The sequence below is a fragment of the Cannabis sativa genome, chromosome 9 (assembly GCF_029168945.1).
Source record: "Cannabis sativa cultivar Pink pepper isolate KNU-18-1 chromosome 9, ASM2916894v1, whole genome shotgun sequence".
In the NCBI taxonomy this organism is placed as follows: domain Eukaryota; kingdom Viridiplantae; phylum Streptophyta; class Magnoliopsida; order Rosales; family Cannabaceae; genus Cannabis; species Cannabis sativa.
This window is the reverse complement of record NC_083609.1, coordinates 19,504,080-19,565,027: the sequence shown is the minus strand read 5'-3', so window position 1 is coordinate 19,565,027 and position 60,948 is coordinate 19,504,080. Positions and strand designations below refer to the sequence as shown.

Here is a 60,948-nt window from a genome sequence, read left to right as displayed (position 1 = left end):
CGTGGAATCCATGGATCTTTAAACACCCTTGTATTAGCACCATTCCCAATTCTCCTTCTCAATCCTTTAATAAGTAATTCCTTACCCCAAACTATACCACGCCATATTTGAGATGGATGAGAGCTTTCTGTAGCTTCTAAAAAACTTTGTTGTGGGAAATATTTGGCCTTTAGAACTTGTGCCAGAATAGACGTAGGATTTATCAATACCTTCCATGCCTGTTTTGCTAATAACGCTTGGTTATATTGAACAAATCTTCGAAAACCTAACCCTCCTTTTCGCTTAGAAAAACAAAGCTTTTGCCAAGCTCGCCAATGAATTTTTCTCTTTGATTGGAATGAACCCCACCAATATCTAGCCATTAGTTTCTCTATTTCCTCACAAGTTCCTTCTGGTATAATGAAACACGGCATATAATACACAGGCATAGATTGTACCACTGCTTTTAAAAGAATTTCTTTTCCTGCTTGTGAGAATAATTTTGTATGCCATGAATTTAGTTTTGACCAAATTTTATCTTTAATTGGTTGAAATATAGCTTATTTTATTAAATGTTTTTAATAAACTTTTTTATTAAACTTTAAATCACTTATTTAAATAACTTATTTTATTAAACTTTTTAGTTTTTTTTTTTTTTTTTGAAACGACTTTTTAGTTTATTATTATAAACTAATTTATAAAAAAATTTGAGCAATTAAATGTTAAAAATAAACGACAGCTTAAATTTACTAATAACCTCCAAAAACCCTAAAAGAAAATCAAAGTACATTTTAGTTTTACATAAAACTTCTCCCATCAATTTTTGTGGTGTGTTTGATCTATGAGATCGTAGATAGATAAAGATAAATATTATTATATGTTTTACCATCCTGAATTCCCATTTATCACTCATTCACTCACTCGCACTTTATTCTCTTCCTTTCTCTTTAGTTGGGCAGCAGCATCAGGCGGGAAACCCACTATTCTGCCCCTGAGCCCGCCCTCCCCTCCAAAACCAATCCCCAATTCAACAGATCCATTTTTCTCTTTCTAAAACCCTAACCCCCTTTCTTCTCACTCCAACAGCAAACCACAGCTACGGGATCAAAATTTCCATGGCATTTCCCCGCAAGGACCAACACGACGACGCCAACAACATCGACGTCTACACCTCCGCCGGCGCTCCCCTTAGGTACCTTCCTCTCGACCATCTCTACTCTCACACTTCTCCTTGCCTTACTGCTACCACCACTGCCTCATCCAACGTCATGTCCAAAAAGGTTAAGGCTCGCAAGCTTAACGTTGCTGACGATGAACGTCATATTGTTGATGATAGCTGTGAAGGAAAACCGCCATTGATCAAGGCTACGCCTTTTTCTTCTTCTAAGCCTCCAATTGTGCGCGTCTATACTCGTCGCTCTAAGAGGCCACACCCTTCATCGTCATTTTATGATTCGTTAATAGCTCGTGTGGAGCCAACGATGACGAAGATATCTGGTGATGCTGTGGACGAGGGCAATGGTTCTGAGGCTGGGAGGTTGTTGAAGAAGAAGAAAAGGAGGGCAATGGGGGTTGGTGAATTAATGAAATTGGGTGTGGACTCAAATGTCTTGTCCAGTTTTGATAAGCCGCGGTTGAGGGATTGCCGGAACTATAATTTTTGTAGTCAGACTAATTGCAAGGGTTTGAAGATGAAGAAGCGGAGTTCTACTGAGAATGGCGTGAAAATTCTGTCCGAATCCGCTACTACGAAGAGATGGGTCAGGTAAGTATCTTTCCTTAGGGTTCCAATTGTGTAATTGAACTGCTGATTGGAGATTAAAATTTTAAAATGTTTGACATTATGCTATTCACATTTTCGGGCACTTTGTTGATCGAGAAAAGTAACGAATTTTGATATTAATAGGTTGAGTACTGATGGTGCTGATCCAAAATCATTTGTTGGGTTAAAATGCAAGGTAGTAACAAATTTTGTTTTGGCTATATGCTTAGCTCTATTTGATGCTTACAATTGCAGTTCTATCTGTAAATGCATGAGCTTTTTGTTGAGTGCAGGTTTATTGGCCGTTGGACGCTGACTGGTATTCAGGTCGCATTGTGGGATATCAACCTGACACTAATCATCATCACGTATGACTATGGTTTTATTATGCTTTTTTCTGTAACATTGGTTCTTACTTTTGTAGCTTTTGATGATGTGAAAAGGTTTTTGAGAATTCAACTTGGTAAAACATAATGCAGGTTAAATATGAAGATAGTGATGAGGAAAAATTGGTTCTATCAAATGAGAGAACGAAATTTTACATTTCTCGTGAAGAAATGGAAAGTTTGAAATTGAGTTGCAGTCTTCACAGTGTGGATAGTGATCTATATGACTACAATGAGATGGTCGTCTTGGCTGCAAGTTTGGATGACTGCCAAGAAGTTGAACCTGGGGATATTATATGGGCTAAGCTTACTGGTATGTGCTTCTTTTAACATTTTTTCTTTAAATATATATGTAAGTCCGTATGGTGCTTGGGTTTATACTGTATATGCTAAGATGTAGTACTGTGCTGTTTCTGTTGTGTAATATTACGGAGGTGTCTGCCCTGGGGAGCTGATCTCAGAACCAAGTAGAATTCTTTTTGTAATATTACAAGCTGTTTTTCTTAAAGCTCAAAGCACGAACAGCTTTCCAATTTGCTTTTATGGTTTTTAGTTCCTAATAGCTAGGGTTTGTAGTTTCTAACCTCAAACAGTGCACGAGTGTTCCAATTTTTTATTTTATAATTACAATAGTTTCTGAGTGGTTGCTTTTCCATAACTACTCATTTCATTTGAATCTATGTGAACTAACTTTTTGTTATATTACAGGTCATGCTATGTGGCCAGCGATTGTTGTTGATGAATCTCTCATTGTAGATCGAAAAGGCTTAAGCAGAACTGCAGGTGGAATATCAGTTCCAGTCCAATTTTTTGGCACCCATGATTTTGCAAGGTTTATTTATTCTATTTGATTTAAAGGATATCATTTGTTATTTGATGTCGCAAGGTTTATTTATTCTTTATAATTTAAAGGATATCACTTGTTTTTTGATGTTGCAGTTTAATTCTTTGTTACCTATTATCTCCTCTTAAGCTAAAATCACAATTCCACTTTGGTTATTCAGGATTAGAGTGAAACAGGTTATCTCATTTCTCAGGGGACTTCTTTCTTCCTTTCACCTTAAGTGCAAGAAGCAGCGTTTCATTAGAGGCTTGGAAGAAGCAAAAATGTAATTTATCTCCAGGCTATTATTTAGTTTATGTTTCATGAATTTATCTTTTGTAGATATTAGACTTTTCAGTTGATAAGCATAACTGTTCCTAAAATACATTGTATGTTTTCTACAGTGCTTGTTGAATTATCATAAACTATGTCCTCTGTGGTTATTTGATGCGAGGAACCTTGAAATTTGCAATACTAGGCTTGTTGAATAATCATATACTATGTTCCTTGTGGTTATTTGACGTAAGGAAGTTTGAAATTTGCAAGATTAGGCCTGTTGAATTATCATAAACTATGTTTTTTGTGGTTATTTGATGTGGGGAACTCTGAAATTTGCAAGACTAGGCCATGGAGGGTTGTTTATAATTAATTTGGGTATGAATATGCATTGGGTGGATTTAATGGTTTACTTTTTATCAATGTAGTGTGTTTAAGGACAGTGGGAGTACGATGTTTAGATTAAAGTTTTAAAATTTGAGCACATCTATAACAAATATCAGTGCAAAATTAGGAGTATGGGGGATCATCTTTTGATTTAAATGCTGGCAAGAGTATGGGGAATTGAAGTAGTTGACTTATTGTTTAAGAGGATGTGCAAGTTAGAAGTTATTAACAAAACAATTTTAGTTGCAGCTATCATTATAATTACAAAATATGAATTTGAGAAGCATCTAAGTGTATGTTTTTCTGAATTTATATTTGTGATTAGGTTTGATTACAATTGGTGGTCATTAGTGTGAGCTTATGGGACTCATAAGCAATAACTTGGCCAAACGCTTATAGTGCCACAATTACTATACCACTTATAAGATGAAAAAGATTCTTTGGTTATAATACTGCATAGTTGCTGCAATTTTGCTTTCTATTACTTTTATTAGGCATGTTCTTAGTTGCTTAAAAATTACAGAAAATTATACAGACTTAGGAAAAAGTTAAACGGTGACTTCTAGTTCTGTTATGTGTTTGCAGTTTATTGAGGTTCCTCTTAAATAATAAGGACCTTTTAGAAATTGAGTCTGTAAAAATTTGGTACTATTGGATGTAACTACTCGTAATTACCCGTAACCTTTTTTTTTGTATTTTTGGGGATGTTGATGTTTTTCCAAATGCTTTTTATCATCCTAGACAGGTTGAAAATTTTGGAGGATAAGTTTCGTACTTTGTTGAGCAGTATATTAATTTTTTTATGGTTTCTTGTGTAACGGAACTTTACATTGAATCATGTGTTTTATTTAGGTATCTGAGTGAACAGAAGCTTCCAAACAGAATGCTACGCCTGCAAAATGGAATTAATGTTGATGAGTCTGATCCAAGTGGAGTGGATGATGGTGATACAGATTTAGATGAAGACTGTGTGAAGGATCTTGGAGTCCAGAGAACGTTGGAGAGCCTTCGAACATCACCTTATGTCTTAGGGGATCTGCAAGTGATAAGTGTTGGTAATTGTTATTTAAGCTCTCCCACGTTTTATGTGGCTTTGATAGTCTTTCTATATGTTGAATATCTTCTGCTGATGCACACTGTCATGTTCTTGTTGAGGAGATATTTTGAGTTTCAACCATGCTAGGAAATTATTCAGCAAAAAAAAAAAAAGAAACCATGCTAGGAAATTATACCTGCATTGAGTTTTTTTTTCTTCTTTATTTGATGTTCTTAGAAAAGAAAAAATCTTGTAGTTACCATTACCTCTTATAAGGAAGGAAATACTACTAAATACTAATGTTAAAGTAATAGCTTATAAGATCTCAATTCAACTTAAAGTGCACTAAATTTTTTGCAGGGAAGATTGTTGAAGATTCAGAATATTTTCAAGATGATAGATCCATTTGGCCTGAAGGATATACTGCTCTGAGGAAGTTTACCTCTATAACAGGTGACATAAAAAAATATTTATTTATGCTTATTTCTATAAGTTTTCCTGATGATGTGGCTTAAATATTTCATCTTGTGCCATGTAGTTACATTATTTTCTCCATATAATTTTGGGTTTCAGATCCAAGTACGTGTACTGTATATAAGATGGAAGTGTTAAGAGATGCTGAGATACAGAGTCGACCTCTGTTTAGAGTGACTTTAGAAAGTGGAGAGCAGGTTTGTGCAATAATAATACATTCCTTCACACATCTAACATGTATATGTTTCTTGTAGAAAGTATTGCTCACATATAAGTATTACTGAAGGCTGTAGTAATTTCAAATGGTTTTTATTTCTGTGTTGATTTTCTTTCTGCTAATTTACATTGGAATGAATATTAATTGATTTATCTTTAGGTGCATATCATTCCACCATGTATTAATGGTTCACAAACACATATGATGAAGAGAGAAGAGATAAGTTAGCAAGAACATACACAGATACAGGAATTAAGAGAGATAGAATCAAGAGAGAACAATAATAATCTGAAAAATAATCAGCCCAACAATATGGCTATTTGTAGATGTGGGCAAGAGCATGTCGTAATCCAACTGAGAAGCTGATAAATAACGAAGCTTAAATTCCCTTGGAAGCTAATTAAATGAATAAAAATAAATACCACTCTAATTAAGTTAAACCTTAAGGAAATAAACAAGTGAATTTTTGAAACTGCAGCAGAGAGTAACCTTGAATGCATCTGAGATATATTAAAAATTGGTTAGCCTTGTGGTTTATATAATGTTAAAGAGTTGAAAGGAGTCTCTTTTTGTCTGATTTCATCAGATTGGCATAATTTCTTGTAATAATCTTTGGCTTGTGTTTTTAATGTTAGTTTCTATCTAATCGGTGTCTCACTATTTCTGTTTACTGTTTGCTTCTTAACCCTACTTTGTAACTTAGTTGAAGTATTCTATGTTCTTTCGACTATGTGCCCAAGAGGCGTAGCTTAAATGGGTCAGGCTTGTGGTTTGCTTCCACAAAGTTTGAAGTTTCAATTTTTCTCTCGCCAGCATAGCAGTTGCTTTAGTTTGCTGGTCATATTTGGGTTAGGCAAGGGACCTAGTGTTTCTTTCTTCTTCTAATTATGTCTGGTTTCACCAACTTTTCTGTCCTTGGGTGTATGGTTTTTGGAAAAACAGTATGTCTTACTTGATAGTTGTCCATTGGAGGAGGGTCCTTATCATTTCAAATTCATGATATATATATTATATAAATAAATATATATTTTCTGAAGCAGGGGTTTCATTTTTATTTCTGGTTTTTTATTGCTTAAGTTTTACAAGTTTTGTATGTTACTTTGGTGTGTGAAGTATAGAAATTAAAATGCAAGGTCACTAATTTTCAGTTCTTTTTTCGTCATTTTTAGTTCAAAGGATCCACTCCATCTTCATGCTGGAGTAAAATATACAAAAGGATACGGAAGCTACAAAACCCTTCTGATGGTCCTTTTAACGATCAAAGATTAGAAAGTACCTACAGATCCGGCTCCTATATGTTTGGCTTCTCCATTCCTGAAGTTGCAAAACTTATAAAGGTAATTTGAGTATGAAACTATGAAGTAAAGATGGCTGGTTTCTGGTTTGGTGTTAAAAACGCAACATTGAATAGATCTTCATCATGTCTCATCATATTACTTCGTTGGTTGACTTTTGGACGAATTTATGGAATGGTAGAACATATGTCAGTAAAAAGGTCACGGATGGAAATTCACTACTCCTCTTTGTTCCAAAAAAAAAAAGAAAGGAAAATGGAAAAAAGAAATTCACTACTCATCCATACTGCTTATAAATTACTTTTGGATTTCAGATACTTCGCAAGTTAAATGTCTATGCTCTGAAATACTGGTTACTTGAGGTGGTAATAGCTTAAGTATCCATATATGTATCATGCACATTTCACATACATAATTTATATAAATTTTATGTACTTGTGGCAGAAGATTTATTTATTTTCTCTCTAGTATCTTGTTGGAACTATAATATTTTTTATTATATAGGCACTATAATTCTCCTTTCATAGATTGGAATCTAGAGAAGATTAAGGGACTATAATTGGATAGAAGGTTTCTCTTCTAGAGATCTTGATTGTGCAATTAATATTTGTTGGTGACCTTTGGTACCTTTTAGCAACAAGCACTGCTTTTCTTAAGTGGGAATCGACAGTCATGCACAATTTATGTTCATTATTTGTTTGTCTAAATGTGGTTTTATTTTGTAATGTGTTTGTTTGTGTTTTTGTTTATTGTTTCTCTCTCTGGTTTTGTTAACAATCAGCAATATAATGCCTGATTAGATTTCTGCTGTAAGTGCTCATTTCTAGCATAGTGTAATTTTATTGGCTTTTGCAGGGTTTATCGAAGTCCACACTTTCTTCAAAACTTTCCATGTGCAAATTAGCCTCTAGAAGATATCGAGACCTGCCTGTTGGCTATAGGCCTGTCCGTGTAGACTGGAAAGACCTTGATAAATGCAGTGTTTGCCATATGGATGAGGTGCACAATTTCTCTATGTTGTTTTTGACCTATCTAGAAGCTACCTAGTGGGGTTTTATTTATTTATCTTATATATGTTCCTCACCCCTTTGTTTGTGTTGTTGTTATAGTTCTTTATGCTCTCTACATGCTTAGTTGCTTTGTTTGGCTGATCGAGATTCTTATTTTGCCTATAGGAGTATGAAAACAACCTTTTTCTGCAGTGTGACAAATGCAGAATGATGGTAAGTCCTTTCTGAATAAGCTAATCTATATTCTGTTGTCAAAATCATGTAATTTCATCAAATTTTCCGAATGTTAGATATTTGTTCTGTTAAACTTAGTGTTTTTCTATTGAAGACCGAATTCTCTGTTTGGTGAATTATTCATTCAATTAGTGTATTGGTAGTTTGAGATATTTGGTGATTACATTGTTTTGCTAAAAGCCTTCACATTTTACAGGTGCATGCAAGATGTTACGGAGAAGTGGAACCTTTTGATGGAGTTCTATGGCTATGCAACTTATGTCGCCCAGGGGCTCCTGAGTTTCCCCCTCCTTGCTGCCTCTGCCCTGTTATAGGTGCTTAGAAATTATAAAGTTTTTTATTTGAGTAGAGGCTTAGGACATAATTAAAATACTTTATTTGATTTTTCTATAGGGGGTGCAATGAAGCCTACTACTGATGGGCGCTGGGCTCATCTGGCTTGTGCCATATGGATTCCAGGTTTGTAACTTCACTATGTTTTTGGCTGTTTTAAGAGTAAACATTCTTTTTCTTTTTAATACTCTTGAAAATCCTTCAGAAACTTGTTTATCGGATGTCAAGCGGATGCAACCAATTGATGGATTAAAAAGGATCAGCAAGGTATTTACAGTTCCTTTGTGTTTGTAAACTATTACTGCTTAAAGTGTTTATATATATGTATGTAGAAATATTATGGGGTCTGATTTTTCTAATCATTTCCTATAGGTACTATTATGGATTTTTTTTTTATTTTGAAAATAAATCTTTATGGAAGAAGATATTTTATATTAAAAAGAGGGAATATACTTCTCTGTACTCTGTATTCTTGAAAAATAGGTTTGTTACCCGGTATTTTTAATAATGTTCATCTAGTACCTTGCATTTTGAAATTGTACATATTGGATACCCTAAAGTCATATTTGATCAATAAACTTTTATCAGTTTAACCAAACTGCCCTCAGCTATAAGTAATTAAATATTTAAATTTGAATTTAGAACTTAGATAATTGATTGTAATGGTAAAATTTTATTGATCACATATGAGTTCAGGGTACCAAGCATGTATGATTTCCAAATACAGGTACCACCCGATGAGTATTATTGAAAATAATAGGCATCAAACTTGTATTTAAATAAAACACAGAGTACCAAATGAGTACAAACCCTAAAAAGATAATAATATAGTATTTAATATAATATTATGTTTAACAAAATATGAAATTTATAGTGTATTTTTTGGGAAAGAATACGCTACAAATTAGTGTATTTTTGGAAAATAATATAGTGTTTAATGTAATATTATGTTTAACATATATAATAAATGATTTTTTTTTTTTTAAGTAAATGAAAATTTAAAAAGAAAAGATAAAATTAGTGTATTTTTAATTTGCCATTTTTTTTTAAAACTAAATGGTAATTGTTAGTATTAAGTATATCCAACTAATACATCAGTAATTGAATATTGTAGGTTCCATAAAAAAAAAAAGGAAATTGAGTACTGTAGAATTTTAAACGATTTAGAAGAAGATTTGGACCTTACCTGGGTTAAGGTTAAACACTGGGTGTTTTTTTTTTGCAAGAGTAAGGATGTCGAGGAGTTTTCTTTTCTATGCTGCTGTGTGATTAGAAGCTTTGAATTATTGAGGATCAGCTGAAATATAATACGAATTTCACATCCTAACCTATGTATAATAGATTCGACTATGGACATAATAACTACTCAAACACTTTCACAAAGAAAGAGGACATAATTAAATTAGATTTATTAAATAAAAAACAAACGATAAAGATACTTATAGAACTATGGACAGGAGGGCAATAAGCCAAACCATTTTTTGTTTTTTTCTCCATGATTCTGTTGGTCCAAATGTCTAGCACTAGCACATACCGCATTATTATATATCTTCTCTTTATAGATTACTTACTCTCTAACCTCTTCTCTTTGAGCTGGTTTGAGTTTATCGCAACTACAATGGTTTTTCATTTGTTTGCTTGGTATGTTGTGTTAAATTAGTGTCTTTCTTGTTTAATTAATTTTTCTACTGTTATTTAAATAGGATCGTTGGAAGCTGTTATGCAGCATTTGTGGTGTTTCTTATGGGGCCTGTATTCAAGTACGCTCCTTCGTTACTTAATTGCATTTTTTAATTTTATTATTATTGCCTATTCCAATATGGTTTCCCTTGAATTACTTCGATCATACCCTGAAGGAACTCTTATTATTATATTATTATATTTCATTCAATTTATGTTGTTTTCAGTGTTCAAACAATAGTTGTCGTGTGGCATATCATCCCCTTTGTGCACGAGCTGCTGGTCTTTGCGTTGAGGTATCTTTCCACATAAGTTTTGTGCCTATAGAGTTGATTTGTATGCATTTCTGTTATTCCGGCATTTGTTGGATTTGCCTTTAATTATACATTCTATCTCCTCATAGCTTGAGGATGAAGACAGACTTCACCTACTCTCTTTTGAGGATGATGAAGAAGATCAGTGTATTCGTCTTCTTTCTTTTTGTAAGAGGCATAAGCAGCCATCTAATGATCGATCAGCTGTGGATGAACGCATTGCACGGACTGCTCAAAAATGTTCAGACTTCACCCCACCGTCTAATCCATCTGGCTGTGCTCGAAGTGGTACGTGTAATTAAATAGCCACTTGCTGTGTATTGGAATTTGAAATAATCTTTTCCCTTGATCACTTTAGTTAGTTTTTCTTGGCTCTTGAAAACTCTATTGTTCCTGTCTGTTCTCTCTTTTGCTTTCTTTGGTGTCTATAGCAAGCCTCCAAATCAATATAACCCACCTGCCTATACCCCACTGTTTTTTTCTGAGTACCCTGAGACTGGGCTCATCCTTCCATATTCTTGTCGTAAATCAAATAACTAGAATTAATATCAAAGAGCATAATACAAAAAGCATTTCCAAGTATTTGAGACCTTGGATATCCTTACACGAGTTTCACTCTTTACAATACATTAATAAGATGATCTAACTCAGCCACTCATTTAAAAAAAAAAAAAAACTCAGCCACTTATACTAGCTCTCTCTCTTACCAAGATTTAACCAAATAAGTACCCCAACTAATAAAAAATACAAGCCAGCCAATTAGAAAATTAAAACTCAGCAACAGCTTCTAATTACTTTGTGGCCTATTCTTGTGCCTCATTGTAGTCATATCACGCATATTTGAGGTTGAAACTGGGCTTTCATGTTTATCTATGCTATATTCAGAGTCTAGTTTTAGTTTTTCCTTTGTGAGTTCATTTTGTATCTGCTGCTAACTGAGATCCAGGCTACTTATGAGTTGCATTTTTATTCCTTGTGCAGAACCTTACAATTACTTCGGTAGGAGGGGGCGAAAAGAACCAGAGGCTCTAGCTGCTGCCTCCTCAAAGCGCCTGTTTGTAGATAACCAGCCTTATTTAGTCAGTGGTCACACTCAACATGGATTTGGTACAAATTCACTGCCTTCCAATGGTGTTGTAGGCTCTAAGTTCTCTAGCCTTTTAAGGTTAAAAATTAGTCAGCTTGAGACTCCCAACAACATACTTTCCATGGCTGAGAAATACAAGTACATGCGGGAGACCTTCCGGAAGAGATTAGCTTTTGGTAAAGATAATGATTGGACTTATTTAAAGCTTGATATACATGTGTGCTTTGGATTAGTATTCCAATGCTTCTAACAAATTCTTAAAGAAAATAATTGGATATTTACATCATTAAATATGATAAGCTTTTTCTACAGAAAATGATTTGAAAGTTTGAACCTCATTTCATCAACAACTTTCTTTCATAGATTCGTTGTCCCTCTTAACATTGTACACTAATTTATTTTCTTGCTCCATCTGTGATTCTTGCTTAGTCTCATCTTAGGGTGACATTTTATCCATCTAGGGAACATTCTGATAAATTGACATATTATATGTAACATATACTGCTGATGGAACATGAATTACATAAGAAAAACCTATTAGATGTACATTTAATGCAACACAGATTTATTTTTACTTGAGTGGTTTGACCTGGGGTTATTTATTCCATTAGCTGTGTTTATCAATTAGTTTTAACCAGATGTATTGCTCAAGTATTTTGTGTACCGTTCTTACTATAAACAGTACGAGTTTATTAGCCTTGTGATGTCATAAGACTATTTGTATGAATGAATCGTGTATTCATGGTAATTGACTTCTTCTGCAGGGAAATCAGGAATTCATGGATTTGGCATCTTTGCGAAGCTTCCTCATAGAGCAGGCGACATGGTATTATAACTGCAAATTATAATTTAAAGTTTTATTGCTAGACATGATACCCAACAAGAAATGATAAGTTTCTTCTTTTACAGGTGATTGAATACACTGGAGAACTTGTTAGACCTCCTATTGCGGACAGAAGGGAAAAGTTTATATACAACTCATTGGTGGTAAGTTATCAGCTTGTACTTGATATGCTCGTTCAGATGCATGCATTATTGGTGATGCAGTTTTTTACTTTATTATAAAAAAATTAATATCTCTGTAATTATTTGATTTATAAGTACTGTGAAAAAGTATGTTTCTGCAACCATAGGAAATTTGGTAATCATTTTGTTTGCTTTCATAATGCACAGGGGGCTGGGACTTATATGTTTCGGATTGATGACGAAAGAGTCATTGATGCTACAAGGGCTGGAAGCATTGCTCATCTGATTAACCATTCTTGTGAGGTGCGTAGTATTTTTATTGGCATGCTTAAGTTTTGTGGTTTACTTTTTTGAGAGGCCTTGTACTATTTCCCAATAATTTTAATAATCTTATATCAATGATAAGTTTTTATTTCTACACAAGTACATGAAACTTTCACATCATGAAACAAGCTTAACTATGTTTGCATGCTCCCGGTAAACTAAGCGTGACTTTTGAAAAATGACTATTTTGCTAAGCACCCAATATTTTAAATAGAAAAGATGACACGGACCATTATTAACTTCTTTTTATTTTCATGGATATGTTATCTATCTCTTTTATGTGCAGCCCAATTGCTACTCAAGAGTAATTAGTGTCAATGGTGATGAACACATAATCATTTTCGCAAAGCGAGACATCAAAAGATGGGAAGAGCTCACATACGATTACAGGTTCTCCTAACATCTAACTGCTAGCAATTTTTCGACTATTTTCACTGGGTGCTTAGTTTCTTCTCGTGTTACAGGTTTTTCTCAATTGATGAACAACTGGCCTGTTATTGTGGTTTCCCAAGATGTCGTGGTGTAGTTAATGATGTTGATGCAGAGGAGCGAGCGGCAAAATTATACGCACCTCGTAGTGAATTAATAGATTGGAGCGGAGAATGAGTGGTAGGTTGTGTTTACGGTCTTTATTGTTTTTTGATGTCATTATTTTCCGAAGTAGTCTTTTCGACTTTGACTCAGTAAAAAACTTTTTATTTCTCCTGGCAGTACTTATAACTGATCGGATCGGATTAGAGATTATACACTATATCAATGAAAGGAATATGAATCTAAGGATTTATTGGTACATTGTGTCATTGCATTGGTGAGCTGGTTCAACATTAAGAATTGGAATTCATCTTTGATGCTTCTTTCATTTACTTTTTGAGGTACTTGTGGTTGGGGTTTCATTTTGTTGCTTTAGGTTAATAAAAAGATTATTTTGATATTTTCTTGAAAATATCTCAGAAAAAGGAAAAATAAAAATTAAAAGCACCATAATCTTACTTGTTGAAGACAAATGTTTCACCTTTAAACATCTATACATGGAAATCTGGGGATCATATTTGCTACCAGTAGGCATAACTGAGTTATCGAATTCATGATTGAATATCCAGATTGCTTAACCAGTTCAATGCTTCTTTTAAGTGTGTTTAATCACCTGTGCTGTATTCATAGAAAGATTGCTTATTCAGCCAAACAGTTGATATATGGGGAACGTATATTGGAGATCAAAAGGAGTGAAATTTTCTTATCCTCTTAGGTCCCATCCGATGAGAGGTCCTTTGTTTATCTCTTTATAGAAAGCAAGATACGGCTTGGTTGCAGACTACTGTTTTTAATGTGCAAATTCTGAAAAGTAACAGTTGTTTCTTTGGATGGGCAGTGGACTGGAAATTTTCTAGTTTCCTTCAGTTACTAACCATTGGTAGGAATGTTACTAAGCATGAGTGAACCTAAGGTTTGTGTGTCGACAACAAACAGGAACTTCCCAGGCCAAATGGGACACAAGGAAGGTGAGAGATTACTTGCTTCACCATACACAGCAGCAGCGTCTGCATTGACCGGCTATGTCACAGACCCTAGAGACTTCTTAGAATAGGATGTTCATAGTCTTCGAGTTGATATGAACTCGAGTGAAAGTTTGCGAGTACTTCTGGACAGCATATCGTTTTTCAGTGGGGACTGGGGAGGCTAAAGCTTGACTTAGCTTCTACATAGCATCAACGGGGGCACAACGTCTCCTGAGGTCTTAGTGTCATATATCCAATTATTATATGTTTTGTTTAGGACATAATTGCCTTGAGTCTTGAGTGTGGTCATTGTTTTGCCGAGTATAAGTTTACCCCCGTTTTGAGTTCTTTCTTGTACTAGAAGAATTGCTGTTTATTACTATTAGCTAGTACTATAATAGTTCTTATCTTTGGGGCTCAATTTGTCCCTTCATGGGAACTTTGATCAGGAGCCATTGGTAGGAATGTGCCTTGCACTTGCACATCTCTGAAATCAAAAGGATTACTGTCACCTAGATGTTGTAAGGTTCCCCGTAATTCATCACATAGCTGCAATTTGTGAGAAAAAAGTTAGCATTGCTGTTGCTTTCTAATATTTGATTTCTGTTTCGCATAGGGGACTTATTCTATTTTTTGATTTTGAGCATTGCTATTAGGTGCTTATAGTGCTCAACAACATTTAGCAAATGCTTAATTATACCAATAGCATTATGACATCTCACGGTGGTAGTGGGTACCATTGATGCCCTTTAGCGTTTCTTTTGGCTATAACTATCGCCTTTCAATACGACTCTTCATTTATTTTCTTTATTCTTGCAATATGTAATGATGTTTTGGTTTATTTTCTGCCATCATAAGATATAATTATTTCTGTATACTGACGATTTCTTTTCATTTCCCTACATGCAGAGTTACCATGTAAAAATATTCTACTGTGAGCTTTTGGAAGGATTCTTTTGTGCCAAAGAAATGAGCCTAACAAACCCCATCAGAAGGTTGTAAAGTTTTTCTTTTTTTGTTTTGTTCAAACTATGTAATGGCAAGCAATTGTGCGCGGCTTTTCTTGTTCATATCGTTCTTATATTGAGCGTATAGATTGAGGAGATGTTATTAGGAACCTTAGGAAAATTTAAATGTCACGTGCTGGAATAGTAATGTTGAATTCTTACCCACTTTTAAGTTGGAGTGCACAATTGTTTATATGAATAACATTTTTACCCTTTGTATAAGAAGTATTGTTATGAATAAAAGTACATATTGATTCATATCGTGTTTCAATTTGGAGTCTTGCTTGGTGTGAGTGTGACACCCTAATTCAAATACCAAATGTGATGCTGTTGCAAATATTTTCCAAATATCTTTGAGATAAATTACTCTCATTTCTCTCTTACTTTCCCAATCTTTATCTCTCACTTGATTCGTCGTATGCTTGAAGTCTATTGACTTTGACCCTTTCTCACTTCACCCGAGCTCTCTCGACATTGAACCCATGCCTCGAAGCACCCCAAACCCTCGGCATTGCACTTAAAATCGTTGAATCATTGAGATCTTGACCCATGCAGCTCTCTACTAAGACCCCAACCCACTTAGTCCCGATCAACCTGGTGTTGCACCTAGACTAACAATGATGATTCGCAAAAGGTTAGGGTTTTCGTCTTTTAACTTATCTTCCATTGTTTGCTTTTTTTTTTTTTTTTGTAATTTTATTCTTTGATTTGATTTTTGTTCATTGTGTTGTATGCGATTTTACTTTTTGAATGTGTTTTTTGGAACTTTTTGTCTAGGTTGCTCTGTATGAAAATTTTGATTTTGTTTGGGTAAAAGCTCGATAAGCAGCTTAATAGGCTTGACATCACTTCATATGGTTCAATATTGTTGTAATATAGTTGGTTTCCAATTTGCCTCGATAAGGCTCAAATTAGGTTTAGTACTAGAAAAATGGGTTTTAGCGTCACAACACTAGCTGTATGTTAGAACCGACACTATTGAGTTGGACCGAGCTATAACAACGATATATAATTGACAATAACTCTGAAGAAAGTTGTTGGTGCTATAACCATTGCTGATAGAGAAATCGACCCTGAATAACTTAAATTTGTGCAATTACATACACATTGCTCTTTTGCCTTGATTAAGCACTGTCACTAAGGAGAAATTAGCGTGGATTTTGAGCTTTATCACGACGGTGATCCAATAACGCTTTTAGATCACTATAAATAATGAGTTCGTTCATGACATTTCATTTTCATCAATGTAAACCCTAAATCGTCGTGAACTTTCTCTCCCGACAGTGATCCATATACCCGCTCGTTTCTCCCCATTTCCACATCGGTATTGTTACTCTCTTCGCCTTAATTATATTTTATTCCTATAGTTTGGTTCTAACTGATTTCTATATGTTGTATATTGTAATGTCAGCTTATGTTTGTTATATTATAAATTTATAAGATATATACTGTAGTGAGGCTTCACATGCAGTGAGGTGGTCTAAAGGGCTGTGAGACCGGTCGAGATGGATATGGTGGTTGACAATGGATTGCGATAAGATGAGGTAGTATTGCTTTTCCATTTTATTTTTGTTGATTTTGTTCTTTAAAAAACAACTCAATTTATATATATTGTTGTATATCTTATATGAAAGCATATTCATGTATATCTAGTATATTACTGCTATTATTGTATATTATTGCTTTTATTGTTGTGTATATATAAAGATTATAATAGAGATAATAATTTTGTTCTTAGTTATTCATGTTTTTATTATTTTAAGAAAATATAATTTATTTTTTATATGACAGTTTATATTATATTTATAATAGGTATTTTATTTGTTTTTGAATTTTTTTTAAATAATTTACCATGTCAAAAACATAATTCATATATTCAGTTACATGCGTGCAAGCGGAATGTTTAAACATTATATACGAACACTATAAATTATTCTAAGTTTTTTAGAAGCAGGTAGAATGTTTACTATAACTACATAATACACAATCATATAAGAAAATATTAGTTATAATTTCTTTAAGAACTAAAAATAGAGACGTAATCTTTCAATTGTGTCTTGGTTTCATATATGTATACTGGGTTCAAATATGTTGTTGTCCAAGCAAGTTTTGAAGAAAGTAAATGCAATTTGTTGTGTTTTTTTTGGCAAAGTGAGGCTGAACATGGAGGCCCGAGCTATGTCTCTTGGATTAATCTTTGCAAACCCAAGAGTGAGGGAGGCTTAGGCTTCAGGAAACTGGTTCAATAGAATCAAACGAATTTAGAAAAGTATGTGCAGATTGTGGCTTAGAAATAAAATAATCTTTGAGTGAAATGAGTACACAATGTCTATATAAAAATTAACAATTGGTGGATGTATGAATTCACAAGTCAAGGAAGTTTGTATTGGCGACAAATTGTTAGAGTAAAAGAGATGATGAAGAGATTTATGATAGAACATCAGCTGCTAGCCTGCTACAATGTCGATACACTATCCGATTTGGTTATGGTGGATTAAATTCAATGGGAGAGAAATTAAGTTAGCTGGTATGCATAGGTCTGAGGTCATTACAATGTTAATATTATATAGATTAAATATTTGTAACATACTAATAAGTGAGTGTATGAAAAATTGTCATTATTTTGTAATATATGAGGAGTTACTTGATACTATGAATAACACATTCACAATCATCACTAATATTTTTTTGAGAAATCAGCAAGTGTTCTTCATTACTCCAATAAGCTTTGTATTTTTACATCCTAAACGACACTCTTTAATCAAGAGCCTGAAAAAGTTTCTATACAATTCACAAATTCACAATGTGTTAAACCATGATAAATCTTCTAGAGTTACTTTGTCAGACCATACACTATGTATCTTATTTTTACAAGTAATTTTTAATTGTTGTATAAGGACATTCGAATTCTCCTCCTTTTGCTGCCAAAACTTCATGTTTCTAGCCTTCCAAATTAGATACACCAAGGCAGCAAGCGTTGCTGCCATAACTCTCTTTTGAAAGGCAGAACCCTTCCTTCTCTCCAAGCTTCTCACCAAGCTAGGCAATCATCACTAATATTAAGAGTGTAAAAGGTGTTACACATCATAATTTGAAACTCTTAAAAGCTATAGGAGTTATAGTTTTAGGAGAATGAGCTTTATACTCATTTATTGAGTCCTTAACCTCCATGGGAGGTTATGAGTTAGAATTTCAAATGGTGATATCCTAAACACTAAACAAAGAAGTCTAAGGTGCTCATATTGAGATGACCTAATTTTCTATCAAAAAAAAAAAAAATACTTTACTAGAAAATCCTAAGGCTTGGTAATTTCTAAAGCTATTTCTTTTAGAGTTCCCTTAGTGCTTAGAGATAGAGGGAAATAAACTTTTAGAAAAATGTGATAATACCTTGTTCAAGTCATAGTGATCCCCACTAATCTACACTCAAGGTTGTGAGTGAGAGTATACATATATTCTTCTCTTGTTATACATATTTGTTAGATAATATATTTTATGCATATTCTTCTTCTATTTTTCTTCTATATATACAATATACGATATATAATGTATATATATATATGTTGTAACATTTATTTAATTAATATTTTAGCTCTAATATTATATTGCAATAGAGTTGTAATTCTTTTTCAATAGAAGATGAGATAAATCAAGATTTTGAGAATAGAAGGGTAAGAGATATACCTATTCATGGGTGAGCATGATGGTGTATAATATGTAATTTACTATTTTATATGATAGTAATATATATAGGGTAAATATCATTTTTGACCCTATATTTTACAAAAGTTACCGATTGGACCCTTTATTTTATTAAAAGACAAAATAGACCCTGAATTTTCTAAATTGGTACAAATAAGACCATGAGCTCAATTTTCAACAATTTTTTAATATAACCAACTTGAAGATAATTTCTAGTACAAACAGATCTAGTAACCCGTTTTTTTTATAAGACCTCTACATCGAGTTATTATTAAGAATTATTTTGACAAAAAATTAGTTCAAGATCCTATTTGTACTATTTTAGAAAATACAGGGACTAAAATAGTATGTAGTTTTTCCTACATATACATATAATAATATATATATGAGTTATATATGTATATGTGGCATATATTTAGGATCATGAATTTATATCATATTTTATATATAATGGTATATAATATGATATTTAAATTTATAGCATATTATTATATATATGTGTGATATATATATTTATATATATAGGGAGCTAATACAATAGGTATTGTAATTTTTACCTATCAATAGGGATAGTAATTTATAGCCATTGATTTAATCCAATAGCTCAAATCAACTCTTGAAAACTACACCAAAATTAATATATATTTTTTATTTATAATTAATTTTGAATATTATTAATTACAAGTTCAACTAACAAACTCCAAACCTAACTCCAAACTTAATTTTTTTTTTTTACTTATTTATCTTATGACTAGTTATAATTTTCAATTAATTATTTTTTTAATTTAAAATTTATATTATATATATAATGAGACATAATATAATACAATGCATGCATATTAGCGAGATGAAATAATTATTTTCTATGTATTTATACGAGACATGCATATATAATATAGGCGGGCAATTTTGTGCCCAGAGTTGGAAAATACGAATTGCAATCCTTTGTACGGCGGGTGGGTCCCAAGGCATCTTAAAATGTGTTTTATTTTTTTTTTTTATTAATTTGACAACCGGTTGTTGTAGGTTTGTTTACCGGTTGTCAATTTGATTTTTTGATTAAAAAATAAAAAGGTACAATGAGTTTACTGTTTGTGGTAGTTAAGGTACGGAAATGTACAACGAAGTTACTGTTTGGGGTAGTTAATAGTACAAACGTACTGCAGATAGTGGGTCCATATTGTCGGAGTGAGGCTATTTTCATTTTTTCATTCCTTCATATCTTCTATATGTTTGTGCGATGGTAGTTGAGTATATTATATCAAGTACTGTATACATTTATTGTTTCTTCATGATGTTAAGTAAAACTTGTGTATAAAATTTCACGTACCGAGTACGTTACTTTATGCTTCGTAGTACATTTGTAAGAAAAATTTCTTATAACTCATAAAATTATGTGTTGTTATCTATTAAGTTTTATATTGGTGTATTTATTTTATTTTAATTATGTTTTAGATTAAAAATTAGCATAGAAATATTTTTTTGTTCACCTTATAAGATTAGTTTTTTTTTACCTAAAATAATTTAGTTGTTCATCAATAATAATTTTAATATTTGTTTAAGATAAGTAAAAGTTAAAACATCAATGATTAACAATAGCTAGTAATATGAATCACTATAGTATGACTCTTGTGTGGAGGCAGGTGGGTTGAATAGCTAGTAATTGTTATTTGTACTTAAGAATTGTTGTTTTTCCTCTAAAATGACCTATTTCCTAATTTTTGGTGAAGACGAAGAAGATGAAAAATTTGGATCTCTGGTCAGACACTTGGAAGGCGCCCAATTGACAAATTGTCAACTTGGGCGTTAGGTGCTCAAAGCCTCGGGGCCTCAGATCCTCAAAAATTAACTTGCTCTGAATCTGATGCCTTAAATATGTCTATGGTATATCTCGTTGATGTTCCAATGCAATTTTTGACCATTTTGCACTAAGACGATTTCAAAAACTGAGACCCTAGTTGAGAATGTCAACCAGGGCGCGGGATGAAACCCTAGGTGCCTAGGTTGGCTTTCGAGTTGCAGGTTATCATGTAATTTTAGCTCTCGGAGCTTGGATTAGATTGCTCCATGTATTCATGGTGCAGAATACTGAAAGAAAGTAGGTTGGATACAAGCTATATTAAAGTTTGAACTTCCATCTCGGAGATCCTAAAATTAACTTGGGCGCAAGGCTAGGGTCCCCTCCCAAATCGAATGCTATGATTTGGGTCTATTCGACTCCGTGACGTCATCCTCCATGCCACATGTTAAACATTGATGTCCACGTCATCAGAAAAAATTTTCAGGTTAACATATATATATATATATATTTTTAACTTTTTTGGTTAAATATGAAATAAAATAGAATAATAGAAATAAGAAAACTGGTACTTAAACTTGTTTTGAAAGTAAAATTAAAGGAAAGAAAAAAGAAAACATTAGATTAGTAACATAAACCGCCCCAAACACGTTAAAAAATCAAATATATATAAGGATTTTTAAGAGGAGTATAACACAAAATAAGACGATCCCTTCATATATATAACACCATATCCCAAATTTCATAGGGATTTTTTCATATATAACCTTATTAGGGTCAAATTTTACATTTTTATTACTATAAGAAAAAATAAACCAAATTAGAAAAACTAAAGTTTTTTTTTTCAAAAATACGGGAGTCTTCTTCCCCAAAAAACTTCTCCTTCTTAAAAGAGCAAAATAAAGTGAGTTGTTCTTCATTGGAGGCAACACTCCACCCAAACAATCAAGTGATGGAGATCTGAAATTAACAGCCACCAAAGATGTAAAAGTTTTTTGTGATCTCCTCCATGAATGCCCACTAGGAACTTTGGGTTGATCTCCATTAACGCCGGCGATAAGCTTTTCTTCGATATTCTGCCATGGTAGTCGCATCACCGTAGGGAGATCTCCATGAAGCCGACGAGAAAGGATCAACAATCGAGGAGGAGATCTAATGAAATCATTGAATATCAACGATTGAGGGAGATCTCCTTGGATTTTCATATACCCACACATTTTGGGTTTTCTTTAAAAAAAAAAAAACAAATCTGATTTTTTTTGAATAAAAAAATCGATGTTGTTTAGTGTGTTTTCTTAATTATTATGATAATTATTTGTTGTTGTTTGGTTGATTTACATATATTTTTACTATTTTTTATGATTTTCGAAAATCTGGAAGAAAACTGCTACTGCATTTAATTTCTGGGAAATATAAAAAGAACAGTGAGTGTGTGTTAAAATTTCAATATAAAAATATGTTGCGTTTACGTTGTTTTTAAGTTTTATTTACGTTGTTTTTTCATCTTCCCAAAATTAAAAGTTAAATGTACAGGCAATACAATAATAACACAAATATAACTGAATGTGACAAGAAGATATTGCAAATATGTAGAAAATTTATGCATACTGATGCAATAACAACATTAGTAGTTGTTTTGTGTGTTTGCTATAATTATTTGTTCATCAATCGATATTGTTTTGGTCGAAAGCAACAAAAACTACACAATATCTACAAAAGAATAATTAAGTTGTTTTCATATTATTGTGAAGTTTTTTTTTGTTGTTTTTGCAACATGAAAATATTACATAAAATCAAGTTATTTTCGTGTTATTTTAAAATTTGTTATGAATTACTATACACTACACTAGTTGTTCAACAAGTAAAAAAATAGAATTTTACATGTCAAAACAAAAATGTATCTTATCTCTTGCATTAAGACATGTAAAATAATAAGAGATCACACATTATATTGATTTTCAATAAAGTGGGGGGATTGATAGGAAGAGAATGTAAATATGAAGAAAAATTACTTATATTTAGTAATAACATTGTTCGTTATTTTACCGTTATTTTAAAGTTGTAAATACGTTGTTTGATTTTGTTGCTTTTTGAGCATGTTTCTTTCACGTTGTTTGTACGTTGAGTTTCAGTTATTAAAATTTGTAGATTCTTTAAATTATATATACAGTTGTTTTTATGTTTTTATATCGTTGTTAAATGGTTGCTAACAATTTTAAAAAGCTACTAACAACTATTATTATTTTTTTTAAAAAAAATATTATACCAATACTTGATGTAGAAATTAAAAATATAATAATAGTTGTTTCTCATTGTACTAAAAAATATAAACAAATAAAAAAAAATTATAATTTTCAATATCCTATGCAAGATACATGTGAAATTAAATAGAAAAATATTTAAAAAATTATAAAAACAAAGTTTCTTAAAAAATATTGCTCTTCAGCACATACAACCAAAATCAAATAGCTCAATTATTAATTCATGTACAGTAGCTTCAACTTTCTTAAAAGACTTTGAAACATTTTCTTGTATACTTTCAATGTTTGCAACTCATGACTTCATTATACCAAAGGAATAGAAATGAACAATAAGTCTATTCTAATCAACTTTGAAGTTCATCATCACTAGAAATCAAGTCCTGCAGCAGTTAAAACAACATTAAACAAACTATAAAATAACTTTCTGGTATGATTTCTTTTTTAAATGAATGAACCACAATCAGAGAACATTTCAAACAAGACAAATCAAAAAAACAAATTATAAACCTTGACAATATTTTTCTTTGGAAGCTTCAACTTGTCAACAACGTCAGAGGTCTTATCACGCACCTAAAAATATTAGGATGACAAAAATAATAAAATAATGAACCAAATAAAATACGATTACTAGTTATACAATACTGCAAGTATATCATGTACTGATGAACAACATTAAAACAACAATATAACAACTAAAAAATAACATAATTTATAAAATTTAATATATATGCAACTAAAACAATTCTAATTAAAACTCAAATACAATTGATAAATGTAAGACTTAACCTAATGATCTAGTTTTTTTTTTAAAAAACTAAATAATCTTAGAATAAGAATCGTATAATATCTAAATTAAAGCTAAAAAATAATTAATTAGAAACAGAAAAAAAAAAAAAAAATGAGACACATAGATCATTTAAGGTTGAGCAATTCTTCTAACTAAATACATCAAAAAAATATAAACATAATAAAACAAGTATTTGAAACTAGATAAAGACAACAAAAACTAATACATTAATCTTTAAAGTTGTAACCTCATCATCATTATCTCACATTTTTTCCTGAAAAACCTCTTCAATGGATGACTTGGTGAAATAACAACAATAAAAAAAATAAAAAGATGAAACAACTATAAAACAACTTATAAACAACGTTAAATCAACGTAACCATTAAAATATTTAGATACGATTTCTAATTCATAAAAAAGATAAAATATAGATCAACAAAAGTAATATCTAAACAATACCACGAAAATGCTAACTTAAAGTTGAAATAAAATCACATTTGAATATGCCCTATTCCTTTAAGCTAGTGAAGAATTCTCTTAGGCATTTCACCAAACACTTAGCAAGTGTACTTTTATATGTATATATATGAGAACTCAACTTACAGAATAATAAGAACAAAATTCCTAAAATCTGTAAGAAAAATAGAAAATTCAGTAATAAATAAGCAAATAAACAACAAACTCTTATAAAAACTATTAAATCTAAACTTTATTTTTATAATTTTAGCAAGAAGAAGAAGAAGAAGAAGAAGAAGAAGAAGAAGACCTTACAAGCATCAATTGAACGACAATGGTGGCTTGAGAAGAGGCTTTGCGTGATGAAGAGAGGCTACATATGGTGATTGTGCGAAGACGAGTGTGAAAGTTTGATAAGCTTGATGAGAGAGTGAGAGATGACATGTTGAATCCAGATTTAAATAAGGTTAGATATGCTAAATAGTTGTTAACAGTTAAAAAAACCTATTGGTAACTAGTATCTTTTTTCAAATCCAAATCAAGAACTTCATCCTCGAAATCAGAATCAGATACAACCTAAAACATTAGGAAGAAAAAAAAAATTAAAACACACTACTAAAAACGTAAAAAAGAAACAACAAGAAAAAAACTAAAAAAAAATTAAAAAAAAACCATCGAAGCCTTATACCCTTAACAGATTTCGAAGACTTCATTGTCTTTGCTTTACAAGCTTCAACCTTAGATGGAAGTGGTATTTTAATATAACCAGAAGCCTCTGGAACATCAGAGATATTAGACATTCTTTTATTTGCAATACATTTCATACCCATTTTAGGTTCACCTTCAACCTTCAGATTAGTGGACTTTGAAGGAGTTTTCTTAAGTTTCTTAGAGATTTTTTTAGGAGCAGAGGACATCAAACCTGACCTAGTAGTTCCATTTATACACAACAAAATAAAAATAATTGAGAAATGAAGAAAAAAAAAAGAAGAGGGAGGTTATGGAAGAGAGGGATTCGTGACTGAAAAATAAAGTTGGAAATGAGTGGGTTAGGACAGAAGTTTGACGATTTTAAAAATTTAATCGTAGATGATGAACATAGAAATAATAATGAACAAAAAATGAAAAAAAAAAAAAAAGAGTGAGAGAAAGAGAGAAATAACATGTAACAGAGAAAGAAAATGGAGGAGGAAGAAGAATGACATCATCAAAAAGGTAAATTTGTAATTAAAGAACTTTTTTAAATATAAAAATGAAAAACATAAAATATAAAAAAGTTTAAAAAAGTTAACTGGAATAAAAATGTAAAAAAAGGGCCAAATTTAGTATCTAGTGTAAAAATTTCAATTTCATAACTATTTAATTAAAGCTGGGATTAATATTTAACAACGTGAGTAATAATACGCTTTAAAAATAATATTACACACCGCGCGCGCTATGTGTATATTCTTTTAGCTAATAAGTAAATTTAAATTGGGACACACATTCCTACAAAAATAACAAATAAGAATATATCAATTGTGAAATCAAATAATAAAATAATAATTAAGTTTTCAGATAATTCTATAATACAATCGGTTAGAAATAAATAGGACAGCGCTTATTTATATAAGAAAATATTATTAATCTGACAAATGAAATTAATTATTTCTCTAGCTAGCTATCATCACTCAATATATACAGACCAAATGATTCGTGAGAGGAAGATCAAAGAGTACTAGGCTCCTATAATTGTTTTATATTTTTATATATATAAATATGTATAAGATATGGTATAACTATATCCAAGGAATTCATGCACATGTTTAAATTGGTTTTCTTTTAAGTGATTTATCTCTTTGAAGAAATATATATAGCAGAATAAATATTTGAATTAATCCTATATTATATACATATATGCATGTATATTATATACCAGAGCAAAACCATATCTAATTCATGCATGGAAAGGAAAATAGAATCTAATGTTTATATATATATATTGATAGCGCAACTGCATCATGATAATAGGGCATGTTAATTTTATTTAAACCACGGAATGAATGACTATAATCTATACACCTCTTTAACCGCCTTATGTATATATATTATATGTATGGCTATTCACTAATACATAGACACACACACATATATATTATATTACTGTTCTCATCTTATAACAGCAACATGACCATAGATAATTTAGGCTTTGTTTGGTCATTACGAATAATAACACATATATAGAGAGACATACAGACAAATTAAACTTGTAAAATGAAATTGATTGTGTGCAAATATGCTAATTAGTACGCTAAATGAAACTGAGAATCATTCATAAGAAAAAGAAAAAGGATTAGAGGTTCCCTAGTATGCATTTCTACAGTATACATATATTTATATACATGCTAACGAATTAATAGAACCCTCAACACAAAGAAAAACCAAATAAAAACACCGATTTAGTTTCTTCTTGAAAAATAAAAAGAAAAATGAAAAAGAAAGAGAGAGAGAGAGAGAAAGGAAAAGAAATAAAAGACATTTATCGTTGCAGCTAGCCTAGCTAGAATAGATCAAAGAGTTCCTAGATCAAATTATAGGTAACTATTCATTAAAAAAAAGTATATAATAAAATCTGTTTCTCCTATGCATCAATAAATATTAATGCTGAAAGTGTTATATTTTACCATTTTTTTTCATAAATTAATAAACACATCTTTAAATTAATATGTTGTGTATATATAAGAATATATATATACTCTCTCTCACATACATACATATACATACATACATACTCATTCTCATTTTGATGATAATTGATCGGCAATATCCTTCATAACCTTGACCTGCGTAGCAAGACAGTTAATAAAATGAGCAGTTTCCTCAAACAAACTGCATAAATCCATGGCTTTTCCACCAGGCACAATTCCTCGAAGCCTATCAGTTTGACTAAATACGTCATCGTTTTGGTAATTGTAATCAACAGCCCTTTTCTTCTTCATCAACTTCTTTTTATTATTTATCTTCTTCAGACTTTTGGATCTATTCATTTTCATCAAAACGCGTTGTCGTTTGGCTCTCCTTCGAAGCTTGAAGATAAGAGCTCTTGCCCAAGCCCTCCTGGGCCCCACTGCATGCGCCATCGAAGAATAGGCCGCCACCTTTATCTTCTCGCTTCGTTCGGCCACTGCAGACGAGATATTATTATTATTATCATTATCTGAAGAAGAAGAAGAAGAAGAAACATGTCCACGTCTTTTCATTTCCATTAGAGATCGGATAAATCTCAAGGCAAACTTGGTTCTAGTACTACTTTTATCATCGTTGTCGTTTAAGGCGACTAGTGAACCCTGTTTTGGACAAGTTTTCATGATCCGAAAAGATGAGATGAGAGAAGGCCGAAAAAGAAAACAGTGAAATTTTTTTGTAGGGTTTGGTTTGTTATGGGTAATATTTATAGTAAGAATGATCACGTTTTTGCATGGAAAGAAACGACGAGATCACGCACCAAATGGATATAATTGATGAGTTTTATTGGGATTTCCTTTCCTTCTGACACCAAAAAGGGTACTCTCTCTATCTAAATTCCTATTGCTTATTTGAAAGGACAAGGAAAACCAAAAATATGTATATATATAAAAAAAAGAATAACCAGAAAACTATATTGAGTTCTTATGCGAAAAGTATAACCATAATATGAGAGAGAGAGAGAGAGAGAGAGAGAGAGAGAGAGAGAGAGAGAGAGAGAGAGAGAGAGAGAGAGAGAGAGAGATTTTGGAAATGGGAAAGAGAGAATAAGAGTTAGGATATGAGGAAGATGATGATGATGAGTTGGTGGGGATGGTGATTGAGAATGGACGATTGAGATTAATTTAGAATTAATTTTAGAGAATCAATTAAAGTTTTTTTTTTTGAGTAATATTTTCTATTGTATTTAGATGATACAATTAAACTTTTTTTGTTTGTAATTTCTTTATGATAAAGCTGAGCTAGCTACATACATAATAATATTGGAAAAATTAAATTTAAAATACATATATATGTCTACTTCAACAATGAAGAGCGTGGGAATCACGCAATTATAAGCACACAAGGTCATGAGATAATGGAATAGAAGTCGTTAGTGATTACAATTTAATTCCACACAAACACACACACAAACACCAAAGGTGTTGCTTTAAGCTAAGAAAGCAATGTTTAATTAACTTACACAAAAGTGGCTCAAAAGGTGGGGCCCTCAGTCTTAGTCATCTCTTAGCCTATAAGGGATCAAGTGAGTAGCACGCGCCGCCAAAACAAGGAGTAGCCCCCACATACAATCTTAATTAATTAATTAATATAAATGTTTTGTTGTTAGGGCTTTCATTATCAAAAGGAATAGAGGGTGGGAGAAGTGGGTTTTGGGACCCACAAATAGGGCCAACCACCACATGAGCGCACATGGTTCGGACACCCACTTGTCTGATGGAACCTCTCTCTCACTCTTTTTTTTTTCTTTTCTAATCTTTGCTTATTTACTTTTCAAATTATGCTTTGTGTTTGTGTTAGGTTTAATCTTTTTCTTTAATCCACCTATTATTGTTGGACGTCTAGCTAGCTAGTGCTAGTGCTACTACTAGTACTCCTCCGACATATATATAGGACTATATATTGCTGTAATTTGTAGCACCAAAACACCTTTCTTCTTTTTTTATTTTTTGATTAATAATTATTAATGTTAATTGCAGTTGAAATTTTTGTATTATTATAACAATGGAACCGACCATATTATTCTCAAGCTGAGAGAGACTTGCCTTAAAAAAGGGGTAATAGATTCTTGAGTTAATTATTTTTATTAGTCTTTATTAGATTATAGGGCTACCCTCAAGTTTTTCTCTCTTAACTTTCGAAATTATATTTAGTCCCTAAAAAAAAATGGAAATAAGTATTTCGAGATTTTCTTTTCTGATAGAAATAAGGGTTCGAGCGAGATTGGCACTTGAACTTGTTTTACTTTCTGTATTGAGTAATTATATGCTACAAATAAATCAATAGTACTTATAAGATAATTAACCAACTAAGAGAATAAATCATATAAAAACTCTGAGTTCCAAATATTTGAAAACTTTAAAATCATGAGTACTGTATATTTGGGTGATTCTACAATGCACCCACTTAAAGGGATGTACTGATGCACTCTTAACTTGTTTCGGCATCTAGAAAAAATTTTTAGTCTATTTTTTTTCATATTGATGTACATTATAGCTATTTAAAATATCCTACAAAATTTTAATAAATTTAGAATAATTTGCAATATAGAAAACAATGTTCAAACAGTTTATTTTATACGCGTATAAAATAAAATAGTCACGCGTGCAAAACACTGTTTAAACATAATTTTCGGCGTGTTAAACTTTTCCAAATTTCTTAAAATTTTGCAGAATGTCTTAAATAACTATAGCGTACATGACCATGAGAAACAATTTGACTAGAAAATTATTTCGGATGCTAAAAGAGATAGGGGTGCATCAATATATCCATTTTAAGGGGGTGTATTGTAGAATTTTCCTATATATTATATATATACTAAGTTAATATTACTTTCTATACCTATATATTTAGTTATATTTTTAATTTTTATTTTAGATTTATATATTTTGTAATTATTTTTTTTTATGTTTTTTAATAAACAACATCATTTTTTATTAAAAAAGATTTAAGTTAAGAGGTATTTATAAAAAAAAAATAGGGAAAAAAACAGAAAAATACAAAAAAGGAAAAAAAATTACAAAAATACTATGGGCCGGCTCATTAAACATTTATACAGTCCACATACAAATATTTACAAAAATACCACATGCACTAAACCTTTAGCTGCACGGAGCGAACAATGAAGCTGACATACCTTGATCGTTTCAAAACCGCAAAACAACTAAAATGAAACCAAAACGAAGAAAATACAACCATTAATTCCGGCGAAATCAACTGGAAAAGAAGACCTGCAATGATCTAAATAGAAATTTACGAAAAAGAACTAGAAAAACTGGGAAGAAACTAAAATTACACAATTATTTTCGGTTTTATTCGATCAAAACAACTCCCCCTAATATCGAAATCCGGATTCATGAAATGTAGATCTGTAACAAATAGATCTAGAGCTCCCCCCGAATCCAAAACAAGGTATGATGTGAAATTTTTTTATAAAAAAATCTCATGAATAATAGATCTACGTTATATATAGTTGCATTTTGGTTGATTATTGGTTTCCAATGTGGAATATATTTTTAAAAAAACAGAATAAGAAGAGCAAATTTGAATTAAGGGACAACACGTTACGTATAAGTCTGTTTATTTTTTGTTTTGGTTGCATTATAGTTGCATTATCGTTTTAAGATAGTTTATATAATATGCAAGTAGCAAAACTATAATAAAACTACAAAATAACTGTAAACAAACTAAAATACAGAAAAAACTCTTTGAACATCAACATCCATGATAAATTAAATTGTTACACATTGATGATATACAAATGGATAGGAAACAACTAGACAAAAACATATTTCCAAAAAAATAGATACAGAACGTGTTTACACTATTAAAAAACTGTGAAAAAACTAATACAAACTGAGAATAGATCAAATGAAAAAACTGAAATGAAAAAGAATAAAACATCTGGAAAAACATAAAACAGAAAAAAAAAAGACAACAAAATGAAACAGTTTTTAAGACTAAACAAACGAAAATGAAAAACCCATAAAAAGAACAAATAAATTAAACTAAAAAAATAGTAGCCCTAAAAAACCAAACGAAATGCTAAAATAAAAAACCTAGAATAGTAAAATCGAAAAACACAAGACACACAAATGACAAATACAAACAAATTTTAAATAGGGGCGAAACCAAAAAGAAACTAAAATCAAACCTTATACTGAAGACCAACTCCATCTTGATCATTTTTTTTAGCATCATCTTGAGGAATTTTTTCATGGGCTGCCACCTTTGATTTCTTCTTTGGAAGAGCTCGCCCACGTTTCGATAATGGAGCAAAATTAGAGTCATCATCCTCAACAACATGTCGTTTACCCTTGTTTCTATTAGCTAAAGATTTCAACTCCATTTTAGAAATTTTTTTTTGAACAAGGGAAGGAGTTGATGAAGAATAAGTTACAACCATATTTATATATTAAGAGAAAAATAAAAAGAGAGAAAACGGTTGATGGGAGTTGAAAAAAAATTTGAAGAACAAAAAGAAGAGTGAAAATGGAGTTGTGATTGTGAAGAGGGAAGTGTTAGCTATGAAGGTTATTATTTTTTTTTAAAAAAAAAACTGAAAAAGAAATAGAAAATAAAAGGAAAAAGAAGAGAAAAAAGAGAGAAATGATGTATAGAGTGATTGATGTAATGCATCAATCAATCAATCACGTGTCAAAAAAGGTTGAATTGTATGTGCATGTGGTAAAATAGTAATAAAATATAAAAGATGTGTAAAAAAGTTGGTTTAGCCGTGTATAGGTATTAATGTAATAAATTTATCATTTTAGATTTTTAGTGTAAAAATTTCAAAAAAATATAATAATATTCAAAATTTATTGTTAATTATAATTTTAGTTTAACACTAATATTATTGATTTTATTATACTTTTTATTTTATTAGAAATGTTATAAGGTTTTTCTATTTTTTTTTTAAAAAAATAATAATAGAAAGATATATTTTACTAAATATAATAGCTAACGACATTAAAACAATGATTATTCAAGAAACATAATTTTTTTAAGATATTTTTTTTTAATATATGTAGATTGGATAAAAAAATAATAATAGAAATACATTTTTTTAGATATGTGCAATGAGTTTGAATTTGAATTATAATATTAAAAAAATAAAAACACTATGTTCTATAGTCACAATTAATATAAGATAAAAGATAAGAGAGATATGTGTAGTGAGTTTAAATTTAAATTGTAATGTTTTTTTAAAAAATAATTTCTCTTATATAACCACATTTAATATAACTAGATATTAGTAACATAAAATGCATGTTTGCTTAGAGTTGTATTAAAATTATTATTACCTAATTCTTAATTTAAATATAATCTTAAAATTTAATTTAACATAATTGAATTATATTTTTCAAATATATAAAATTTAATTTCGTTTTAAATTTATTAATAAAAAATATATTGTACTAATTTTATTAAACAATAAAATAAGTAAATAAATTAAGATATTTAAATAATATAACTACTAATTTTTTTTATAAATTATAATTAATTAAATAAATTAACATCTAATTCAAATCTCAATTAAGATTTATATAAGAAAAATAATTATCTAATTTTGTTGGTACTTTTAAATTAAATTGAAATATTTAAAATTATTTTTTTTATATAAAAAAAAAATAATTAATTGATTGATTTAATGCTATTAGTGTTAACCGTTAACTTTCACGAAAAAATAAAAGAAAAATCGTTAAACCAATAATCTTCTTTAAATAGCCACATTTAATATAAGAGAGATTTAAATCTATATAAATATCTATATATAATATAAAGGAAAGTACAGAATAAGTTTAGGTGGCATCTTAGATTTTTTTTATTCTATTTTTAAAATTTTGTGAATTTTTTCTATTTTTTTTTTAGAAAAGAACTACAAAAATACATGGAGCTAAATGTCCCACATTGTTTATAAATGATGTAGGCATCATCCACGTAGGTTATAAATATTAGGGATATTGGCGGCTAAACCACCTGAACTTTACGGTTTGTAACAGTTAACAACAAAAACAAAAAATTTTGGTGGCATAACTACCAAAACCCTGGTTCCATTTTGCTCTGCACACCTCCGTCCAAAAATCACAGTTAAGTGCCACGGTGGACTGTCCACGTGTACACACTTGTATACGTGGTAAGTTTTTAGTGGTCCACGTAATATTAATATTAAGAAATAATTATAAATATTAAAAAAAATTAAAAAATCAGAAAAAAAAAAAAATAAAAACATTTTTTTACTTTTTTTTTTTAAAAAAAAATGATTTAAAAATTATAACAATTAAAAAATTATAAAAATAAATAAATTATTAAAAAAAATTATTTTCGTTTATTTTTTTTTTATTTTCTTTCTCCTTTTTCTTTCCTTCTTCTTCTTAATTGAACCAAAAAAAAACCCTAGCTGCTCATCTCTTCCATCAGCTGCCTCCCCCCTCTCTCTTTGTTCCTCCCTCTCGGTGGAGGCAGAAGGCCAGTGGATGGTGCAGCCGCCTCCCTTCTCTCTCGCTCTTAGACCCTCTCTTCTCTCTCGTTCTCGCGCGACCTAGGCCACCATTAAAGCTCTTCTCTCTCGCTCTCAAAAACTTAGGGTTTTTAGATTTGGGACCTAGGGAACACGATCCCATGGTCCTGTTGGACCATCCATGATCGTGGACGGCTATAGAGCTGTAATTGCACCAGGAAAATGGAAGAGAAGGAGAGAGGGAAAGATGGTGAGGAGGAGAGAGGGGGTTAGGTTCTTTGGTTTTTGGAATCAAAGAACAAGGTTTCAAGGTGTTGGGCTTTGTGCCCTAAATAAAACTCTATTTCCATGTAATCTTTTCTATTCAATTATCAATAAAGAAATAGATTTAATTTCATTACTTGTTTAATGTGTTATTTGGTTCATGTGATCATCTATTTACTTATTCAATTAATAAATTCATTCAAACCCTTATCACACTGATATTCTTGTTTATTGTGTTTTCAACACAGTGGAAAGTAAACAAGATTGTGTGATTAAATGTATTCCTAGATTTATCAGTACACAGGGTTTAACTGATATGATAATCTACAACGTAGTTTACTTGCACCTTGGATAAGTGTTATGTCCTTTCCAGGGCATTGGTTAAAGTAAGCTTGGGTTGGATGTATGGAGTATGCATCAGAAGGGACCGATATTGAACTTGAACTAGATATGATAATTTTACCGTAATATCTATTCAATTCAACATCACCTAGTTGATCCTATATTAAATGATCTCAATCTTGAGATGGTTAGGTTCAATCTCGGGAGTGTTATTTCTATTCTCTGATTTGTTAGTTAAGCCTACCTTTTGGTCTGGGTGATACATACATTTTGGGTGCACGGTAGTACAATTGAGTGGGAGCGCTAATCATAGATATGGAATCTATAGCTTCTATCTGGACATAGAAGTGAAACGATGATTTCCTTCGAGCTTGGCTAAATAGAGATAAATGATAGAGCGCTCATTTTAGTGATTATATTAGTTCACTAAAATATCATTTATAGGTGGCTAAGTGTTTTAAGGATAAAATACAATGAAAGGGTGTAACGGTAATTTTGTCCCGATGCAATGTAAATCATCTTTAGAGGATCATTGATTATTGGGATTATAACGATGGATAATTAATAGCGTATCTATATCCTGGAACATATAGAGCGTTCTATATAACTGAGAGTGCAATTCCAAGTTCTATAGTGGTTCAACGAGGAATTAATAAGTTAGTGAATTTACTTGGTAAATTCTAGATCTGCTTATTGGAAGCTCGGTTATATAGGCCCATGGTCCCCATACTAGTTGAGACAAACTGCTTGTAAGACTCAGTTAATTGAGTTTAGTTAATCAATTTTAATTCTAAAATTAGACTATGTCTAGTTTATGAATTTTCACTATGTTATGATTTGATTGTGAATAAATGGTATTTTAAGGTTAATTTATTAATTAAGAGACTTTGTGGAGTCTAATTAATAACTATTATAAATGACAACTTTATTTGATAATTATTTTAATTATTAAATAAATAGTTTTGACATTTATAGGATTGAAGTTGCAAAAGTGGTATTTGTGAAAAATAGATAAAATAGTTGATAAAAATGGCAAAAACCAAATTTGTATGGGGCCCATTAAGTGGCTAGCCATATGTGGTTATTATGCTCCATTTTTTTTTATCAATTTTTTATTCTAAATAAATCAACCCTAACCCTATGGAAATTAGTATAAAAGGATAGCTATGGTCTCATTATCCAACTAATACCTCCAAAGCTAAAAAAACCTAGTTATCTCTTTAGGTTGATGAGACCTCTTCCTTTCTTCTTCTTCTATGTGAAAATACCATAGCCATTCTTCACAAACCAAAATTTGGCCATTAGTGATTGAGTGCATGCCTACACATAACAAGTTGGTCCTCAATCATAGTATGTAAGACTGTGAAGAATCCAAACAACAAGTAGGAGAATCAGGCTCAGATCTTTGTGATACTCTGCTACAGAAAGGATAAAAGGGTTAGAGATTTGAGCGGGAGGAGTCATTTAATTTCGCTGCAACCACTGTAAGGTTTCTCATACCTTTTATGTGTTTATTTTTATCATTTTAGAAATTCATATTAGGATGTTAAAAACATACTTGTTAGTAAATCTAGATCCTGGAAAAATATATTCCAACGACTGGCCTCAGAGCCATGGTAATTGATTTACTTTCACGTAATATGAATTTAAAACGATGTATGTGTGATTTGGATGTGATTCATGTTGATCTATGTGTTTATTGGTGATTGATTGATGTTTGCAAAAATTTTATGAACAATAATTGGATTTTCGTTTTGGAATTATTGTTAGTGGATAGTATGGAAAAAATTAAGCAATTCACTTTTTACAGAACTTAATTTTGATTTAATTTGAATTAGTTATGAATTTTTGAAAATTGAAAAAATTAGAAGGTGGTGACACCTCCCTTACGCGCGCGGATCCCCTTGATTTCAGGGGTGAACGCGCATTCGGACAAGGCCCTATCCGAGATTTCTCGGTCAGGATGGGCTGATCTTCTTTGAAGGGGTCCCTGCGCGCGCGGAGAGGCTGCATGAAACCTCTCTATGTGTGTTTTCTCGGCCAGATCCTCCCTGGTGCGCGCGGATGGTATGCAATGCATACTATCCGCACCAAATCCAATTTTTTTTTTCAAATTTTTCATTTTTTCATGGAATTAATTTTGAATTTTTTGTGTAGTTTTGTATTTAGATTTTTATTTTTCATATTTCAAATCTAATTATCAGAATTAAATTAATTCATATTTTTTTAAAATTAATTTAAGATATTAGTGAAATTTGAAGCTTGAAAATAGGTAAAAATCTATCTTTTTGCTTAGTTTGTTGTCTTATTTTAAAATTTGATTATTTTATCTTATTTTTAATTTAAGGTCAGATATTTCATATTTTTAATTATTTAATTTTTTTTTTTTTATAAAATGATCTTATTTGAAATTTAAAATAAGATTATTTTAATCATGAAATTTTAAATTGAAATAAGATATTTTGCTAACTTTTTTTTTTTTAAATTTTGTTATTTTATTTAAATTAAATTGTAAAATTAGAAAAATGATATTTATTTATCATTTTATTTTATTGAATATTTAATTTTATTTTAATAACATGAAATTTGAAAAGTTGTTAGCATCTTTTTGAAATAGATGTTTAGGTTGGTTGAAAACCTAATTTTTTAAATTTATAGGTTTAATTTTTGAAATTAATTATTTAATTTAATTTGAAATTTTCGAAAAAAATTTTAATATTTTATTATTTAAATATTTTCAAAATTAATTAATTATTTAATTAATTTAAATTAAACGAATCTTATATCCAACTATCCAATGTGTTGCATGTGTGTGTTTTATATTGTTTATTATTAAAACAAGTTTTATAAAACCTGTTATTGTTTGATCTAAATTGCCATGGTTAACTTGTTGACAGATCTAATGATCTGATTTTAACCAACGGTTAAATTGTCAATAGGTCAAATAAATAATTTGTAACGGGTAAATTTTGCAATCTTCTTTCATCTGTGTATAAACCTAGTAACATGATAGGATCCATCCAAATCAGTGTGCCTGTGTGAGCCTATATGTTTGCTCCGGGCTTAGATGCATATAGGGAGCCCATTTAATTTTTGTAATTAAAATGGACTAGGTTGCTAAATAAAATTATCACACTTGATAGATTTTATTTAGGCCCAATTAGTATTTGGGCCTATTCAATTAATAACAATTGTTTAAATAAAGGTTAAATTCCTCTCTTTTGGGCCTTGTGTGAGAGTTAGGGGGCCATAGCAGTGGGTACGACATACTGAACCCAGCTCTCCCTCAGATGAACAACCTGTTGGGTTTTATGCCCTAAATAAAACTCATTTCAATATAATCAGATTTACTTATTAATATAGATTAGAAATAACATTTAATGTTTCATGGTTCACATGATTTATTTCATGATTATATGTACATAATGTATGAATTCATCTGAAACCCTTTTCACATACCTGATCCTGTTTATTGTGTTGTTAACACATTGGAAAGTAAACATGACTATGTGAATAAAGTTTCCTAGATTTATCAGACACAGGGTTTTACTGATATGATAATCTACAACAAGAGTTTACTTGCATTTGGAGAAATGCTATGTTCTTTCCAGAGCATTGGTTAAAGTAAAGCTCAGGTTGGATGCATGGAGTATGCATCGGAAGGGACCGATATTGAACTTTGACTTAGATTTATTAAACTTACCGTAATATCTATTCAAGTCAATATCGCCTAGTTGATCCTAGATCAAATGTTCTTAATCCTGTTATGATTAGGCTCAATCTTGAAAGGCTATTCGTGTTCTTTGATTTGTTAGTTAAGCCTACTTTTAGGTCAGGGTGATACGTACATTTTGGGAACACGGTAGTGCAATTGAGTGGGAGCACTAGCATAAACATGGAATCTATAGCTTCTATCTGGCGAATAGTAAGCAAAGGATGATCTCCTTCGAGCTTGACCAAACGAACATAAATGGTGGAGTACTCATTTCACATAAGCTGAAATATCATTTATACGGGGTCAAGTGTTTTAAGGAATAAATACATTGTAGGGTGTAACGGTAATTTCATCCCTTTACAGTGTAGATCATTCATATGGAGGATCATTGATCAAATTAGAATTATAACAATGGATAACTAATGATGTGTCTATATGGTGGAACATATAGAGCATTATATATAACTGAGAGTGCAATTCTAAGTTCTATGCGTGGATTCAACGAAGAATTAATAAGTTAGTGAATTTTAGTGCTAAATTCTTGATCTACTTATTGGAAGCTCGGTTATATAGACCCATGGTCCCCGCACTAGTTGAGATAATATTGTTTGTAAGACTCATATAATTGGTTTTGATTAATCAATTATAATTCTCAAATTAGACTATGTCTATTTGTGAATTTTTCACTAAGTAAGGGCGAAATTGTAAAGAAAGAGTTAATAGGGGCATATTTGTTAATTATGATACTTTGTATGGTTCAATTAATAAATATGATAAATGAAAATATTATTTAATAATTATTTATAGTTATTAAATTGTTAAAATTGGCATTTAAATGGTTGAATTAGAAAATTGGCGTTTTTGAGAAAATCAGATGCAGAAAAGATAAAACTGCAAAATTGCAAAAAGTGAGGCCCAAATCCACTATGTAGGGCCGGCCACTTTTGTAGGGTTTTCCCTTTGATATTTTCATTATTTTAATGCCAAATAATTCAAACCTAACCCTAGTGGAATGCTATAAATAGATAGTGAAGGCTTCAGGAAAATTACACTAAATTTTCTACACTTCTGATTCAGAAAAAACTTAGCCTCTCTCTCCCTATCTTTGGCCGAACCCACTCTCTCTTTCTTCTTCCTTAAATTTCGAAATCCTTAGTGTATGAGTAGTGCCCACACACAGCAAGTGATACCTCAATCATAGTGAGGAAGATCGTGAAGAAAGACTTTCAGCAAGAAGGAGTTTCAGCATCAAAGATTCAGAGAAAGAGATCCAGGTTCAGATATTGATAATGCTCTGCTACAGAAAGGAATCAAGGGCTAGATATCTGAACGGAAGGAGTCATATTATTCTGCTGTACCCAATGTAAGGTTTCCTAAACTTTATATGTGTTTATTTCATCGTTTTAGAAAGTTCATGTTTAGGGTGTTAATCAACATACTTGTGAGTAGATCTAAGATCCTGGTAAAATAAATTCCAACACAACCCCAACTGTGAAGGCTCATTTGCCTGATTTGAATAATTGTACTAGGTTAATTAAACTAGTTTAACCTAATAAAATTGATTAGCAACATAATTAATTTCGAAATATAAGAAATTAATTTTTTCATTTGATTATTTTGAAATTAATTTAGAAAATACACTTAGTTTAATGAAATTCAAATTCAAGATCAACTAGATGTATTTTTCTGTATTTAATTAAATAAAGAATTAATAACTAATTATATTTTTCTAGATACTTAATTATTTAATATTTCATAAAATATATTTAAGTTGAAAATTAGTTATTTATAACTAATTTTGGATCAATTTGAATTTGAATATTTTTTTGAAATTGATAATTAAGTTGAGATATTCTAGGAAATTAGTTATTGAAATATTCTTTAAATATTATTTTTATGTTGAAAATTTGTTAATTTTGAATCAACTTAAAATGGAATATTTTTCAAATTAAGGTGATTAGTTCAAGATACTTAATTTGTTATTTAATTAAATTTTGAAAAATAATTTAAGTTGAAAATTTTATTATATTTTTAACAACTTAAATTAGATATTTTTCAGAAATTTATTTTAATATATTTTATATATAATTTCAAAATTTTATATTTAAATATAAATGGATTTTCGAAATTATTATTTAAAAATTAAATTAAAGTTAAAAATTAATTTTTTAATTAATTTTGGATCAACTTAAATTAAGTAATTTTCATTATTAAAATATATGGATTAAAATAAATGATCAATTAAAAATATATTATTTTAAATAATGAGCTTTAATTAAGCGATATTCGATTTCCATTGTTGGTCTTACAATAGTTAAATGTTTTCAATATAACCTTGAGACGTTAACTTCGTTCCCGTTATGGATGGTTATTCGTTGAAAGCATTTAACACCGTAAGATCTCATATGATAAGTGTTTTGTAAGTTTTCGTCTTTATTAGACTCTCCCATACGGTGACTACTTAGAGATAAATTTACAGAACATGAAAACAATGGTGGAAGCTCATAAAATGAGAATAACCTTGACTCTCGCCTCCTGGGACAACGTTGGATTCTCATTTTGATCGAATAAAAGGTTGCTAAAATGGTGTCCATATTAGATGAGCTGACTCTCTATTCAACTAATATTATCTTTGACTCTTGCCTACCGGGACACTGTATTTCATTATGTTGGAAATCTTGGAAAATAATACATATGTTTAGTTTTTGGTATTTTTGCAAACATATTTGTTTTACTTGTTATTTTCTAAACTTGTGTATAAATTTATTGAACCAATAATTTATTTTTGTTTATTGATATATGTAGTGTCAAAAATGTACAACCCACACTCCAATCCTCATCTAGAATATGCCTTTAGGAATGAACTTAGAAGTGTGAAGATGACTCCTGGTCAGAGTATCACTCCATACTTGCTCATGATGGACATGAAATTCCAGAAAGCAGCTAAGCTAGGAATTGTTTTATCTGAAGAGCAGAGAGTTCATTGCTCCGACAATCCTACTACTTCAACCTCAGTTGAGAAGAATAGAGAAAGTGATTCCACTTCCTTAGATTATCCTTCACAACAGATTGAACCAGCAATGAGAACAATCCAAAAACGGTTAAGCAATGATGCTTTAGTTTTTGAATCATGTGTTTTAGAGAATGATTAATCCATTTGGATTCTTGATTATGGATCTACAAACCATGTCAGTTGTTCGTTGCAATTGCTTGAAAACTGGAATTATTTGAAATTCGGAGAGTTGAAACTTAAAGTTGGTAATGGCAAAACGGTATCGGTTAGAGCTAGAGGAAAAGCAAACTCAAGTTTCAGAACTGAATTTCAGAATTAGACAATGTCTTATTCATTCCAAATTTCAGTAGAAACTTGATTTCTGTTTCATGCTTACAATTGCAACAATACAAATTAGATTTTTTGAGTTCTAGTTCTACCTTTTCTCGAAATGACATTCAAATTTGTGTTGCATCTATGGAACAAGGGCTTTATGTTTTAAGACCAGAAGAACCATTTGCGCTTAATAACGAACTGTTTAAGGTAGCTAAACCTAGAAACCACCAAAAGCAAAAGATCGATAATGAAGATGAAAATATCTATGGCACTTACGTCTTGGTCATATAGGCTATGATAGACTTCATAGGTTAACCAAATGTGGTCCATTGAAAAATGTTACTTTAGGTGAATTACCAGTTTGTGAATCTTGCCTAGAAGGCAAAATGACAAAATGTTCTTTCTCTGCAAAGGGAGAGCGTGCCAAAGAACCACTAGGTATAGTACATTCAGATCTTTGTGGACCACTGAATGTCAAAGCTAGAGGTGGTTATGAGTACTTTGTCACTTTCATTGACGATTAGTCTAGATATGGTCATATTTACCTTATGCATAAGAAATCTGAAACATTTGAAAAGTTTCAGGAATTTCTAGCATTGACACAAAACCAATTGGGTAAAACTTTAAAGATCTTGCGAACTGATAGCGGGTGGAGAATATATGGATATGCAGTTCAGAGATCATTTAATTGAACTTGGCATTGAATCCCAATTGACTGCCCCTAGCACTCCACAACAAAATGGAGTTGCAGAAAGAAGAAATTGCACGCTTTTGGAAATGGTTAGGTCCATGCTTAGCTACTCAACTCTACCTACGTCCTTATAGGGATATGGTATTCAGATGGCAACTGACATTTTAAATGTTATTCCATCTAAATCAGTCCCTAAGACACCTTTAGAATTATGGAATGGTCGTACACCTAGTTTACGCCATTACAGAATCTGGGGGTGCCCTGCTCATGTCTTAAGAAAGAAAGATGGCAAACTGGAAAAGCAAACTGAGGTTTGCATGTTTGTTGGAAATTCTAAAGAGACTAGGGGTGGACTATTTTATAGTCGCAAGGATGATAAAGTGTTTGTTTCTATAAATGCCACTTTCCTTGAAGATGACTATATAAAGAATTTCAAGCCACAAAGCAAAGTAGTATTGGAGGAAATGCTTTCAGATATAACTCCTTCTAATGTTCCATCCTCTTCTACTCAAGTAGAGGATAATCCCACTCCCTCGGTTGAACCTTTGCAAGTTGATACAACCGAGAAATCTACCACTAATGTTCCTGTTCAGAAGATCACGGCTCCTCATCGTAGTGGGAGGGTTTCCACAAAACCATCTCGTTATGGCTTGGATGGTGAAATCAATATGGTCGTTGGTGACGGTATTGATGACGATCCATTAACCTATAAACAGGCAATGGAAAGTCCGGAACAGAAACAATGGTCAGCCGGCATGGATTCAGAAATGGACTCCATGAAAAAGAACAAAGTCTGGGAATATGTAGATGCACCTGATGATTATCGTCCAATTGGATGTAAGTGGGTCTACAAGAAGAAAAGAAGTGATGGAGGCGAAGTCAAAACTTTCAAAGCTAGACTGGTCGTTAAGGGTTATACCCAAAGAGAAGGTGTGGACTATGAGGAAACTTTTAGTCCGGTCGCCATGCTCAAATCCATCCGAATTCTTCTCTCCATAGCAGTCACTTTCAATTATGAAATTTGGCAAATGGATGTCAAGACAACTTTCCTTAATGGAATTCTTGAAGAAACCATCTATATGGAGCAACTAGAAGGCTATGTTCTTCCAGGGCAGGAAAAGAAAGTTTGCAAACTTAATTGGTCCATTTATGGACTTAAGCAAGCTTCTCGCCCTTGGAACAAAAGGTTTGATAAAATCATCAAGACCTACGGCTTTCTTCAAAATGAAGATGAACCTTGTGTTTACCAACTCAAGGATAACCAAGTGGTATTGTATTCCTGGTCCTTTATGTTGATGACATTTTGATTATTGGTAACAATATCAAGAAAATGACTGACATCAAGGAATGGCTTGACACTTAATTCAAAATGAAAGATTTGGGTGAAGCTGCTTATGTTCTTGGTATTCAGATCATCAGAAATAAGAAGAATAGATCCCTTGCTCTCTCTCAAACATCTTACATTGTTATGGTTTTGGAGAGATTCTCAATGACCAATGCCAAAAGGGCACAAATGCCTTCTAGATTTGGTATCCGTCTATCTAAGAAACAGTGTCCCACTGATCATCAAGAGATAGAGGACATGAGAAGAGTTCCTTATGCTTCAGCAGTTGGGAGTCTAATGTATGCAATGTTATGCACTAGACGTGACATATGCTATGCAGTAGGAATTGTGAGCAGGTATCAGACAAACCTAGGAGAGGAACATTGGACTACAGTTAAGCATATTCTCAAATATTTGAAAAGTACTAGGCATTATGTGTTAGTCTACAAGGGTGGTGCTTTAAATCCCGTAGGCTATACCAACTCAGATTTCCAGGCTTGTCTTGATGACAAAAAGTCTATATTTGAGATGGTTTTTACTCTTGGGGGTGGAGCAGTTGTTTGGAGAAGCGCTAAGCAAACCGCAATATCAGACTCTACCATGGAGGCCGAGTACATAGCTGCCGCTGAGGCTGCTAAAGAACTTGTTTGGCTAAGAAAGTTCTTCTCAGGACTTGGTGTTGTTCCTGGAATGGAAAAACCATAGGTTTTAATTTGTGACAATGCTGGTGCTATAGCTAATAGTAAAGAGCCTCGAAGCCACAAGAGAAGCAAACACATAGAGAGGAAATACAACATCATCAAAGAATATGTGGCAAGAGGGGACATACTGGTGGAGAAAGTGGACACTGAAGATAACCTAGCTGATCCATTCACCAAAGTATTGACTGCAACTACATTTGAAAAGCAGAGATTGAATTTAGAATTAGTTGAAATGTACTGATAGTTTTATGTTAGTGCAAGTGGGATTTTGTTGGGCTTTGTGCCTTAAATAAAACTCTATCTCAATGTAATCTTTTCTATTCAATTATCAATAAAGAAACAGATTTAATTTCATTACTTGTTTAATGTGTTATTTGGTTCATGTGATCATCTATTTACTTATTTGATTAATAAATTCATCCAAACCCTTATCACACTGATATTCTTGTTTATTGTGTTGTCAACACAATGGAAAGTAAACAAGATTCTGTGATTAAATGTATTCCTAGATTTATCAGTACACAAGGTTTAACTGATATGATAATCTACATCGTAGTTTACTTGCACCTTGGATAAGTGCTATGTCCTTTCCAGGGCATTGGATAAAGTAATCTTGGGTTGGATGTATGGAGTATGCATCGGAAGGGACCGATATTGAACTTGAACTAGATATGATAATTTTACCGTAATATCTATTCAATTCAATATCACCTAGTTGATCCTAGGTTCAATCTCGAGAGTGTTATTTGTGTTCTCTGATTTGTTAGTTAAGCCTACCTTTTGGTCCGGGTGATACGAACATTTTGGGAACACAGTAGTACAATTGAGTGGGAGCGCTAATCATATAATCTATAGCTTTTATCTGCAGTGGCGAAACCAGACAAAGAACCGAGGAGGGGCCAAATAGGAAGGTCAAGCGAATTGTATTTTTACTTATTTTTTTTTTTAGAAAATAATAACAAAATTGGGCTATTTACAAATTTTATAACCTTGAACTATTACAATGATCGTATCGTATCTCTTGAAATTTTTTTCGCTAAAACATGTCAATGTAGTTGATGTGTTATTGTCAGCGCCACATATTTAATTTAAAATTTTAAAAAATATTTTCTTATTAACTATAAATTATAGGATAAATACTATTTTGGATCCTCTACTTTGTAAAAGTTATCAATTAGACCATCTATTTTGTTAAATGACAAAAGACTCTATATTTTCCAAAATTGTAAAAATAGGATCCTAAACTCAATTTTTAACAATTTTATTTTTTAATATAACTAACTTTAAGATAATTTCTAACACGAACAGATGCAGAAAATGTAACTAGATTTGTTATAACATATTTAGATCAAATTATTATTAAGTTTTATTTTGACAAAAAAATCAATTCAGGTCCTATTTGTACATTTTTCAAAAATACAGGGTCCATTTTGTAATTTAATAAAACATAGATTCCAATTAGTAACTTTTGCAAAGTACAGGATCCAAAATGGTATTTACCCTAAATTATATGAATAAAAATAAATTAATCTTAAATTTTCTTATTAATTATTGATAAGAAAAGAAATTTCTTAAATTTTAAATTATTTTTTATTTAAATTAAACATCTGGCACTTATGTGACAATGACACACAAGTCTCATTACTATTTTATTAGCCACATTGGATAAAACTTATTAGAAGTCTTATATTTCAGCATTGTGACATAGTTCAAAGGGAATAGTAAATAAATTCAAAAGACGATTTGATAATCGTATTAATTTGAGGGACAAATCCTACACATAGCCTTTAAATTAATATAAGAAATAGAATACACATATACAACCCGTATATAATAATACACATCTATTTATGTACATTGAGGTAAACTAAACTAACTATATTTCTTTAATAACTAAATTTAATTTTTATAAATTATATATATATTAAAAATAATTCCCCAAAATATTAGGGGGGGCCATGGCCACCCCATACCATAACATAGTTCCGCCACTGTTTATCTGGACATAGAAGTGAAACGATAATTTTCTTCGAGCTTGGCTAAATAGAGATAAATGATAGTGCGCTCATTTTAGTGATTATATTAGTTCACTAAAATATCATTTATAGGTGGCTAAGTGTTTTAAGGATAAAATACATTAAAAGGGCATAACTGTAATTTTGTCCCTATGCAATGTAAATCATCTATAGATGATCATTGATTATTGGGATTATAACAATGGATAATTAATAGTGTATCTATATCGTGGAACATATAGAGCATTCTATATAACTGATCAGAGTGCAATTCCAAGTTCTATAGTGGTTCAACGAGGAATTAATAAGTTAGTGAATTTACTTGGTAAATTCTAGATCTGCTTATTGGAAGGACGGTTATATAGGCCCATGGTCCCCATACTAGTTGAGACAAACTGCTTGTAAGACTCAATTAATTGATTTTAGTTAATCAATTTTAATTCTAAAATTAGACTATGTCTAGTTTATGAATTTTCACTATGCTATAGCTTGATTGTGAAGAAATGGTATTTTAAGGTTAATTTATTAATTAAGAGACTTTGTGGAGTCTAATTAATAAATGTTATAAATGGCAATTTTATTTGATAATTATTCTAATTATTAAATAAATAGTTTTGGCATTTATAGGGTTGAAGTTGCAAAAGTGGTATTTGTGAAAAATAGATAAAATAGTTGAGAAAAATAGGTAAAACTAAATTTGTATGGGGCCCATTAAGTGGCCGGCCATATGTGGTTATTTTGCTCCATTTTTTTTTATCAATTTTTTATTCTAAATAAATCAACCATAACCCTATGAAAATTAGTATAAAATGATAGCTATGGTCTCATTATCCAACTAATGTCTCCAAAGCTAAAAAAATCTAGTTTTCTCTTTAGGTTGATGAGACCTCTTCCTTTCTTCTTCTTCTATTCGAAAATACCATAGCCATTCTTCACAAACCAAAATTCAGCCATTAGTGATTGAGTGCATGCCCACACATAACAAGTTGGTCCTCAATCATAGTATGTAAGACTGTGCAGAATCCAAACAACAAGAAGGAGAATTGGGCTCAGATCTTGGTGATACTCTGCTACAGAAAGGATACAAGGGTTAGAGATCTGAGCGGGAGGAGTCATTTAATTCCGCTATAACCACTGTAAGGTTTCTCATACCTTTTATGTGTTTATTTTCATCGTTTTAGAAATTCATATTAGGATGTTAAAAACATACTTGTTAGTAAATCTAGATCCTGGTAAAATATATTCCAACACAAGGTCCCTAGGACCATCAACGCCGGCAACGCAGTTTGTGGTCTTACAACGCCGTCGAGCAAGAGAGCAAAGAGAGGAAAGGAGTGACGGGGAGATAGAAAGAAAATGCTGCAGCTAGGGTTTACAATTAGAGAGAGAAATAGAGAAGAAGCAGAAGAAGAAGAAGAAGAAGAAGAAAAAGAAAAATAAAAAGAAAAAGGAAATAAAACAATAAAAGAAAATATTTTTTTTTTATAATTTTTAAATTATTTTTTTTAAAAAAAAAAGAAAGGAAAAAGAGAAAAAATAAAAAAGAATATTTTAAATTTTTTTTCCTGATTTTTTAATATTTATAATTATTTTTTAAAATTAATATTACTTGGACCACTAAAAAGTTGCCACGTGTACAAGTGTGTACACATGGACAGTCCACCGTGACACTTAATTGTGATTTTTGGACGGAGGTATGCAGAGCAGAACGGAATCAGGATTTAGGTAGTTATGTTGCTAAAATTTCCGTTTTTGTGGTTAACTGTTACAAATCATAAAATTCAGGTGGTTTAGCCGCCAATATCCCTAAATATTATTCTTTTTATGTCATATAATTCATCCAAAAGTATTTTTGTTTATGGGTGGCTGATTAATTTCTTACCCTATGAGTTTTTATTATTTTATTTTTAATATCTTATAGTTTTTTTTTTTTATCTTTTATCTAATATACATTTCATTATTTATCTTTTTAAAAGAAATTATTTAATCAATATTTGTTTTATAAGTTTTTTTTTTATTTTATGTAATATATAATTTATTATGAGTTAATTTTATTTTAAGATTTTTTTTTATGTATAATTCTATATTTTTATTAATCCAAAAAAATATTCAAATTAAATTATTTTAAATTAAGTTAAACATTATTTTTTTTTTCTCAATTTATAAAGAAAAATAAATCAAATGAGATGAGAACATTTTTTTTACTATTTATCTATTAATATTTTATCTATTATATAATATGTCTTCTAAGTAATATATAAATATATATTTTGTTAGAGTCTCACAATGTTTACAAACTATGTGAATATTATACTTATTAACTACAAGTAAACACAATATATATTATATTTCATCAAAAAAATACTACAAGTAAAAGATTTCTTCATTCTCACCGATTTGTCCAAAAATTAATATTGTTTCTCTTTGTAGGGGCAATTGAATACCCTACCTAATTAATTTTATATATTTATATATAAATATATATTCAATTGATCAACTTTATATAAATATTCAAAAATTAATATTTTTTTCTATACATTTGATTATTTTTTTTTTTTCATTTACTTATAATATTTGTAATTTTTTTTATTTCATAATTACTTTGAATATACATCTTAATTAGTTTATGTATATACATCTTAATTGAGTTTGAAAAATGTCGCACTAGGAAAGAGAAGAGACAAAAATATTCATCAATTAAAATAATAATATAGTCTAACTTAAAAAATTGATATAAACAATTAATATTACAAATAATAATAGTAATAAAAAAATAACAAATCATGATTCATTAATTTAATGAATTGTTGCAATTAAAAATTAATAAATAATATTTTATAATATCTACCTCTCATTCAATAAAAATCTTAAAAATTTACAATGTTTAAATTAATAATACTTAAATTAATATTTTTATATAAATAAGAAAAACTATAAAAATATTTAATTTAAATATATATGAACAAAAAATTAAATTTTACTATAAATGAATAAATAAAAAATGATAATTTTTTTAATTACAGAAAACTTTATTCCATTATAATATTTGATTCATTTAAAAAATTATATTTTTAATAGCTTTTAATTATTATAAATAATTTTATTCAAAATATGCTTTTATTTTTATTCTATTATGATTAATATTTGTGCTAATCACAAATAATTTTTTTTACATAAATATATTATATAATTTTATATTATTCATAAAAAAAAAATATAAAATAGTATTAGACTTGACATCTTATTCGTAACTAAAAATTATTAAAACCGCGCTTGGTCGCACTTCAAAGTATAACCATTAGATTTACTCAATAAGTATTTTAGTAGATTTACTCAATAAGTATTTTATTGAACCACTTGAGGCTAGCTCAAGTGGCCATAGGTGGGTGTGTGATTGTTGGAGGTCCTGGGTTTGAGTCCCAATAAAACATAGTTGTAATATATAAACACTTAAAAAAAAAAAAAATAATAAGTATTTTATTGTTATCCTATGGCTGCTAATAAATAGACTTAAATAATGCTTATTTTTTTTAATTAAAATCTGTAGGTATTTCTCATAAAACAGGTTGTCATCGGTCAAAATTTTTTGTTTTTTGTGCTCGCTAAATAGTCTGACAAAATAAGTTCTCTCAGTAAAAAAAACAAATAAAGAAATAAAGAAAATCCCATAGCTACTAGATAGATTGTTATGATACTTATTGGGTTGGGTTGTTATTTTGGATTGCAAAAATGTCATTTTTTAGAATAAATAGCGCCAATGTTATATTAATTTTTAATTTTACTTTGTGTTTTTTTTTACCTTGATAATATTTTACTTGCTTAAATACTTTTAACAACCTTTGGTAGGAGGTAAATATCAATAAAATAATTTTTTCATTTGTTACAAAAATTAAATTTATACACAAAAGAATTCAACTTTTATAAGTACATGGTAACAAATCTGTAACTAATCAAAGCGGACAAATCACTAAAGAGTAAGTCCAATCTTCAACCGAGTCCCTAATTTATTTTTACAAAACATAATAAGGTTGATTTTTCAACCTTGAAAACGTTTCGAATGATGCCTAACATCTTCCAAATCTAGAAGAGGTGTTAGCATCGTAGTACTCACCATGAGTGTTACTTCTGATCGAAGCAATAAGGTTAATTTTTCAACCTCAAAGATGTTCCCAATTATGCTCGACATCTTCTGAATTCAGAAGTAGTGTTAGCATCGTAATATTCACTCTGAGTGATATTAGTCAAAGTGGTCAAATCACTAAAGATAGAGTCTAATCATCAAACATGTTGCTTATTTGCGATCGTATAAGGCAATAAGGTTAATTTTTCAACCTCAAAAAAATTTTGAATGATGCCTGACATAGACATGCTAATTTTTGACAAAGAAATAAATAAGACAATCTTTTTTTATATACAATTAATATCTCAATAAATTTTGAACACTATTTTTTTAAAAAAAAGTCAGGTATTACATTCAACCTTGAAAACGTTCTGAATGATCATCTTCCTGTAACGCCCTTATTTATTAAAACAAAATGCCATAAATGAACTAGCATCAAAGTACTAATGTTGTCTTTATTTAAAAATAATAATTTTCAAAATATGGGTACCCAGTTGAAATCAAAGTGTTACTATTTAAGTAAATGCAATAGAAATCTAAAAGACAACATCCACAATATGTTTTATAAATTTAAAAGTGACTTTCAGCGAAAGATGACCAAGACCACACGCAGTTTCATGATCTCACGAGATACACTTCATACACTTCGATTTAGACAATACTTCCTTCATGAAAAATATAGCTCTTTTCTTAAGCTTTAAAACGAGATAAGGATGTTTTAAAATGGATCGAAATTGAGAGATATATTGAGTTTTTATTAAAGATACTTTTCTAAGACAAAACATAAAACGAAATATCCTACCCGAGTAAAGATACCGATTTTCGACAAGTAAGAACTCCAAATTAGGGAAAGGTTTAAAATATGGATTATAAAATTATCTTTCTAACGATACCAAGATCACTGGAAAAGAACAAATATTGAGAGAGATATCACACTTTTATTGAGGCGATATCGAAAGGAAAACTAGAAAAACTGTAATTCGACAACTAGCATAAAAACATGAATTTTGGACAACAAAATATTTAGAATTAGGGAAAACTCTCTTCACAAAAAAATGTAGATCTTTAAATTATCTTTAAAACTGTACTTAGATCACTGAAAACAGACATACGAAAAGAGAGATATGATAGTTTTATAAAATACTATTTTTTTGAAAACAAAAATTAAAAAAAAAAAAAACAACTACAAATTTAGATTACATTATCATTTATACCTAAAGAAATTACCTCAAGGTTTCAAGTTGCTTAGTTCAAAAGACACGAAAAGAAATATTGATGACCAATTACGAGTATCTAAGTGCTGACTCCAAATCTGCAGGATTAGAATTCTCGATTTGGTATAGTAAAGATGATGTTACTTTTAAAAGAGAGGAGAATATGATAAATATGGATGCTAGGTTTTTTAAAAAAATATATGGTTTATTAGGTGTATACGCCTATATTACAAATCATATAATAGGTTTAAATTTCAAATTAAAAGTCTAACTAATTACCTATTAAAATTATCAGTATTGTAATTACTATTAATTGATATCAATTTAAATTTAAATTATCCTAATAAACTAGCCTAGCCGTATGACAAGTCTAACTAGGACCGGCCCTGAAATAAAGTGGGCCATAGGAAAAATTTTTATTTTTGGACCCTTATGTTAGAAAAAATGTGGTATTTTTTAAAGTCAATAAAAAAATATATAATTTTAAAAGGGTAAAAATTTTTTTGGGCCCCTGAGCTAGGTGGGCCCTAGGCACAGGCCTAACCCGCCTATACCCAGGGTCGGGCCTGAGTCTAACCATATCCTATTATTAACAAAATTATTATATGTACATAAAAATCATAAAAAAAATAAATCATTAATAACATTATAATGACTTACTCGTATATACAAATAAATAGATATATATATATATATATACTAGAAGAAAGTTACGTGCAAGGCACGTATACTTAGTTTTATGTTAGGTGCTCTATAATTTAATTGAGAAAGATTCAATAAATAATCATATAATTTAAAATGGTTTAAAAACTAATTTGTATTAGTGTGTGGGGTTATTTGAAAATCAATAGTGAAAAGTCAAATTTAAAAATTGCGAAAGAGAAGAGGAGAATGGAGATTAGCTTGAAATATATTTAAAAAATAATAATGCTACACACTTACTATGGACACTTAACTCGAGCCGGTAATAATAAAATTATAAAGAATAGGGGTAGCAGGCATATAACTGGACATATGAAAGAAAGAATATAAAAAACAAGAAATATGATAGCTTCCAAATAATATTATAACAAAGCAATGCTCTCCAAATTTATCTTAATATCATTTTTCTCTTGAAGCCTCTCATCAATCTCATAGCACTCCATGATAGATTCAAAAAAATATATGTGTTTATGTATATTTGGATTCAACAAAATATATGTGTTTATGTATATTTGTTTTGAGCAAATCAGTAAACATATATTTTCAACAAATTAACCCGATAAACTCAAGATCCACATATATATAGCTAAGTATTCAAATACAATTGTAAAATCTAAACTTAAAACAAAATCAAATGGACAATTCATGCTCAACTAAAGCTATATATATACTGTTATGATTACATCAACCCAAATATTCTTACTTGCTATAACCTAATTATAAAAATTAAAAAGTATAATTTGAGATATATAGACTAAAATCATCCAAATAAACAAATAAATTAGTTACACATAGAATTATAAATGATACTTTTTTTAGAGTGTGTTTGAAGCTTATGTGAAATTTTTTGGATCTCTTCACTAATATTTTTTATCTCTATTTTTTTTTGTATAAATATATATATGTATATAGAAAATTTATATTAAAAAAATGAAAAAATATAGGTACATATATTTTATTGTTATTAATTAAATTCAAAATAGTATATTAATAGAGAAAATTTAGAAATTAGATTTTTATTATAAATTTTTATTTATTTAAAATAATTAACTTTAATAAAAAAAATTAGAAAAAATGAGAGATATACGTATAAGATTAGGTATATATATTTTGTTGGTTTTAATTAAATTCAAATTAGGATAATAAATTTATGGTTTAAATAATATCACACGAGAACAATATATAATATTGTATATATATAAATAATATCAGTTCAAATATCAAATATCAGTTTAAATGGGATTTGTTTTATTTTTATTTTATTATTTTATTATATATAAATAATATTTTATTATTTTATTAAATATAAATAAAAAGTCACACCCATGAATTTCTCATAAACTAAGAATTCAGTTATATAGGGACACTTTATATAGAATAGATATAATACTAACAAAACAATTATCCCATACACATAAATTATATATAATCAAATAAAAAAGACAATAATAATTAAATAATACACGTAATATATTGTTACCAATATATATAAATTGGGTATTACACTTCCAAACTTAGAAGTGGTGTTAGCGTCGTAGTACTCACTATGAGTAAACTCTACTTTATCATGACATGTTTGTACGTAATAAAAAATTCTATCGGCCTTTCGCATTTTGCGTAAGAATGAGCTAGGAATCCATAGTTAAAGCATAAAACAGGTAGCTAATGATACTTGAATTATATTCATTCCTTTCTATCCCTTAAAATGTTCAGGTAGAAATTATTACTTATTGTACGCATATATTGCTCCATATATACACAAATTAGTTTCTGAATATAAATTATTACTTATTGTATGCATATATTGCTCTCTATATATATACAAGTTAGTTCTTGGATATAAATTATTACTCATTTTATGCATATATTGCTCTCTCTCTCTCTCTCTCTCTCTCTCTCTATATATATATACTAGATAGATGTCACGTGCCAAGTCACGTATTTTATTTTAGTTTTTAATTTTTTTAATATCATAATTTTAAAATTAATAATATTCAATATTGTGATAATTATTGAAATTTGAAAGCATAATAGTGATTTAAATAAAAAAAAAATTACTATTATACTTTGTAATAATAATTAAAAAAAATTATTATTCGTCCTAAATTTATCTTCGAAATTAATGAAAATGCTCATATGGTTAAACTATCAAAACATTTAAATTTAATTTAAAATAATATTTAAAATGTAACTAATTCTAAACATTAAAATTTGAAAATAATTTTTAATAAGAAAATAAACAATATGAACAAATTTATTATTAATTGCAACACTTTAAGTGGATTAATTATATTTAGGTTTAACTAACTACATGAATGCTGAAACTTTACGTGGCAACATCTAATAATTTGTTATTTTTTTATTTAAAAAAAAGTCACCCAATAATTTCTCATTAACTAAGAATTCGGTTATATAGCCACATTTTATATAGAATAGATACACGTTAGTTTCTTACTACAATTTAGTTCTTGAATATAAATTAATATTCTTTATATGTATATATTGCTTCATATATATAAAAATTAATTTTTAAAAATTTAAATTTACCAAATAAATAAATTATATTAAGTTGACTTTTTGAATCCTATACAAAAATTATAATTTTACTAAATTATCTACCCATTAAATAATATAAAATTTTAGAGTAACTAATATTTTTATAGTGAACCGTTTATAAAAAGTGTAGATGTACTAAATAGTATATATATATTTTTTTAGGGTGACTATTCAATGGCTACATTTTTATTGTAACCATATGGTTACATTTTTTTTGACCTGTAATAGCAAGTTACTAATAGGTAAACATTCCTTTTTTAGAATTAATTAATTATAATTAACTATTTTCTTAAAATAATTAATTAAATATTTAACAAGACCTCTTTTAGCAATTAATATTTATAAATAATTTGTTTATTTATATTTAAATTCATACTCTAATTATTTTAACAATTAAGCTATTTAATCATAATATTTACAATAAAATTTATTTTTTTACAAAAATTAAATTTCTTTTTACACAAATTAAAATTCTTTTCTTATAATAAATTTTTAAATAATTCAATTTTTTTTAATGATATTTAATTAATTTGTTACAATTAGATGAACTAAATATGAAGCCTCAAGCTAGTCAATCGATAACAAGTGTAGCAATTTTTTTTATTTCTAAAAAATTCTTCAATTTATTCACTTTTTACTTCTTAAATATTTAAATAAAAAAATTAATTAATTAAGTGTAATAATTTAAAATTAAGATTACAAGTATAATAAAATTTAAATTATGAAATTATATGTGTATAATTTTAAATTATAAAAAATTTTGCTATAAAATTTTAAATAATTTAAGTGTAAAAAAATAAATTTCTAAAATATCCTTATATAGTAATAAATTACAAAAAAAAAAAAATAATTAATAATTATAATTAATTTAATTTTAAAATATAATTAATCTTAATTAAAGTTTTATAAGGAAATAAATTATTAGGTTACTTTCAGGTTACAAGTTATTTATTATTTATTTTTATTTAATTTCCAAATTAATCACAACAATCTAATAGTAATCCAATGGCTTAAAAAAATGTAACCATGATAGTTACAATAAAAAATGTAACATATTTAATATATTTAATATATTGTGGGTGACCAGTTTAGAAGAGGAACTAAATTCATGGCCTATATATATATATTAGGCAATATAATTATTCTTCGCGCAGTTAATTAATTTTTATAGTATGATAATAATTAGATGACTATTTATTAGTATAATAATAGTTACTTAAAAAATAATTATATTACATAATAATAAAACAATTATACTATTTAATTCATTATTATTATGAATTATTTATTACAAAGTTTAAAATTTATACAATTAACGTATATATATAATTTTTAATTATTTTGTCAAAATAAATTATTACTATAAAAATAAATAAATATATAAATAGGGTGGTACATGGAGACTTGGAGTATTCCTTATAATGTAATTATTTTTATGTCCTGAACCTTCAAAGTTATTGTCATTGAAAAACCGTGTTTTTGCAAATGTCAGTTGTATATAAGAAAATATTAAAACTGTAAACGTTTGCAGCAGCAGAAAGTAATTCTGCTACAGCAAAACAGAACAGGCAGAATATAAAATATTTGCAGAAAAATAAATAACTTGACACAAGAGATTTATACGCGGTATCAGTGTTCTCACGAACACTCCTAGTCCACGGGGCCACGCCCAGAGAATGAAATCAATTAATAAAGTATCAAAATTACAAAGACAGTTGACTTAAACAAGTTTAGACTCCCTCTAAAGTATTACCGCAATCCTTTGTAATCCACTTTAAGAATCTGACTTCTTGAAACACCTTCAAGCCCGAACTCCCTTCGTCTTTGAAGTGTGAGTGCTTACTTCCTCCCGAAGTAAGGCTTCAACAAGTCTTCTCGCGAAGACCAAATGCTTACTTCCTCCCGAAGTAAGGCTTTACCAAGTCTTCTCCCGAAGACCAATCTCTTTTTCAGTCAAGTAGTTCTTCATAACCTCTAGGACAGAGTAAGAACAGAAATAGAACAACTAGAACCTAGATGAACAACTAGGCTCTCACAAAACAAAGAAACACTCTTCTCTCTAAAAGATAAATGCAAAAAATGAATAATGGAAGAGCTAATTCGAATGGTTGCTCTCTAGGCTCTATTTATAGAACATAGAAACCAAAGAGGAAACCACAAGTTCGAATCTACAGCTGTACAAAAACTTTCCTAAGAAAACACGATCTGCTACATCAGAATCAGATGCTGACACAGCAGATCTGACCAGAAACAGGAAACTTACTAAAATCGGGTCTGATCTTCTATCAATGCTTGATTCCTGCCAAAAACAGATTAGATATTCTGATTGTATCAAGATACAATCGAAATCAATAAGGAAAAAGCAATAATTAAAGTTTCCCTAAAAAAGATAACTTTCCAAAAGAGAATTCCTTCTCTTTTGAGAAGATTTCAACAAAGGAAAGTTCAGCTGAAAGTGCAACTTTCGAAACAAGGAAAAGAGCAACTACAATCCGAATTTATAAGGCAAGAAATCGAATATGAATGCATAGCAATCTTACCATAAATGGAAAAATTATTTTGTCAACTAACTTGCCAAAAAGGACTTTACAATCTCCCCCTTTGGCACTTTAGACGAACAAAATAATTTTTAACATAAAGTACCTGTAAGGCGAAGTTAGCAAGAGCAAAAGAAACTACTCCCCCTGAGTAGCACACTCGAAAATAACAAAGAAACTTAAAAACAAGCTAACTTTAAAAGATAAGTTCACAAGTACTAAGCAACCACAACTCCCCCTGGAAAAAGGGTCCAGAGTTGGGCAAACAGACAAATTAAAAATATCTCTCCCCCTTTTTGTTTATCGGAGTGCCAAAGTAAACAAAGAAAGAAAAATAGATATAAGTTCAACCAAAAGCAAAGAAGAAACAACTTAGTCGCTGTAGAGTTTAATCAAAGAAGACAATTGCTTGGACATCTCATGCTAGACTTCTTCCATTTCTCCAAGGAGATTATGCACATTCTGAAGTTCGGACTTGACTTTCAGGAGTTCTGCTGCAGCAGAACTTGAACTTGCAGCAGCAGAAGCGACGGCGGATCGGCCTTTGGCCGTTTTTGAAACACACCATCAAAGTATTCAGAGGGCTGGAATGTAGGTCCACGGATGGGAGGCTCAAGTGTTTCATGTGATTGGGCCACATTCTTCTGAGAAGATAAAACCTTATAGATTAGATTTGGAAACACAAGTTTAAAGGTTGGCTTTTTACCTCTTCGGAAGGAGACAAACTGGTTCAGAATGTGGGAGGCCAAATCAATTGAAGTTCCAGAAGTGATGCGGTATCAGAGTGAAGCCACATCTTGAGATACTACGGTCTTGTTTGAATTAGGAACCCAATTGCTTAAGGCAAACCGCATAAGAGATGTATGAGAAAAAGTGAGGTGAGTGATTCGAAGACTCGCCCCTGGTTTCAACTCTGAACGAGCATCCGTGAGTTCAGAGTGCATCAACTCACGATCCATGGACATCACTGCATTGGAGATATTCTCGGGCAATTTCAAAGCTTGAGCAATATCCTTTTCAGAAAAAGAGAACCAATGACCCCTAACATAAACTCTTCGATAAAGTCTAGAATTCTCATCAAGGAAATCATCAGTGAGATTAGCATAAAAATCCTTAACAATGTTTGCAATGTATCCAATGAAACCAGTGAGAGTGTTTTCCCATTGATGAAATTGAATAAACTTTACAATACCATAAACACGATGAGCATGCAAGTCATAGTTCCTCTCACTTTCAAACTTAGGGTTTGCATATAAATTCCAGTCACGTTCATTGTCACGATAATAAAATCGAGGACAGCGAGAAAGAGATGAAGGGACATTACCAGAAGAAGGATCTTCCATGGGCTGCTTGCCTTTGGCAGCAGCAGAGGCCTTTGCTGCAGAAGCAGATTTTGATCGAGGAGGCTCTGGCTCGAGTTCTCTGTCCTCACTGTCCTTCTCAGAATGAAGAGACACTGATTTGTCTGAAGAAACTTCCATCGGATCCTCTTCTTCTGAACTGGAACTTGAAGAGGCAGAGGGTGGATTAGTCTTGAGTTTCTTCTTGGCTGGAGGGACTGTCTTATCACGAGATTGACAGGCTCGAAGTTCCTTCTCAGTAGAGGCTTGCTGGGCTCGAGTTCGAGTAGAAGGGCCTGTTGGAGTGGATCCAGGAATTGATACAGCAAGAGGGGGAACTGCCAACGGAGGAGGAGATTCCTTCGAAGATTCAGATGAAGAAGACCAGGTGCGAAGGGGTCTTACCGATTTGCGAGCAACTTGCTTGGGTGGACGTTTTGGCTTCTCGGTTTGAGATTCACGCTGGGGAAGCGATGAATCTCTAGGCTTTGCAACAGCAGGAGGATGAACTGAAGCAGCAGGGGGAGCATTGGAAGGAGTTGCAATGGTTTCTTCCAATTTTTTAGAGTGCCCTAGATTCTTGGTTCTCACCATTTTGGATCTGAAAAAGAAGATGAACAGAAACACACAAGAAACAAGAAAAAGGGTTCGGGTAGGTGGTGAGTTAGATGACAAAGATTGGTTTATATAAACTTGAAAGCAAGACAAGAAAAGGAAACTAATTTTGAAAATTTAAATGGTAACCTCCAGCCCATGAACACATAAAAGGAAACTGGCCACTCCTCAACTCCTTTCCCCTTTTTTTTTTTTTTTTTTTTTTTTTAAATAAGAGGAAACTAGAATTGCCAACAATATTTCCAAAAATAAATCAATCTTTCAAGAATAAAGACACATTACCATATAAAGATTAATCTTTACTTGGAAAAATATCAAAATAAATCAAAGAAGAATGAATGTTGATACTTACCACTTAAGCACAAGATTTCCTTAACCCATGAAACAAGTCACACGCCTCCCTCTTTTTTTTTTTTTTTTTTATTTTTAGAAACCGAAAATAAAATACAATGTGTACAATAAATATATGAGATTCTAACCAAGCAATGTAATCTAATATCATTGAAAATTGACAAAATAAAATACATGTTATGCTTTTAAAGACAATGGTTAATTAGTATCTCAGAATCAAAGTATACTTAATTGATGTTAAGGAAAAAGATATGCATGTTACCAAAAATGGTGAATCAGGATTATCAATTTAATTTAGAAGAGAAGACTTACACATTTGAACACACTTGTTAGACATAAGTGTGTGCAGTGAAAATAGGATCATTGTCCTTGGCAAGATTTTTCATTTTCGCCTTTTTCAATTTGATCTCGCAACTGGATGCTATCACACCATACTGAAGGTAGCCCTTTTCTATGGTAGTGCATCCTCATCATAGTTGCTAATTACAATGTTCCAGCTTACTCAAAGATGGCTTTCACACCTCAGTATGGGTAGCTCTATTCCAGCAAGGGGCCTGACAAGATTGAAACAAAAATTGCTCAACTCTGTATAAGAACATTTTTAATCCTAGACACAAATAAATAGTAACATGAATCTTTTAACACAACGTCACAAAGTATGATAAGAATGAGATCCTAACTAATTATAATCCAAAAGCATAAACATGATTTGTCAAAATACAATGAAAGCAAATTAAAAGCTAGAGAAGAATCACATAACAATATTGTGCAAAAATATGAACAAGAGAGATTTAAACAATGCAAACTCCCAAAGACTTTCTGAGGGAGTCAAAGCGACTTGCATCTAGGGCCTTTGCGAAAATATCAGCTAATTATTTTTCAGTATCAACATATTCTAATTACAATGATTTATTTTCAACAAGTTCCCTCATAAAGTGATGCCTTATATCAATGTGCTTTGTTCTAGAATGTTGAACAAGATTTTTGGAAATATTTATGGCACTAGTGCTATCACAAAAAATAGTCAAAACACCCAATTCAAATCCATAATCAATCAACATTTGTTTCAACCACAACAGTTGAGTACAAGAACTGCAAGCAGCTATGTACTCAGCTTCGGCAGTGGACAAGGAGATGGAATTTTGTTTCTTGCTATGCCAAGATACTAGATTATTCCCAAGAAAGAAACACCCTCCACTTGTGCTCTTTCGAGCATCACCATTGCCTGCCCAATCTGCATCACTAAAACAAGCAAGATTAGAATTAGTATCTTTCGAGTACCAAATTCCATAATCAGGAGTGCTATTAACATATCTAATAATCCTTTTTACAGCTGATACATGAGATTCCATAGGATTACTTTGATATCTAGCACACACTCCCACACTGTAACAAATATCAGGACGACTAGCAGTTAAATCAAAAGACTTCCAATCATGCTACGATAAAGTGTAGTGTCTACCTTTACTCCATTCTCATCTTTTGTCAATTTCAATGTGGTGCCCATTGGAGTACTTACCTGCTTAGCCGATTCAAGGCCAAATTTCTTGACAAGGTTCTTAGCATATGTAAAGCCCGCTTAGTTAATTTGGAAATTATCAGTTGAATGTGTTTAATTATGAAATTATTTATAGCTATTTAAATAATTTATTACTGTTATTAATGTATTCAGTAGCTTGCCTATTTTGTAATTCCGGTGCCCGGTATTTTGGAACTCGGCGTTTGGCTCAGTAGAAACCACAACTTAGTATGCTAGTAGTTTGGGGACGGGTTTTAGACATTGGGAATGTCGGGAATGGCCGGGAATTTAGAATGTCCCAAAAATACCCCTTTAGTGATTTTTATGTGATTTTATGGA

At 30.5% G+C, this 60,948-nt stretch overlaps 3 protein-coding genes across 5 annotated transcripts; 1 reads left to right on the top strand and 2 right to left on the bottom strand.

The window, feature by feature from the left end:
• The first annotated feature begins 732 nt into the window (after positions 1 to 732).
• On the top strand, positions 733 to 15,344 carry LOC115722176 (histone-lysine N-methyltransferase ATX2). Of its 3 annotated transcripts, none has more exons than XR_004012796.2 (26): positions 733 to 1,744; positions 1,886 to 1,937; positions 2,035 to 2,109; positions 2,221 to 2,440; positions 2,836 to 2,959; positions 3,132 to 3,236; positions 4,466 to 4,668; positions 5,010 to 5,102; positions 5,223 to 5,320; positions 6,510 to 6,677; positions 7,491 to 7,634; positions 7,811 to 7,858; positions 8,076 to 8,193; positions 8,273 to 8,338; positions 8,418 to 8,479; positions 9,916 to 9,972; positions 10,120 to 10,188; positions 10,296 to 10,494; positions 11,188 to 11,469; positions 12,058 to 12,119; positions 12,203 to 12,280; positions 12,467 to 12,562; positions 12,870 to 12,973; positions 13,048 to 13,192; positions 13,295 to 13,391; positions 14,989 to 15,344. XR_004012796.2 is itself a non-coding variant. In XM_030651311.2 (25 exons), exons 1-24 carry the CDS (start codon positions 1,095 to 1,097, stop codon positions 13,187 to 13,189), a joined length of 3,315 nt encoding a protein of 1,104 aa, XP_030507171.2. In that variant the 5' UTR covers positions 733 to 1,094; the 3' UTR covers positions 13,190 to 13,192; positions 14,989 to 15,344. The 3 variants fall into 3 exon arrangements, 1 of the variants encoding a protein (XP_030507171.2); XR_004012795.2 differs by having other exon boundaries at positions 13,295 to 13,455; XM_030651311.2 differs by lacking the exon at positions 13,295 to 13,391.
• An 11,308-nt stretch (positions 15,345 to 26,652) lies between these two features.
• On the bottom strand, positions 26,653 to 28,010 carry LOC115724185 (transcription factor IBH1). The gene has a single exon (XM_030653659.2). It carries the CDS (start codon positions 27,436 to 27,438, stop codon positions 26,869 to 26,871), a length of 570 nt encoding a protein of 189 aa, XP_030509519.2. The 5' UTR covers positions 27,439 to 28,010; the 3' UTR covers positions 26,653 to 26,868.
• Positions 28,011 to 29,787: 1,777 nt separating this feature from the next.
• Positions 29,788 to 31,612, bottom strand: LOC133030804 (uncharacterized). Its single transcript, XM_061103693.1, has 2 exons — positions 30,969 to 31,612; positions 29,788 to 29,978 (listed from the first exon to the last, which is right to left on the bottom strand). The coding sequence occupies exons 1-2, from the start codon at positions 31,218 to 31,220 to the stop codon at positions 29,889 to 29,891; spliced, it is 342 nt and encodes a 113-aa protein (XP_060959676.1). The 5' UTR covers positions 31,221 to 31,612; the 3' UTR covers positions 29,788 to 29,888.
• Between the last annotated feature and the right edge of the window lie 29,336 nt (positions 31,613 to 60,948).

Excerpts from the sequence above, each read along its gene's own strand:
- LOC115724185 (XM_030653659.2), bottom strand. The coding sequence starts at position 27,438 with ATGAAAACTTGTCCAAAACAGGGTTCACTAGTCGCCTTAAACGACAAC.
- LOC115722176 (XM_030651311.2), top strand. The coding sequence starts at position 1,095 with ATGGCATTTCCCCGCAAGGACCAACACGACGACGCCAACAACATCGAC. Across the intron at positions 6,678-7,490 it reads AAGTTGCAAAACTTATAAAG|GGTTTATCGAAGTCCACACT; the intron begins GTAATTTGAGTA and ends TGGCTTTTGCAG. Across the intron at positions 7,635-7,810 it reads GTGTTTGCCATATGGATGAG|GAGTATGAAAACAACCTTTT; the intron begins GTGCACAATTTC and ends TTTTGCCTATAG.
- LOC133030804 (XM_061103693.1), bottom strand. The coding sequence starts at position 31,220 with ATGGTTGTAACTTATTCTTCATCAACTCCTTCCCTTGTTCAAAAAAAA. Across the intron at positions 29,979-30,968 it reads GAGTTGGTCTTCAGTATAAG|TTGTTTTGCGGTTTTGAAAC; the intron begins GTTTGATTTTAG and ends GTTTCATTTTAG.